The sequence below is a fragment of the Lactuca sativa genome, chromosome 1 (assembly GCF_002870075.4).
Source record: "Lactuca sativa cultivar Salinas chromosome 1, Lsat_Salinas_v11, whole genome shotgun sequence".
Taxonomy (NCBI): Eukaryota; Viridiplantae; Streptophyta; class Magnoliopsida; order Asterales; family Asteraceae; genus Lactuca; species Lactuca sativa.
The window spans coordinates 170,812,102-170,884,190 of NC_056623.2; the positions used below are offsets into that span (position 1 = coordinate 170,812,102).

At 34.6% G+C, this 72,089-nt stretch overlaps 2 protein-coding genes across 2 annotated transcripts; one reads left to right on the top strand and one right to left on the bottom strand.

Moving 5' to 3' along the window:
• Positions 1-38,619: 38,619 nt before the first annotated feature.
• Positions 38,620-41,446, bottom strand: LOC111915521 (putative RING-type E3 ubiquitin transferase C3H69). The gene is made up of 8 exons (XM_023911175.2): positions 41,289-41,446; positions 40,783-40,870; positions 39,949-40,706; positions 39,764-39,833; positions 39,374-39,462; positions 39,254-39,311; positions 39,066-39,164; positions 38,620-38,938 (listed from the first exon to the last, which is right to left on the bottom strand). The coding sequence occupies exons 1-6, from the start codon at positions 41,312-41,314 to the stop codon at positions 39,275-39,277; spliced, it is 1,068 nt and encodes a 355-aa protein (XP_023766943.1). The 5' UTR covers positions 41,315-41,446; the 3' UTR covers positions 38,620-38,938; positions 39,066-39,164; positions 39,254-39,274.
• A 2,948-nt stretch (positions 41,447-44,394) lies between these two features.
• Positions 44,395-46,191, top strand: LOC111915515 (uncharacterized). Its single transcript, XM_023911171.1, has 5 exons — positions 44,395-44,452; positions 44,561-44,712; positions 44,788-45,072; positions 45,168-45,381; positions 45,959-46,191. The coding sequence occupies exons 1-5, from the start codon at positions 44,395-44,397 to the stop codon at positions 46,189-46,191; spliced, it is 942 nt and encodes a 313-aa protein (XP_023766939.1).
• Positions 46,192-72,089: the final 25,898 nt, after the last annotated feature.

The following is a 72,089-nucleotide window of genomic DNA, read 5'->3' on the forward strand; positions in this document are numbered from 1 at the left end:
GGTATTCAGAAACAAAATGGACAAAGAAGGAAATGTCATTCGTAATAAAGCAAGGTTGGTGGTCAAAGGATATTGTCAGGAAGAGGGAATTGATTATGAAGAAACCTTCGCTCCAATGGCTAAATTGGAATATGTTTGTCTCTTTCATGCGTACGTTGCTCACAAGAACTTTGAAATCTATCAGATAGACGTCAAATGTGCCTTCCTCAACGGTGAACTTGAAGAAACCGCCAGGAGTCGTGAACGAGAAGTATCCTGATCATTGCTATATCCTCGACAAAGCTGTCTATGGCCTGAAACAAGCTCCCAGAGCATGGTATGAAACTCTCACTCGTTTCTTAAAAATGTCTAAATTCAAACAAGGTTCGGTTGACCTAACCTTCTTTCGTAAGCGAGAAGGTAACCACCTTATGATAGTCCAAATTTATGTTGATGACATCATCTTTGGCTCCACGAATCCTAGCTTAACAGCTGAATTCCGAAAGTTGATGGAAACTAAATTTGAAATGAGCTCAATGGGTCCAATTAATTTCTTTCTTGGATTGAACATTAGATAGGGAACCAAAGGCATTTTTATTAATCAGGAAGTATATACCAAGACTTTGCTCACCAAGTTTGGAATGACGGGAGACTCCAAAGTAAAAGTGTCGATGGCTTTTGCAACGAAACTCACACCATCATTGGAGAAACCAGCCGCTGATACAACGCTTTATCGACAGATGATCGGGTCTCTAATGTATCTTACTGCCAGTAGACCTGACATCATGTTCTCTGTCTATTATTGTGCTCGATTTCAAGCCAACCCACGAGAACCTCATCTTCAAGCAGTGAAGAACATCTTTCGCTACCTAAAGCAAACCTCCTCTCTTGGTCTATGGTATCCAGCCAACTCCGGATTCTTTGTTCAAGCATTTTCAGATGCCGATCTGGGTGGCTGTGGATTGGACCATAAAAGCACCACAGGAGGATGTCAATTTCTGGATGGAAAATTAGTCAGTTAGCAATCAATGAAACAAACTTGTGTTTCGTTATCCACTGCTTAAGCCGAATACATTGTTGCAGCATCCTGTACATCTCAAGTCGTATGGATACAGAGTCAACTCCGGGATTATGGCTTAAACATGAAGAAAATCCAATTATACTGTGACTCCGAAAGCGCAATCAGAATTTGTCACAACCCAGTGCAACACTCGACGACTAAGCATATCGCACTGAGGTACTATTTCATCAAGGATCACGTCGAAGATGGCAACGTCGAAATTGACTTCGTCAGAACGACTGATCAACTGGCAGACATATTCACAAAGGCCTTACCTGAAGCAACCTTCAATAAGATTTTACAAGGCTTAGGAATGATGCAAGCCGAGTCAGTACTGAAATCGCCTTCGCTTACATAAAGGTAACAAGTGAAATAGAGCGAACCCATATGAACCGAAATGAACCAAACGTTCGGTCTATTTCGGGTTCGGTCTATTTCGGGTGCAGTTCGACCAAGAACCGAAATGAACCGAGCGTTCAGTCTATTTCGGGTTCGGTCCTTCTGAGCTTATTGTTTTTTTAAGGCATTTCAAATGTATTCTTTTGTATATTTTTTTATTATTTTTTTTCTACTCATAAAATCTCAAATATATTTTTTCTTTCATTTAATTGGTCTATTCTCACAAAAATCCAAAAATATTTTTTATTATTTTATATTTCTAACGTTTTTATGTTTGTCTAAGTGTGATTCTCGCTGGCCCAGCTAAGGCAGGTAAAAGTTATTTTTTTCGTTAGTTAGGCGTCCCTAGAAGCATGCTGCTGTATGTAGACTCAAGTCTCAACTGATTCTGAGTGAAGCCTTAATAACATGATCAACACCAATCATGTTTTCCCAATCCAGGCTATCAAGTTCACTCTAATCATGAGCTACCTTACTCTACTCAAACTGAGTTTAGAGTTTTCTGCTTGGTCCTTCTTTTCTTTAAAAGGCAGAGGTACATTCGCTTCTTATACCATCTCCATCACCTTTCTCCATTATATTTCGTTTCATCAATATAACCCCTAAGACTCTCAGTTTTAACCACTGAGGTTTATGGTTATACAAAATCTGCGTTCATGATCTTAGTTTCATGTCACTATGTACTAAGTGAAACCCAAAATTCAACACCACTAATGAATTGACGGTGAATTCAAAAATTCAAGATATTACTTGTTACCCAATGAAATCTCTTTTTCTTTTTGAGTGATCTTTATGAGATTGCCTTTCACCAAGGCTTCTCTATCCCTAAAAGATCTAGTTTATTTTTTTGAGATTTCTTTAATTCTCTCGTCACTATAAAGCATTTCACACCTACTTGTTCAACAGATCACAATGATCTCACAAGTACTTCATTCAATTTTGGTCTTATGTTAAGTATCGAAATTATGAAATGAAACGAAAGCCACCCACTTTAACCTTTAAAAGAAGCCTTTCAAAACTTCTCAACAAGTTATTGATCGTTATTTCATGGGAAACCAAGCAAGCACTTCAATGTCTCTCTTGACTTTGAAGGAAGTGATTTTTGCCCAGAATCAATCGTTTTATGTCTAAATACAACATCACAGATAATCCCAAAAATACTCGTTTTATTTCTTTATCTTTTACACCCTTTGCACGAAAATTTTTAATTTTTCCAAATTCTAAGTTTCACACAGATTAATGATTCAAATGCTCAAGGCACAGTCTCTCAAGCGTCATAAGGGGAAACGATTGGGATAAAGTGGTAGCTGACTCAGCCGAAATCCAAACGGTTTGGCGATTTGAAAAAGATGACTTTTATGAAAAGGCGTGAAAAAGGGAAACGTTTTTCTCTCTCCTCATTTTCGGCACGCCAACTGTTCACACATCAACTCAGGCGCTATTTTTGAGATAATCCAAGATTTCAGCCGGATTCTTCTCTCTCTTCCTTGTACATATAAAAGAAATTGGAACGCTACTCTCTCAACCTTTATCACTTCCAAAAAGCTCTCAAAGAAACCCGGCGATTTTCTGCAACTGTTCATCGTCATCTTCAAGCTCCTAAAATGGCAGAATCTTCATCTGTTCATGATACCTCAGTTCGTCAACCCCTACTCACTATCAAACCCCAACAGAACCTAATCATTGATCTCACTCCCTTCGTTTATGAGCCCTATATGCTATATGTGGTTGAGTGTCTCAAATACTCACCACTCGTCGACGCACTGACAAAGGTTGAAGTTGTTCCTATGTCATTCTTATCACTTGTCTACTCTACGGAGTTCTACGACAAGGCTAATGAACGGATCCACTTTGAACTTCACGATGAGAAGGTCTCTATCTCCAAGAGTCGATTCTATGCCCTAATCGGTCTTTCTCAAGATTCGTCTCTGGTAAACCCTGATTCCATTACAACTGGCCAACTGTTCACAATGTTTTATCAGATGGGGTATACTGAAACCCTAACAACCGTCACCAAGTTCAAGAAGTCCTGCCTTCCTCCTCAATGGAATGGCCTTTTCACACTCTTATTCAAGGGATTGTCTGAACGGAGCGCTAGTTCAGACGGTGGTAGCAAGGCATTCATGACAGTGATGTATGGGTTGTACAGTGGGCTTAATCTTGACTGTGGGTCCATTATTTGGCAGCAGTTGGTTCAAATCCTAGTTTCTTTTTCCAGGCATTCGGAGATTTCATGTGGGCGTTTCTGGACTATAATCACCAAATGGGCAATGGATCGTAATCGTGTCCCAATTATGGCGGATTCCTTGCTTTCTTCTATCGCCACATTTCATACGACGAAGATCATCATCACTGATCCAACAAAGTTCTCATACATCGGCTCTATTCCTGAAACCATGCTCGGTTGTATCTCAGCATCGAGTAATCTTCTTCAATAGTACAGGAAACGTAAATCCGTTGGTCTACGTGATCTTACACCCACAATGCTTCGCTCCATTGAAGAGGTTGACAAACCAGCCAAGAGGGGTAAGAAGCCTGAATCGTAGAAGGAGGGACCGGTAACAAAACCTACCAAGGGGCAGACCCCCAAGAAGAGAAAAAGTGATAAAGCTGCTCCTTCTCAACCTCAACCCAAAAAGCAGAAGAAGCCTGCTAGGAGACTTATTCTTCAATCCTCAAGTGATTCGAATTCAGAATATGTTCCTCCTAAGCAGAAGAACGCTCCATCTTCAGATTCTGAGAACGAAAGTTCTGATGAAGAGGCTTCGGACCGATGGGACACTTCGCCTCGCTTCCCTACTCCAGAAATTCCGGTTCGTTCCTTGCCTCCTTCCCCTCCACTTGTTACAATTCCTGTTTCTATCCCTCATATCTCTCAAACAACCACCTCTCAACCCTTCACTACTATTCCTATTCCTACTCATATTTTCACAGATACAACCTCTACCAGTACTACTAAACCTACCTTTTACGTTCCCAATCCACCTGTAACCGAACCTCCTTTTACAACCGAACCTCCACCTTCTTCAAAACCCTTGTCTCCTACACACTCTACTGAAACAACTCCCATTTTGGGCGGTGAGGACTTGGGATTTGATTCCACATATTTCAGTCCTTATCGAGTGCAGAGTGAGGATGATGACGACGAGCTAATTACCAAACGTCATCTCAAAGCAGTTAATGACAAGCTCGATCAACTGCTTTCCTCTTCCTCCTCTGGTGCCCCCTCAGAAGCTGCTTTAAAAGCATTGTTCTCATCGGTTGTTGCCGAACACAGTGCTACCCTAACTGTTGCAGCCAAGGCTATCGAAGCCTCCTCTTCCTAATGTCAACAGGCCTCTATTGTTGCTGATGCCTCGACTAAGGAGTGCAAGGAAGCGACCGCAAAAGTCGATAAACTAGTTTCAGATGCTCAATTATTTCTACATTCTCTGCAGGCTGCTGCTGCCAAGAATGCTGCAACTGTCAACACCTCAGTAGAGACTCTTCAAAATACTTTCCATTCTGAGTGTTCGAACCTAGAAGCGGCACTTCATGCCATTGAAGAAGCAAATGCCTTGCTCCATGCTAAAGTCAACGAACGCTTAACTAAACTGGAAGCGGACTTAGCTATGGAAAATCGAATTATGGACGAGTAAGAAAAACTTACAACCCAACTTAAATTTCAACTACACAAGGTGCGTACTGCTACTACGGAGATTAATAACCTCAAGTCAGAAAGGGAGGTTATCCGGAGTTCTGCTGCCAATGTTCACTCCATCCTCCTTCACCTTATTGAGGCGAGTGATCATCTTATCACTATCACTGTCAGACGGCATTTGGCAGACAAGCTCAGACCAGCACTGGACGTTCTCAGCCGTATCGAGGGTGTTCCGGTGATTGGGCTCCAACTGAAACAAGGGGGAGAGAAAGAGTCAAAGCAGCAACCTCCTCCTTCCAGCTCAAAACCAGCTGCTGAACCGAAGGTTAATGAAGCTTCGGTCAGTAACAAAGATAAGAAGAATAAAAAGATTGGTGAAGACGACACAGACAATGAAGATGATGTGTATGTCGACATTCCCAAGAAACTTGTCCCAAAGGACAATCCTTCTGAAAAACAAACGGAAGAAATCACCAAGAAGCAACGCGCTGAGCTAGAACAGAAGCGAAAGGAGGCGGAGCTCCTTGAGAAGAAAAAGTCTTTGTTTCCAGTATGGACTAAAGACTCGCTCCAGCGGTGTGCAATTGATGAGCCAACTGTTCTATGGCTCGAGCCAATAATGACATTTGGTCTTGACAACTCCAAGGATGCACAGTTCGATATGACAATCACTCGAAAGGCATTCATCTTCCATTGCTTCAACTCAACTGTTTCCATTCCATCTCTGGACCCGAAGGTAGATAGGGATCTGTTGGAATTTTACTTGGAGTTTGCTCAACCTCAATACCAGACTTGGAGCTCAAAGAAGATAACCACAGTCAAGGTGATGAAGCCCTATTCAGCAGGGAAATTTATCAATGTCAATTTCAGGGTGACTCGAGGAACCGAAGGCTCAGTCCACCATTTTCCCCTTTCTAATCTACCGAACCTCAATCCCCATGACTGGATACTCCTCAACAACATTCTTCTGTCGAATCCCCTGGAGTATCAGCCTATCATCGATCATGTCAAGCGTATGCTTGTTTTCTACATTCATGAAGTAGCGAAGATGGACCAGGAGATTGCCTCTGCCATACACAAGCGACCAATGATCAAAACCATGGGCAAAGCTGGCAATTTCAACACCATGATCAAGGGGAAAATCGATTCGAAGTACCATACAGTCATGTTCCTCAGGGGCGAAGGCCAAAAATTCATGTTCGCTCTTGTCGACAAACACCTTTTCTCGACGACTTGTCTCGAGCATATCTTGGAGATCATTCAAAGGTGTGACCAGAACAGTGCTGCTGATAAGAAGCTATTCATTGACATGCTGAGGTGGTATATTCAGTTTAGACAAACTCTTTTTGCCATTATTCGTCAATTATTCAAAGTTATCAAGATGGTGAAGCCTGTTCAGAAGAAATAATCTCTCGCCTCATTTGACGCAAAGGGGGAGATTGTAGAGTCTATTGGATTGCGTCATAGGCTCGGTCCATAGCCTAGTTTGAATGCCGGTATTGGGCCTGTCCAGCCATGCATTATTTTGTATTAGGGTTTAGTATATAAGCTACATGCATGCAGACTTACATGGCATCGCTTTTATTGTTTTCGTTTTACATCGCTTGTAAACCCTAGCTCGCCTCTATAGCGGAAGTTCTTCATCGAGCTGTGCTGAGGCGTGACTCAGTTTTGAATCATACGCATAAGTTTGATTCTGTTTTGTGTTCATACTCGTATTAATCATAAATTGTTTCATTACTTTTATCGTTCTTGTGAAAGATCTAATCAATCTAAGAGTTTTTTAACTCATCACTAAGTTTCTAATTTAACAATCCTAATTGGTAATTTCTATTTTTTCAACACAATGCCAAAAAATTGAATTTCAATTAAACAAAAAATAATCACAAAATTTTTACTTACTTGCTTCATTGTGCACCACTTTGATCAAAAATCACCCACCACCGGCCACCGGGGGACTTCGCAGGAAAACACCCACCACCGGCCACCGATCGGCAGCAAAAGAGATAGGGCAACAATTTGTCATCGCAGGGCAGGGAGTCAAACAAAGTATGAAGTCACGATATGTTAATTTTTGGAAATTGCCGTTCATAAGTTTTTTTTGGTAATAGAGATTGGGCTTTAAGTTTGGGCAATTGGGTTACTTATTAAATGGATTATACATTTACAAAATAATAATAATAATAATAATAATAATAATAATAATAGTAATAGGGTAGCCGAAAATATATTTTAGACTTATGGTGCATATAAACAACAATTTATTGGAAAAAATTGTATTATTAATTTTTTTGGGGGCCTCCTGTGATACACTGGGTCCTTAATTGGATCCGCCTATGATCTTAGGTAAGACTCGTGGTCAAGGTGTGATTATATGTTTGTTAGGTTTTGGTGGGGTTTGCTTTTGTGTTCATGTCTGAGGTTTTCGGCTACAACAGTGGGTCATGGATTATGTTCTTCAATTTATCAGTAGGACGACGTGAGGTTGGAGAGATCTTGATCAGATCATATCCCTGAGTTTTAGCTAGCATGGTTGATGTATGGGGTGGCTTTGTCTGCCTGGTGTTTGTCCTACGGCGGGTTACATATTTTTTCCGCGGAGGATTGAATCGACTTTTGGGTTTGAAGGAAGTGTCCATATAGAGCATTGTTCAAGTGGTTTAGCGAATGTGATTTCGACCTTTGGAGGTTTCCGCTCGGTTTTGGCTTATGTTCCTGGTTTTCGAAATCCTTGTGTTAGTAGTTGCAAATTCTGGCATTTTGAGTGACTTCGACACATGTTGAAAGGATTGGGCTAGGAAAAAACCCACAAGGGGTTTGGAGGGTGTTTTAAGAATAATTTGTAACGACATATTTTGAGGACAAAATCTAATTTAAGTAGGGGAGAGTTGTAATACTCGTTTTCCAAAATGGATCAGTTTAAGACCTTATAAGGGTCAAGGATAAGGTTTTTCGAGAAAACAGTAGTGGCATGGAATTATATGAAATGTGTATTTGTTGGACACCACGACGTGGTGGCTGTTGCAGCCCAAGCCCACAATTTTTAGAGTTTCTTCCATATTTAAAGCCTCTAACTCTAAGATCGGTGCATCCACTTCATCCTCCAACATTCCAAAACGAAACCCTATCCCCATTGAGTGTTCTTGGCCATTTGAAGGCTCATTTCTCATGTCATGGTGTGGAGCTTGAAGATTAAGTTTATTGCAAAGTGTTTTTGCGAAAAGCCTAAGTGTAGATCTAGCAAAGTGATTGAATTTATGGACCATTGTGAGTATAAAACTTAAACCTTTACTTCTACGTAAAACCCATAAAAATCAAGCCAATTTAAAACTTTTTCAAACATCCAAAAGCCATTAGTTATTACAAAACGTTTTCAAAATGGTTTCATATCAGAGTATCCCAGAAACCATAAGCCCAAAACATGAGGATGTGTACAGTCACACCTTCACCTTGTCGAGTCATCTGAAGCACCTGAAACAATAAACTGAAACCTTAAGCACAAAGCTTAGTGAGTTCTCCCAAAATACCCATACACACAAAAAGACACATATAATCACAAACAGTATACTATGGGTCCAATCAACCATCAGGTTGGAATACCCCAGACCCTCAACCATCGGGTTGGAATGCCAATATACTATGGGTCTAATCATCCATCGGGATGGAATACCCCAGGCATGTTGATTGTCGCACGAAGCAACACAGTCTCACCGTATACACTGAAAAATATGTCGAGTCCAATCAATCATCGAGTTGGAATACCCCAGGCCCAATCAACCTTCGGGTCTAGTCATCCATCCGGATGGAATACCCCAGGTTGAAATGCCAATATATATATATATATATATATATATATATATATATATATATATATATATATATATATATATATATATATATATAACGGGTCTAGTCATCCTCGGGATGGAATACCCTCGGCCCACAACCATCGGGTTGGAATGCCTACATACTACAAGTTCAATCATCCTCGGGATGGAATACTCACGGCCCACAACCATCGGGTTGGAATGCCCATGTTTATTGGCTTTCGTACAAAGCAAATAAGCCTCAACTACCAATCAGACTTGTGCACATATAAAAAATAATCACATTGAATCTATAGATAGATAAAACGATCTAACGGATCATAGCAACATAATAACATCTAATCTACCAGGATACTAATCTAACAGATCATAATAGCATATATCATCCTATCTACTAGGATTCCGATCTAACATATCATACTAGCATAACACATTAGGATAACAATCCAAAGGGCCGACAGGTTCAACCGGACCCATGTCCACTATCAAACATGCACATAATTAACACGTTTGGTCCTTCCCCATAAGACTCTTTTCAATTTAAGTCCAAAATTTACTCCTTTAGTCCCTGCCTTTTAAAAATCCTTTCACAATTAGTTCAAAAATTACCAATCATACCCTGGCTTCTGAAAATCTTTATAATTGTCACACCCCAAAACCAAGAACGGCGGAAACGTTCTGGGGCGGAGGACGTCATGTACAGTATCACAACAATGTAAAGTAGTAAACAAGCAACAACATCATCCATTGCATTAATAATATAATTATTATACAAGTGTGTTCTGTAAAATTTTGATAAACACTAAAGAATAAATCAAAATGAAAGATGAGTCTTCAACGAGCTCCATCTTCCCTAATCCTTACATCGGTACCTATCTATGATGACCTGAGGATACAAGTAATTTTGAAAGCGAGTATCAACTTTGAAGCTGGTGAGATCATAAGTATTTTAGTGTCTTAATTTGTATGTAAGAATTTGTATGTAAGAATTTGTAAGTATTGAAAATGTATGTAAATCGTAAGTATTGAAAATATATGTAAAACAATTGTAAACGTTTGAAAAACTCTAGAAATGCCTATGATTCCTACTATTATAACAGGGAGTCTTCTACCAAGACTTAACTGATCTTTATGTAGCCTTCCACCAAGGCATCTAGTGTCTGTGTGTGTGTCTCTAGTAAGAATGTGTATTTTCCCAAGTCTGACTATTATTAACCAAAAATATAGTTTCTACATTACCGTGCGTCGTGTGAATGTTCATGAAGTGAATGTAATGGGAAAAGAAATAGTACTATGGTGTAGTGTCGAACTACAACCGTACCTATTACCTTAAATCTAGGGTAATACTTCCAAGTCCTGTAGTATTTGATATAAATAACTACATCGGTACTCAACTGCCTTATTTGAGGGATAAGGTATAATGTGATGTCTAGATCCCAGACTATACGCTCCCCTATCAAAGGGATTTTGGGACCTACCCACGACCACTGCATGTATGCAAGCCGTGAGCATCCACATTACTATGATCATGTATACTCGATATAACTATCACAATTGCGTTGTGATTCATCAGTATAGTTAGATCCTGAACTGGTTCTGTGCTATAGCACCTAGTGACGTCTGTTCTATGTATATGTAAGCGTACTCATGTAAGTGTGATCATGTAATTGTACTTATGTAAGTGTGATCATGTAATAGTATAGTAGTGTACTGTAATGTTCTACGTATGCTAGCTGTAATGTGTGTTCTCTCTCTATCTAGCATGTATAGTAATGTACTGTAATGTTCTAGCTGTAATGTATGCTCTCTCTATCTAGCAAGTATAGTAATGTACAGTAATGATCTAGAAAGTATTGACTCATGAATGAACTGACTCATTGTATGATATTGCGTTCTAGTAATAGTTCTAGTATCTTCCTAAACTACCCATATGGTAGTTTACTAGTAATCTAACTGGTACGTATGGACATGGATGTATACCCTTGCTACCCAAGGGAATGGGATGAACTAGAAGGACCTTTTATGACTATATATGTACACGTGATATATAACTAATATTTAAACGACCTTCGGACGAGTACCTAATATTCTATCAGCCCACATCCAAATCGAGAAAAAGGACACAAGATGGATAGCCCTCCTAAGTCTTTTAAACATTACTTATATAACCATACATATAGAGGCATGCAATTTATAATATAAAAGCATAAAATAAGTTTTGTAAAACCTTTGAACATAATTATTATCTAAGAAAAGATCGAATTGATGTCAATCTATAAAACAGTTTGAAGGCATGGGTTTGATAAAATAGTTTAGTATAAAGAAACATTTGTTTGAAACACAATTGTAAATAAGTTTGAAATGTAATATACAGAGTAAAATGTATAATGTAATAAGGAGTTTTAAAACATATAAAATGTTTATGAAAATCATTTGAAGGAAACTGTTTGGTAAAACGGCTAATGAGTATTAAATCATATAAATGCTGCTTATTAATCACATGTGATTGATATAATAAGTAGCATGATTCTACTTGTATCCCCCCCCCATAAAACATTTAAAAATAGTTAAAACATTGATTAAGGGGTATGAACTCACCTGCAGTAAGTGACTGGAATCGAACGGACTGTTATCGTAAGGAAGGATCGGACACGTGCTTGGTGTCAAGTGAAGACTTTAGACACACACAATGATCCTAATTTCATATGAAGACATATGTGTATAAATAATTAGTGATTAAAACACTGATTGTACAAGTATAAACATTTTAACACGGGGAAAACACTTTTGGTCAAGTGCTAGGAGGCTAATGGGTTGCAACAAAGGAGTGCAAGGCCTCTAATGGGAGTTTATGGTCTAATGACCATATGCTTTGGAGTTTACGGCCCAGGGGAGTAAACTCCTGGCCGTAAACTCTCAACAAGGTCTCTAATTAAAGCCTATCATTTATACAACTAGTTTGGTGAATTGTTTCAAGGCTAGATCAAGTGTTTGGGCTTCCTATTAACTCCTTTGAGGAGTTTACGGCCTTGGGACCATATCCCATGGAGTTTACGGCCATAAACTCCCTTGGGAGGGTGGTTATGGTGTTTTCAAGTCTCTAAATTAACTAGGAACTAAACTAGGCTTTTGTACTTGGCTTTAGAAGAGTTTATGGCACAATTTGGCACCATTTTATGGAGTTCACGGCCCTAGAACCTTTTGGGCCGTGAACACCTTACTCTTGGTGTTCTAAGTGTGTTAGCTAGTCCAAAACTCATTTAGGTACATGCCCAAATTAGTCTCTTGGCTTAAGGAAGGTTTTAAGGGCATTTTGGCACTTAAACATGGAGTTCACGGCCCAAGAACACCCTTGGCCGTCAACTCACTTTTCATCATTGATTTTAATTGCTTTTGGTGTCCTAAACATGAAATGGTGGGTTCTAGTTCGAGTTCTAAAGTTTTGAGGGTCATTGGAACACTTTAGGACCTTAAAATGGAGTTTACTCCCCAAGTGTTCTTGGGCGGTAAACTCCCAAATCTTGGGGTCTTAATCCGATTTTGATGTTTTCTAGTCATATACATACTAGCATACAAGTCTAAGGTAGTTACAAATCACGGGGAAAGGACTATGTAGCATTTAAGCCACATATTGGAGTTTACTCTCCAAGAACGTTCTTGGGCGGTAAACTCCCGAATCTAGTTGTTTTGTTATGAAATTGATGTTTCTAAACACAATCTAAGCTATATAACATGACTAGATCGAAGTACTCACAATTTGGGATAAAAACCCGAAGATCCGTGAGAGAGAATTTTGGCTTTTCTCTAATTGGAAATGTAACTAATAAACTATTTGGTTCAGTTTTCTATATATAGTCCTGGGATTTTTGGCAGAAAATATTTTTATTCCCGGAATGAACTCTAATATCCTAGAGTATCGGAATAACAGTGTTGAACAAAACCCTAGTGCATCCACTCTCCTAATATCTCCTTAAGTGTAAATCCTGAAAACCGCCAAACTTATACTCGAAGTCTGAATTTTCACTGTAACTGTTCTACTTCTATTGGCTTGATATGGTTTGTTCATAATGAAATTTCGGGATGTCACAATAATTAAGTCTGAATTTACCAAACAACCCCTCCCTCTACAAATCCTTTTCAATTTTGGTTCAGAATTTACTCTATTAGCCCCAGCCATCCAAAATCCTTTCATATTAAGTCCAAATGATACCAAACACCCCCTGACTTCTAAAATCCTTTGCAAAATAAATCCCGAAATTACACTTTAACCCCCGGATATTTAAATCTTGTCATTTGGCTTCCCGAAACCAATACCCCGCTAATTATTATTTGATTCTGGACTATAATAATATAAAATAATAATAATTACTTCTCGGTGTTTTGGGATTATTATTTAATTATTCTATTTTAAACGGGATGTTACATTCTAGTTTGTTAGATCTAGCTTATGGTCTATTTTTAGTAGTGAGCTTGAGGTTGAGATGACTCCAGCCTCTTCTAAGCACTAAGGATTGTCACTTGGATCTTTTCTAGTTGAAAAGTTCGTAGCTTGATCTTGTCATCGGAGCCATGCAAGTTTTGAGTAGGATTTATGCAAATTTGGACTTAGGATTTATGATTTTGTTTCATGGTGAGGTCTTAATGGATAAAGTTGGAAACTTTATCCATTAAGTCAATGAGAAGAATCATATCTAGAGTTTTGAGCTTTGGTCTGAAAGGATGAAGTGCTGAATAAAGAACTTGGCTTTTAACTAAAAAACACGACGTGGGCAAGATCTTACCACAATGTGGTAGTCTCCTCCTTGTCAAGTATTTTGTCATGTCATCTCCACAACGTGGCCATGAGGTCTCTACGTCGTTGTGGCTGTTTACTTGGTTGATCATTGAATTTTTTTTTATCATACATTGTTACCTTTTGAACAGTTTTACTTGGGGTCAAACTTGGAGGATTTAGGTTGTTAATTGAGAATCTGTCTCTTTTAGTGTTAGTTGGTTCACAGGATTGAGCAATGCAAGGTATGAGAGTATTGTTATTCTTCTTCGGTTCTTCTTTTTAAGTGAGTTTCTCATTATGCCACGTAGGGATGAGTATAGGTGAGTACCTACCTTAATCTCGAGGAACCAGTTGGAACCGGAACCGAAACCGTTTACACCGATTCTTTGAAGTTTGGAACCAGTCTTGCAACCGCCGGTTCCGGTAATGGGTACGTGGTTTTGAAACTTTTTTAACTAGTGAAAAACAATCCTACTTAGTCCACACATTCCTACCCTATACAAATCGAATTGGTTCAAGTTATAAAAAATGTAGGCTAATATTAAACTGGTTTAGTACAAATTGCATAAAAACCAGGCTTGAAAATAATTTTTAATAATAGGGGTCAACCCTTTTCACTACAGCCCACTAGATAGTAAAGGCATTGTAGGAGAAATTAGGGAAGGGAGCTTCTCTTTTTTATATAACAAGGAGGTTGTAACATCCCAATTTTCAAGACCAAATTTTTTTGTTTTAATCATATTACTTATAAAACAGATACTGAAAAACATCATCAACATCATTCCAGTTCATAAAAACATAATCACTTATCCCAAAAATCATATCATTACAATAGTAATAATGTCAGAGTGCAATCCCATGGATCTAAAAATGCGGAATCATATGTGTGTGATGCACTGCTAGCATGTCGACTCCTTCCCCTTCGACTAGGAGGTGCCTAAAACCAAAACTGAAAACCGTAAGCACAAAGCTTAGTGAGTTCCCCCATCATACCACATACCATACATATCACATAATGTTAGACATATTTGGGTGCCCGACCTACCTTGCTGAGCATACTGGGGTGCTCAACCTACCCCTGCTAGGCATACCAGGGTGCCTAACCTACCCCTGTCAGACATATCGGGGTGTCTGACCTACCCCTCGGGCTTTATCTCAACCGGTTACAGGGACTATTTCACCCTAACTACTACTATATAAAAGCTTAACATAATCATATTGTCAGTCATACCAGGGTGTCCGACCTACCCCTTGGCCCTATCGGGCAGATATGGGGACTATTCCCCCTACTACCACTATCACATAGCATCGTATCATACTAGCACATAAAATATAATAGATAGTGGCAAAACAGACAGTTATCACAAAGACAATCATGTCAACTATAATCAACTACAAGTGGACCGGCATTGATGCCTTCGACGCACTCTTACTGGAAGGTAACTCACCTCGGTGTCGTGAAGTGTCTGAATTGTCCTCGCTGTTGGGATCAAATCCTCTCAAATCCTACACATAATCATCTTCCTTAGTTACCATTTCATGGTCAACTTAGGTTAAAGTCAAAGTCAAAGTCAACACTCTAGTCAAAGTCAACTTTCGGTCAACTCGCCGAGTTGGTCCACCAACTCGTCGAGTTCCATGATACAGAGTCGGGACCCTTTGCAAGTGACTCAGCGAGTTCATCCTTTGACTCGCCGAGCCCATCTTCATGCTAGTTGGGACGTTTAGTCGTTGACTCGTCGAGTTCATCTTCATGCAAGGTGATGCTCTTAGTGCTGGACTTGTCGATTTCTTCCTTGACTTGCGGATTCCATCTTCATATTCTCGAGATATCTTACTTCCTCAATGGTTGTAGATCTGAAGTCATACCCTCTTAGAGCCCCAAAATCTCGAATGTGGCTCTATAAAAGTTTAGATAATGTAGAAATAAACCCTAACTAGAGATCTAAGAGATAAATGGTCAAGGTTGAAGCTTTTTACCTCTAATGAGCTGGAAATAGGACACAACCTCTGGATCTACTGGCTTCCACTTGAACTCCCAAGCTCCTTCTTCCTTCTCAAGCTTCACAACCACTACAAACACGCAAAAATGGCTCAAGAACATTCAAACAAGGTTAGGGTTTCGATTTAGGGCTTTCTGGACACAGTGAGGCGATGAGGGAGGCCATAACTGGAGTGTTAAGGCGTTTAAATAGGGTGCAAACCCTTAAATTAGGGTTTCATCCAGATAAGCCTACTCGTCGAGTCAGGGCATTCGACTCGTTGAGTAGGTTCTTCTTCCCACGTCTAATTTTTAGCCTCAATTCGATGAGTTGGGACCTCCAACTCGCCGAGTCCTAGAACAAATGTGCAAAAATTTATATTTAAATTACGTACCAGGAACCGGGCGCTACAGAGGCAATCACTTTGCTTACTACCAAGCAATGTGGGATGAGCATAACTTTTATAAATGAGATAAATCATCAAGCTTTTTGTATATCAAGCAATATGGGATGACTATTGTTAATAAGAGAAGTTTTCTAATTATTTTCCTACAAAAGAGTGTTTATTGTTATGAATTATTATTTAGTGCATGATTATTGGATTCCCCATATTCCCCCATCACTCTCCATAATTAGTGAGCATTATAAAAAAAATATTATTATGAGTTTTATGAGTGTAGTTATGCACAACATTCATAACATACCACACCTTTCATCTTCTTTCTCTAGTATAAATAGTGAGTGAGTATTATGTATTGTAAAGTTTGGTGGTTTTTACCACAAGTAATAAAATAAAGTTCTTTACAATCTCATTTCTTACTTTGTTCTTTAACTTAACTTCATATTTCATAACACGTTATCAGCACAACTTTACCATAAAGCTCTAACTCCTTATTATTCTTGTCATTTTCCGGTATGTATTTTTTGTAAGTTCACATATACAATGCTTACAAGTTATTTTATGGACTTTATTAACTAATAATTCTTTAACATACAAGTCTTTATTTTCATTAGTATTTTCACGATGGATAACCTTAGCAAACACGAGTTTATGACTCTTTAAGGTTTGAAAGTGGAATACCTCACTGTCAAAGATGCATATGATCTTTGGAATAATATCAAAGAGAGTTATGTTCATCAAAAAATGGTATACTTCCTAGAGCTCGTTTAGATTAGTTACACCTTTGGATACAAGATTTTAAATATGTGAGTGAGTATAATACAGTCATGTTCAAAATTACTTCCCAACTAAAACAATGTGGTGAGACTATAATTGATGAAGACATGCTAGAGAAAACTTTCTCTACTTTTCATGCCACTAACATGCTCCTATAGTAGCGATATCGTGAGAAAGGTTTAAAAAAGAATCTGAATTATTCTCATGTCTTCTTATAGCTGAACAAGACAATGAACCGTTGATGAAAAATCACTAATCAAACCCGACCGGTTCTAGTCCATTCGTTAAAGGGAGTACAACATCATATAATCATAATAGTCATGAGTTTAACCGTGGTCGTGGAGGTCGTCATAATTATTGTAACAACAATAACAAGATTGCAAATAACTGCCATAAGTTGGAAAATAATAAACACCCACATCAGATAAAAGTGGTCAACGAAAAAATAAAGTTGAAAATATTTGACATCGATGTGGAATAACCGGCCATCGGTCTCATACATGCCGCTCTCCAAATCATTTTGTTGATCTTTATCAAGTTTCTCTAAAATCTAAAAAACTATCAATACAAAATTTATTCAAACTGATTTTCACGAATATCAACAAGAAATAACACATTTTGATGTTGTCGATCTTCTTGTTTACCTAGAAGGGACAAGTGGTGTTATGGATGATTGAAGAATAATATGTGGTTTTGTTTTATGTCATTTGTTATGTTTTTATTTCATATTCGTTTCATGAGAAATGATGGTGTCACAATCTTCTCAAAGTAATAAAATATGTATTTATTTCTCTAAGTCGAATGTTTCTTAAGCTTTATTTATTTGTTGAAGAAAAATATGGATATCTGCAAAAGAAATGAGGAAGATATATGTCTTGCAGACAGTGCAACAATACATTTTTCATAATGAAAAAAAGAAATGAGGAAGATATATGTCTTGTAGATAGTGCAACAATACATTGCATTTTTCATAATGAAAAGTATTTTGCTTACTTATCAATTTGAGAAGCAAATGTTAATACAATAACAGGTAATGCAGAAATGATTGAAGTCTCCGAAAGAGCAAATATAGTATTACCACAAGGGACAATACATGCAATTGGTGATGCATTATTTTCATCCAAATCAGCAAGAAAGTTATTAATGATGATAATAAAAAGTATCTTAATATTACGAAAATGATATCGGGTAAGAAAAGTCTTTTGGAAAAATTACATTTATTGTCCTCCGGATTGTATTATACAGATATTAGAATGATTGAATCTCATGTTATTGAAAATAAAATGTATTATAACACCTTTTAAGTTTGGCATGATCGGCTGGGTAATCTTGGATCACTTATGATGTGTAGAATAATTGAAACTTCAAGTGGTCATTCCTTAAAAGACCAGAAGATTTTTCAAGCTAATGAATTTTCATGTCCTACATGCTCTCAAGAAAAATTAATTTCTCATCCATCATTGAACAAAGTTGATATGAAATTCTTAGTTTTTAGAAAGAATTCAACGGGATACATGTAGACCAATTCATCCACTATGTGGACCATTTAAATATTTTATGGTTTTAATTGACGCATTCACTAGATGGTCACACATGTGTTTTTTGTCTAGTCGTAATCTTGCTTTTACAAGAATACTTTGTACAAATAATAATTCATAACATTATATATATATATATATATATATATATATATATATATATATATATATATATATATATATAAATCCTCCTTAATAAATGAAGGTTTTTTTGCCACATGTAAATCTCTCATGAGTTTTGACACTTGTCATTTTGTGGTATTTTTTAAATAAATATTATCCACTTGTCAATTTTTGGTTTGTTTCAATTTTTATAATTAAAATCATATACTTATATATGTAAAGTATTAAATATCATATCTATGATACTAGGTGTGAGACCCATGTATTACATGGGTTTATTTAAAAAATAATAAATATGAAATTTTAACAATTTGAAAATTTTGAATTTGTAAGAAAAATAAGAAAAATTTTGAATTATTAAAATTAATGAGACTTTAACATATTGAATACATTACATATATACACCATTTTTAATAAATACCTTCCGTGTTTATTACCATACATATTAAATGTGAAATTTTAATTTAATAAAATGAAAAATATAATAAAATGACAAGTGGACAATAGAAAATTTAAAAATTCTACAAAATGTCATGTGTCCAAATGAATGAGAAGATGACATGTGACAAAAAAACTTTCATTTATTAGAGTAGATGAGAAAAATTTTGAATTATTAAAATTAATGAGGCTTTAATATATTTAATACATTACATATATACACCATTTTTAATAAATACCTTCCATGTATATTACCTTACATATTAAATGTGGAATTTTGATTTAATAAAATGAAAACTACAATAAAATGACAAATGGAAAATAGAAAATTTAAAAATTCTATAAAATGACATGTGTCCAAATGAATGAGAAGAGGACATGTGGCAAAAAAACTTTCATTTATTAGAGTAGACTAGTTTATAACCCGTGGGAACCACGGTTATAAAATTAATCAAACTTTTATAGTAAAAATTCAAAATTATTAATAAGTTATTTTAAATAAATTATTAATTTAAGAGATATTTTTATTAGTTATGTGAAATTATAATCATTGATTCAAATAAATATATTAAATTAATTTTTAATATATATTAGATATTTTTTTATTTGTGAATTAATGAAAACAATAATTTAAAATTTAAAATTTAAAATAGAATCACATTAATGAGGAGGTCTAATAAATTTAAAATGAAAAACTAATAAATTGACAAGTGGCAACACATTAATTAAAATGTCTAATATGGTGACACGTGGCAAAAGAGCTACTCTTTTATTAGTATAGAGAAGAGATTAAATTGCAATAAATATGTTTGTTCCTTATTTTGAAGTTGTACATTAAAAAATATTTTATATTTACACCTTAATATTTAATTTTTTTAAATCAACCCGTGTAATACACGGGTTTCACACCTAGTATATATATATATATATATATATATATATATATATATATATATATATATATATATATACGAATCTGCTCTGTCTGTTTGGTAATAAATTCCAATCTTGACTTTATATATAATATAATCGTTTTTTCTTCATTGTTTGTACATTCAGCAACTATATGTGTTTTGTGGAGTGCAATATCAGGTACAATTCTTCACATAAAAGTGGTGTTTGTTCATTGTTTGAATATATATACATCTACAATATCATGAATGATTAAAAGTGAATGTTTTTTCGTTTAATATATCCATTTTACCCTTAATTGATTGGTAAACTTAATACAACGCATTCATGTTCTTTCATCTTATGAAGTCATTAATGTGAATGAAGTTTATGTACAACACAACTTCATCAGACTTCATCAGATTTGGACCATTTTACCCCTAACATTTCCTATAAAAGTACAATTTTTTAACATAAAAGTTTTTGCATTTTCATATATGTTTCTTATAAAAAAGCATAAATGAGATTTTATGAAAGTACAATGCTATATAATGTTAGTTGTCCATTTTAAGATTTTTTGGAAAATGGTTGCAATGTATGCAGAAAATAGAATTTTAGCAAAAAAAAATGGTTATTATTATTACCCTTTAGGTTTTCTATGGTCCTGACATATTAATATAAGTACAATGCTATAATTGTGATGTTTTTTTAACTTCATAGCCCAACACCAAGCAATATACTTTACATTGTTAGCTACATAAATAACTAAGTTTCATTACGTACTGTTAGCTACCTGAATATTGCTACAGGGGTAAAATAGACCGTGTGATTTTTTTTTAAATTTTCAATCCATTTTTCCTTAATAACATTTACAGTCAATCAGAAAACTTAATTTATGTAATAACTAAAAGACTCGATTCAATAAGATCTAATACTTGAACTTACTGTAGCCGAATCAAGAGGAATGTCAAATGGGGCACTACTGACAATCTGATGTGTAGAATGAACCTCAAGTATGATTTGTCAGCTCCTTTACCCCTAGAACCCTGTTCCAATTTATGTAAAATTGTGAGTATAGATAAATGGTACATATCTTTTTTTATAAAAATAAATGAGTTGTTCATTATCTATTTTCCGTTTACCATTGACCGTGTTCTTTCACCATAAACCTTGATTGATGAAAGCTGATCTATCTTTAAAGTTGTCGCAGTGAAACAGCAATACAGTCAACAAATCTATGATTAGTGAATCTATAGCCATATTTTTTGGAACTTTGTAAAAGTATATTATTTAGTTCTCCATTAATTACTAGTTTCGTCACATATTCACATATAAAAGAACGTTTCAAAAATTCCTTAATGATTTTAGGATAAGTACACTTAGAAAAAGAATGAAGAATTTTCTCATAAAAAATAATATTCATAGCTACTTTCTGTCAGGAATATTCAATAATAAAATATTCAATGTCATTATCCTACTTTTCTGCATTATAATTTATAGCATCCTACTTCCTGCTTCAATGTAATTCTTCAAAATTTGAAAATCTAATTTTTTACTAATCATTGTTCATTAATCTTTATTGCTATTTCATTATGTAAAATATTTAATTGTGGCTTAACATTGAAAGTAATAGAATGAAATAAAAATAAAACGCTATAATAAACAATAATTAGCAAGGTACTTTCATTTATTTTAATGAACTGACCATTTTACCCCTACCACATGATAATTTGTTGTGTTGATTTTTTTGAAAACTTCATTGACAGAGACCATTATTGCAAGAGCATCTAGGACTAATATCTTCGATCAATTCAGAAATGGAAACATCTGACAATAGCGATTCCATCATGGGCGATTCCATCATGGGCGTTTTTGTCCAACTAAGACCAAAAAGAGCAAAATTTGTATCCAATATCCACATTCTTATTTCTATATCAGGGAAGGCCAACGAATAAAATAAACATCAACAACAACAAATAATATACGACAACAAAGTAAGTAATCTCATTCGCTTGTCAAATAATTCGATCAAAACTAAAAGGTGTAAATGCAAAAAATATCAGTTTAACTTTTATTGATTTGTTTATTCTATCACTCTACTTTAATATTTTTCTATTAAAACATTATGCCATAAAAATTAATAAACATTTGTTACAGTTTGAGTATAACACCCAGTGGTAGAAAAGTCCAACACGAAACAAAAAACGACATAATGCAAGAAAAGAATCACCAAGAAAGTCCATGAGGAGATATTGATAAGGAAAATCTCTTGCAAAAATTGACACCAACAAAAAGTTGCATTGAAGCATAACTAATCTGAGAAAAAAAGCAGGAGTAAAATCGTTAAAAACAACTTGAAAAACACAAAACCATTGTACATAGATATCCAAAACAACCAAAAGTATAATAAAACAACAAGCAAATTTATGTCAGTTTTAAAAAAGAGATTTACCGATATATCTCTTAGCATCTATACAGGTCACAACATTTCACAAAAAAAAAATACATTGTTGATTAAATATAAAAAAAATTGTATCGAATTTTTCAGCACTATACAATAAGTAAATATGAACATTTTAAAATGATTTTTTCAAGTTAAAGTCGAAATAAAGTAAATAAATTACAAAAAGAATTCAAAATTTTAAATAGAGTCGATCATAAATAACAAATTACCTCAAAATCTAATTATCTCATATTTGACTTCATCTGAGAGGTAGAAAGAACTTGAAATGCTTCGTCTTCAAATGCCCATGAACATATCTTCTCATTAATCACTAAACCGCAAAAGTCATCACTTCCCTCCGGGTGGTATTTAACTCTGAAATGCGATTCATTTCTTTTCAATTTTTGTGTTAGTGCTGAACTCATGTTTAGGGTTAGGGTTCATTCTCCTCTTTGCATCTTTGCTCTTCGATTTCCCTCAAGGTTGTAAGGCTGAAATACCTTTCTCATTTCATAGAGTGTGTATTTTTCATTAAAAGTAATAGATTATTAATTATTAAGTTTAATATTTTTTTTAATTATACTCACAACTACACAATATAAACAAATATCAAATATTGATTTTACATTTTTTGAAATGTAAAAATTTATTAATTGATTTTTTTATAAAAAATAATACATATATAAACTAATTCTTATTTTTATGTACATTTAAAAAACATTTGATAACTTTTTATGTTATTATCGTTGACAAAAAAAATACTTAAAAAAATTGGATGTGATGGTATATAAATGTAGGATAAATTTATTTTTTATATTAGACTAGATTAATAATATAAAAATATTTAAATGTAACTATATTACAAAAATGGTCCCACTTACAAACTTGTGTAAAACAAATTGCAATTACATGTCAAATATTATTAGCATAATGTTAGTTTATATGTTACTATACCTTAAATTTAATCATATTATCTGTTATCTGTTGTCAGTCATCTTATTTTATAAACTAATTATTGTTATTTGTTCATCTTGAAGACATATCTTGAATTCATTTAATTCTAAAAAGACTAGAAAATTAAATAGATTATATTTAGATAATATAAATAACATTAATTTGTTTACTACATCAATCTATCAAACTTCGACCACTACGGATGTTATTACTGTTTATTCCAAGAATATCTATAAGTCTATTAGGAAAAAAAAATCTCTTTCAAATTCCAAAGAACACAATTTTCATGGGCTCATATGTTTTGCAAAGACTATTAATAAGATTCGAGAACAGTCGTTATTCAATGTTGGTTTATTTATCAAAGATCCCATTTTTTCACATGACCAATTGTTTGTTGTATTATCAAGAGTTCAAAATAGAGAGATTAAAATTGTTAATTTTAGATAAGGATGGTAGACTCACAAACAAAACTTTCAATGTTGTTTATAAGCAAGTTTTTGGAAATTTATAAATAACATTTTTGTAGTATCTTTTATTTAGTTTGAGTAAATCACACTTCATCCATCATGTTAATTAATTAATATATAATACTTTATTGTGTTTTCTTTATTTATGTTAATTACATTACCGAAATGTGTTATTTGTTTTATATCAATTTCATTTACATGATTAGTTGTGTTTTTTTCACTATCTTCAAATGTATGTTGCACTATATAAACTCATGATTTTTGTCGAATAGATGGCTTTAAATACTTATTAAATACTTACAAATGACAATGTTAATAAAAAAACATTATCACTATTCATGATTTTCTGTTTAAAACTAATGATATTTTATTAGACAATCAAGATTATAATTCTATTTAAAATTATCAACTGTGGATTTCCACATGTTTAAACCTAGTATATATATATATATATATATATATATATATATATATATATATATATATATATATATATATAGAGAGAGAGAGAGGGAGGGAGGGAGAGAGAGAGAGAGAGAGAGAGTTAAGATCATATAAAACTTTTAATTAATGTGTGAACATATGACCAATTATAAATCATTCATTTGATAAAGGTAATTTTATAACTTTATTTATTAAATAATTATTATTTATTATAAACTTCCTAGAGTTTTGGTAACTAAAAAGTGATTGCCTATAATTATGGATGGTCTCCATAAGACGTCGGCTAAACATTTTCTACCACTAATATATGTCTTCATTTCTATCTTCTTCTTTTCTAATGTTCTTGGAAGATGCCTCAATATTTGCACAAAAAATCCCTCGATTATGTTGCGGTGTTGAAAAAAAGTGTTGAATTGGAAAGAAGCATGAAAACTACATTGGGTGCTTTTGTGTTCCATAAAAACTACCTTGTGGTGATGAAGAGTAATTACGTTTAATAGTAATAGTCTCTTGTGTTTAATCTTGAGCTATTCGTTTAAGATTTTTGTTTGTTTACTAATGAATTGTCAGTTGTTCAAAAATAATTGTTTGCCGTTTGTTATTTATCTGTAGTTCATGTGATTTTTGTTAGTAATTTATTATAATATGTTGATAATTAAGTTGATTTTGTCTTCTAGACTTTCTTCATTTTCATGATTAACAATTTTAATTGTGGGTTTTTCTTTTCACATTGGATGAAAAAAGACTTTGGTACTAAGTCGACAAAAGATAATAATGATATATAACTTAAAAATGTTTTCTCCCTATTTTTATTTAATTTTACATGTACTTAAATTCACAATTTACACACTCAATGTTCCGATGAGTACTAGTCAAATTATAATTATCACAATTTTGCAGGTTTTTGTTTTGGCACCCATTTTTATTTTGAAATTATATTAATATTTGGTTGATTTTATTACTATTAATTTAAAATATTGATGTTAGTTGTTTTTACAGCAAATTGCAAGATTTCAAGGTGAAAAGTAGGATGTTGAAACAAAGGATATAAAGATTTGTATATGAAAAAGATGTGAATGTGTTTGTTAATTTTGTAGGATGCTACGAGAAAATATTCGAATTTAGTCAATGGTTATCGATCGGAAAAAGTGGAAACGGAAAGAGTTTTAGATCTTCAAGCATTATTCAAGAATGCTTGAATTCTTTAATAATTCTTCACATGTATAAAAAAATTGTTATGTTACAGACATTTAAATATATTTAACTTCTTCAATTCTTCAAGAATTCTTCAAACTTGAAGACATTGTTAATGGATATCAATCGGAAAGAATGGAAACACGAAGAGTTTTAGACTTTGTATTCTTCAAGAATGTTTGAATTCTCAAAGAATTCTTCAATTATAACAAATTAACTGTGTTACAAACTTGCAATCAACAAAATCAAACCAAAAGAATAAAATATTTCTTACAGAATTTCTAATATGATGTACTTCAACACAATCCAACCAAAATAATGAAGGAAATTTTAAAGAATTTATAGTATGTAAAAATCCTAAATTCTTAAAGAATGCATAAAAAATAACTAACTTTAAAAAAATCTTCATACGCTTTTACTAACCATACGAAGGATATCGATTAAAATGTAATTTTATTTTTGAAATATAGTTTAAATTCCATCCATTATAATCATCACTGTCCATAAAGATTGTTAATAAATTTGAGTAATTAACTCTTTCAATTAATTAAATGCACTTATATAATACACGATATATATATATATATATATATATATATATATATATATATATATATATATATATATATATATATATATATATATATATATTTCCTAATTATTTGCCTACAAACAAAATTTGCAAATTTCGTTTATGTATATAAGCAAACGTGATGTAGCTGTTTTATATATATATATATATATATATATATATATATATATATATATATATATATATATATATATATATATCGACGGGTAGTGGTCCCAAAAAATGAGAACTGGAACATGCACTTTTTAAATGGTTCCGATTTTGAAAGCAGTTATCTTGTTTCGGTGTTCACCCCTAATGTCATGTATCATATTGTATATCTTTTGCGTGTTAGGATAGTGATACTGTTAGAATGCGGGATGCTAGTCGACTAGGATAGCCCATTCTTAAGAATGTATGGTGTAAGACACTTGGTCTCATAGTATGCTAAATGTTATATATATATATATATATATATATATATATATATATATATATATATATATATATATATATATATATATATATATATATATATATATTCTAATTATTTGACTACCAACAAAATTTGCAAAGTTTATGTATATAAGCAAACGTGATGTGCATATTATTAAACATATATATATATATATATATATATATATATATATATATATATATATATATATATATATATATATATATATATATATATATAGCAAGGATCATTTGAGAAATCAAAGTTTCCCGAGAACTAAACAATGACCCTTAGATTAAAATAATAAAGGGTTAGGATGTTTTGTGGTATTGTTGTAAATACCTGAAAATAAAAAGGGACGGGAGCATCTTATTAAAATAAATCAAGGGCATTTAGGGAAACTGTAATTGATACCCCATTATCAGATTAATCACATCGAATCTCTCCCTACATCTCTCTCTCTCTCTCTCTCTCTCTTCATCTCATCCCTCTCCCTACACCTTCATCACTTCAACTTCTGTTACACCGTGAATTTCTAAATAATTTTTTGCATAAAATAAAAACATTTTCATTTAATTTTCATAAAAACATCAATGTTTTAAGACTCCAATCCATATCATACAAAAATCCCAAGATCACATATCATAAAATCCCATGCGTGTGTACAGATCAAGCCGACGCCTTCCCACGGTCATCACTAGTACCTGAAACAAACAACACTAACACTGTAAGCACAAAGCTTAGTGAGTTCCCCAAAATACCACACATAACACATATTAGTCACTCGAGGCTATAACTCTGTGGGTCCGTAGACCCTACTCTGTGAACCCACTGGTTCTAACTCTGGGAACCTTCCGGTTCCAACTCTATAAGCATGCACAGCATAAATCACATAGAAATATTGCAGTACATCACATAACATACATATAGCATACAAATACTCTGTCACATGACTCTGATTACCTACTCAAGGTAAAGTATAGTGAGAAGACTCACCTCGCGTATCTCGATAGCTCGCAAATCCCTAAAATCACTAGTGCTCGATCTCCCGAGCTAAAGTCCTCCTATAACACAATACATCTCTAATTAACACTTTCCCAACTAAGGTTGACTAACCCTATCAAGTCAACACGGGTCAACTCTGGTCAACGGTCAACTCAACTCGCCAAGTCTGGCGTGGACTCGTCGAGTCTCTACGGGGGACTCGATTCCTCTGAGTCCCTTCCGAATCACCGAGTCACTCACCCGAATCGGATACTCAAACCCTGGTTCGAAATCACTGAACAACCCGCACCAACTCGTCAAGTCTGGAAATGGACTCGGTGAGTGCATTCCATGCACAACCCCAAACGACCTTCTGAGGTCAGATCTGCTTCACTAACTCATAGATCCAGTCCTTCCAAGCTTATTCATCACGTAAAGTTCATGTCTTGGCGCTCATAACACACTCAATGACTCGTAAATGGTGTTTTGACCTCAAGCACAAAGACCCCAATCCAAAACCTCCATGGATTCATAAAAAGCTTGGACAAAGGGACACTCTGGACCTCCAAGGGTCCAGATCCAGAACCTAACTCGCTTAAGGGACTAAGGAAGCACTAGATCTAGCCACAAAAGGGCTCAATAAGCCCTAAATCAACATGAACATCAACATAACAGAGAATGGTTCAAAAATAGTACCTCAAACGTGATGTTCTGGCCCTCAAATCTTCAGGAAGTTGATCCTCTTGTTTCCTCTTGGCTATTGCTTCCTTTCCCTTGCTAGATAACACCTCCAAGGTCAATGATGGCTCCTTAACTTACTCCAAACGCTCAAGCTCACTAGGGTTTCACTCTGGGGACTGGTGAGCACAAATGACGGCCATAAGGCCTTTTAAATAGGCCCCAAACCCGAGAAATTAGGGTTTCATTAAACAGCTCGGACTCGCCGAGTCCATTCCTTGGACTCGCCGAGTCCAGGCGCGAACCCGCGTCCAAATCCGCGATCATACTCGGCGAGTCTAGGCTCCAACTCGCCGAGTCTCTTCACAATTTAACAAAAATAAATAAATGAATAATACCTGGGAATCCGGGCTGTTACAACTTCATCGCTGATCGTTTGATGAAATCCAATGCCACCATCTGAAAGCCATGGTCTCCTTCGGTAATCGTCGCCATATCGATTAATTGTCTTCTTCATCGTCTCTCCCCTACTTCTCTTTCTCCCTCACACACACATACATACGTCTTTACGCCTTTGCGACGATGATTTCTTCGATCATGATAACATCAATGAGAGATTGAAAGAGAACACCACTATGAGAAATCTCTCTCCTCCTATCGTCGCCTCACCTCTTCCTGTTTTAGTCAATTGCAAAAATTAGGGTTTGCAATTGTTTTCTGATCCACAATTTCAATTTCGTGTTAAGATTCGAAATCAATAGACGAAACTAGCAATACGACCATCACGAGTTAGAAATCGACACACGAGTTGGCGATGGAAGGGAAAAAAACATTTGGAAGATATGATAGAATCGAGATTTCAGATATTATATTCGATAAAATCAATGGAGCTCTCAATGAAGCTCGACTCCGATATAAAGCATCTGTTACAACTCTTTGTTCTGTTCTCAGTGCTATTCTAAATTCTAAGGTAATGTTTCCAATTTTTCAATAAGATCGTAATTTTCTTTTCATTTTCAAGTATCTGATCCATTAGTAATCTGATTATCAATCTGTTTACAAACCTTGTAAAAACTATAAATCAAGGATGCTTATGTGTTTGCTTTTGCTATGTTTAAGGGTTGCAAAACATGATATGAATAATGATTTTATGATATTTCATTTTGATTTTTTCATCTACAAATGAAGGTTAACGCTTATGACATTGATACAATGTTAACTGATGAAATAGATGTTGATTAGTTGGAAAAGAGTGTCTCGGGAGAACATATACAACTCTATTGTTTTCTGCAATTTTGCTAGACATTTTATGCTTCATCTTTGCCAGTTAATAAATTTGGTTAGCACTGTCTCTTATAATCCTTCATTTGTATTTTTTTTTTCATGTTTAACATATTTTTTAGACTTTTATCTTCATCAGAGTTTGTTATCAATCTGCTAAAAATACTTTCTATGCAGGATCTTGATGAAGGCTGCAATGGCATTGATGACAAAAAGGCTTCCTTACTAATGATGAACTTCATTATTAAGGAAGTCGAGTTTGCAATAAACAAACTTGGTATTGTAATTTGTATTTATTTTAAATCATACAAAATATATTTTACCAATTTGTTTTTCTTCTCGTGATTCTTAATAGGTGAAGATGCTCCTGTGAACGAACTTGTAGATTTCATCTTTGCTGCTCAGTTAGCTAATGCAGATGATAAAAGAATCAGTGTTGAATTTCAGAAAAAGCTTTAGCTGTTCCACCATTAGTTTATCCTTAATCCTTGTAAGTGAGGTCATTTTGTTCTAAAACAGGATATGCTTATTGTAATTGCAGAAAAACTATGGAGTGGGCTTGAACATTTTGTATTTGATTGGTTGATCAATGCTGACAGGTAAGGGCAAGTTATCTTCAGAAACTTGAAGATATCTAGTTGATGTGCTCATTGATTTCAAGTGGCATAATTGGAATTAGGTCATGTGGTGTTGTGTTTATTTGATAAATTTTCTCATTACATGGTTGTAAGTCAGGTTGAATATCCTTTGTTGGCTAATTTGAAGGGGCTCCTTCTAGACCTAGTTGCACAGCTTGTGGGTGCTCTATCACAGATGAGGTGATTGGTAAATTTGGTCAGTTTTTTTTTCTTACTATGTGTTTATTGATGCATAAGATTGAAGTGCATTTTAGAAGAAAGCAATGCATGTTTTTTTTTATTTGTTTATTGATGCCCAATCAAAAGCTTATGCATATTAAATATTAGATTGCGCAACTGAAATTCGCCTCTAATCGCCATGTTCTCCTTTTCTTTTCAGGGTAGTTGGAAAGGGTTGCAAGTTAGTTGGATGTGGTACTGCTGTACATATTCTTGAAGTTTCTAATGGTGATCTTTCTCACATTGTTGACACAAATGATGAATGAATATTTGTTTGAACTGGAATCCATAATCGTCGAGTTCTTACAAGTTGACTTAATGCATAAAGAATAACTTAATATGAAACTTGAGGCGAATGAGTCTTTCCCAATTCCCATTAAGTCCCTAACTTTTTATAAATTTGTCCTCATCTTGTCCACACAATAACAATATTGTCTTCATGTTAAGCCATATGAGAGAGATTGGAAGAGAACATTGTATAATGAGTTTAACACTTATAATCTAGACAACTATGGTTGCTTCTTTTTTACTTAGCTAAATTTATAAAAAGTTTAACGTTGTAATTACATGTGATTCACATGTAAATCACATATGAATTACATGCGATTCACATGTAATTCACATATGAATCACATTTGATTCACATGTAAATCACATGTGATTCATATGTGAATTACATGTGATTCACATGTAAATCACATATGAATTACATATGATTCACACGTAAATCACATGTAATTTACATATGAATTACATGTGATTCATATGTAAATCACATATGAATTACACGTGATTCATATGTAATTCACATATGAATTACATGTGATTCACATGTAATTTACATATGAATTACATGTAATTCACATATGAATTACATGTGATTCACATGTAAATCACATATGAATTACATGTGGTTCACATGTAAATCACATATTAATTACATGTGATTCACATGTAATTCACATACGAATTACATGTGATACACATGTAAATCAGATATGAATTACATGTGATTCACATCTAAATCACATATGTATTTTTGTGAATGTTTTTGCATCAATCAAATTCTTTTTAATTTTCTTGTAGATTTAGAAGAAATTGTGGTGAATATTGAAGAGGTGGAAAATGATAAATTGAAGAAAACATGAAATATTAACACGAAGACATGAAAACGCTTTGAAATTTGTAGCATTTTTTTATTTTTTATATTTGATTTTGTATCGAATAAAAACTTGTACTATTATGTTTATAGATTAATTAAAAAATATGAGATTTGTTGTGATTTACTTACGAATATTATAGTATAAGAAATGTACATATGTGCGTTTGAAAAAATATGCACATATGCACCTAAAAATTTACCTTTTTAAATAAAAAAATGTAGTTTTTTTTAAAAAAAATTGCAATTTTTTTGTTAAATATAGTTTTTTCTGAAAAAAAAAATGTAACTTTCTTTAAAAAAACTTACAGTTTTTTTGAAAAAAATGCACTTTTCTTATTTAAAAATTCAGTTTTTTTTTTTTTAAAATGCAGTTTTCTTTAAAAAAAATTGCAGTTTTTCTTCGAAAAAAAACTGCAGTTTTTTTTAAATTGCAGTTATTTTAAAAAAAATCAATTTTTTTTTTTTAAATTCATGTTTTCTATAAAAAATTAAAAAATCTGTATTTTTAAAAAAAAATGAAAAATACTATTTTAAAAAATAAATATTAAAATTTGATTTATGATGTAAATTTTTAGACATTTATATTAATATGTTAAATAGCACAAAAAATTAAACATTAAATGAGATTGGTAAGATGACAATCATGTCCTTAATGAATTACTTTTGATCCAACGCTCCACTTTTAGTTATCGAGTTCTCGGGAAACTATGAGTTCTCAACCGATTATATATATATATATATATATATATATATATATATATATATATATATATATATATATATATATATATATAAAACAAAACTTCAAAAATGGTCCATGTGGTTTCTAAAAATCTGAAGTTTAGTCCCTAATCTTTAAAAACCTCGCAAATTGTCCCTGTGGTTTCAAAACTTTTAACAAATGGTCCTTTTCGCTAACTCCATTAGCTTTTAGCCGTTAAGTGAAGGGCATTTTCGTCATTTCATTATTATAGGGACCATTTATGAGTTTTTTGTTATTTAAAAAAAATCGTGTTTTTATATACAATGAGTCCCATGTATTTCTCTCTTATGAAATCATCGCATAGAAGAACAATGTTTGATTGAAAAAGTCAAAATTGAACGTCGATTTGAACAAGAAAAAGGGTGACCATCATCCCCTCAAGTCGTCTTCCACCTTTGTATTCTTGTATTCCTTAAACCCAAAAATTGAAACCTAAATTTCTTCAAGAATCGACCTCTAACTCCATTATCATCAAAACTTGTGTCTTGGGACCCAAATGCAACATCGGGGGCCATGTTATCGGTCTGGATTTAACCAACGAGACGATATCTAGTGCTATTGATGATTCTAGTGTTCTCTTCGGTTTAAAGAATCTTGAGACACTGAATCTGGTTGGAAATACACTGATATCTAGTGCTATTGATGATTCCAGTCCTATTGTTGCTCATTATTAAACTTTCGACCTAATACCCTCTATTGTTGGTGATGCACGCAAGAGCTGCCCTAACCTTCTCTACTCCAATCTAAGTATCAGCATCACCATGTGCAGAGACTCAATTTCTAAATGTCGATTTAGGATTCGTAATCTGGGAGGGGCTGTTTTTTACGAATCAACCTGGATTATGTATCGAGAACCCACAGGCTCCTTTACGCACAATTATCTAAAATACCCATCGCCAAAATCTGGTTGCCTTCAACCAACTATTTCAATTAAAGGTTTTAATCTTTCTCTTATTTGACTCCATTCTTCAATTTCGTATTTCCCCCCCTTATGCATGATCTTTTATTTGCTGAACTAGATGTATGAGGGGAAGGTTTAATTTGCATGCCCTCGATATTGGTTGTTTAATAAATAGGTTGGAAAGTGGGGAAGATAAGCCGTGCACTGAAGGTGTTCGAAGAATTGCTTCAGAGAACATCTTTGCCCACAATTAGAATCTTGAGACACTGCATCAAATTTTCCAGTGAAAGGATCCCTTGAAATTTTAGTGACAGAGAGTGTGTGGTTGGGTTCTTGATGGTCGTTGGTAACCAGAGAGAGAGAGAGAGAGAGAGAGAGAGAGAGAGAGAGAGAGAGACCAGTTAACATTAAATAATTATATTTTTTTTCTTTTTTTTTAAAGAGGCAAAACTTCATAAATGGTCCCTGTGATTGTGAAATGACAGAAATGTCCTTCACTTAACGGCTAAAAGCTAACGGAGTTCACGAAAAGGACCATCTGTTAAAAGTTTTGAAACCACAGGGACCATTTTTGAAGTTTTGTCTCTCTCTCTCTCTCTCTCTCTCTCTCTCTCTCTCTATATATATATATATATATATATATATATATATATATATATATATATATATATATATATATATGAAATAGATTATATATGTTTTTCCTAATTATTTGCCTACCAACAAAATTTGCAAATTTCGTTTATGTATATCAGCAAATGTGATGTGCATATTATTAAACATATATATATATATATATATATATATATATATATATATATATATATATATATATATATATATATATATATATATATACCGACGCGTAATGGTTCCAAAAAAATGAGAACCGGAACCAGCACTTCTAAGACGGTTCCGGTTTTGAAAGCAGGTACCTTGTTTCAGTGCTCACCCCTAATGTCATGTATCACATTGTATATCTTTTGCATGTTAGGATAGTGGTATTGTTAGAGTACGGAATGTTAGTCGACTAGGATAGCCCATTGTTAAGAATGTGCAGTGTAGGACACTTTGTTTCTGTGATTTTGTAAACTTAACTCCAATAATATATGGTTACAATCAAACAAACATTACTAAGTGGTTTTAAAACAAAGGTTTTTAATTAGTTAACATATTTTATGAATAAAAATCTCCTTGTAATTCTTGGGACATTATAAAGACTCTCATCTTAATCTCCCATGTTGTGTAATTAGTTTTGGGTGGTAAGGGATAATGAAGTGTAATCTGACCATCTGTTGTTTTTTCACTCATTTATTTTGCACAGGGTTGATATTTGGGCATTCACCGGGTTGTACTCTGATACCAAGTGATTGAGTTGTCTATTTAATACAATCCACTACACACATAAAATAAAACAACAAGAACTACAACATTTTTGTTGTGTAATCTGATTTGGAGAAAGACAGAAAATATATAAGAAGAATCATCATAGGAGACGGGGAATATTGCATCTTATTAATTGAGAAAGAATATAAAGAACATACGACTACCTAGCTATATAGGTGAACACACTAACAAAACAGGAAAATATAACAACCTATTTCAGGGTTTACGCAACCTGCAGGCTGCAGCCACATGACTTTGACTCTATCCCAAAAGGGAAAAAAATGACTAAACTACCTTTATTATTTTCAGATTACTCAAACGACATGGATAAGAATATGAGTTATGTGAAGATGGAGCTAGAGAGATAATGATGACTATGGAGCTATGATGGTTGTGGAGAGATGATGTTTCAGACCAACAATCGAGCTCTCCCTTAATTTTGATCTACATACTTTGAAAAATTCGCCATTCAACTTTAAAATTGTAATCCCTCCTTATTCTCTATTCTCGTACATATCCATTTCAACATTATGCATCTCTTTAGCTATAATCTTTGGTTCCAAATTAAATAAGATAATTTGATGTATGTGTACGTCAGAATCGAGCCAAATCTTTTTCTTATGCGTTCATGTTTAACATTTTCTTTGGTATTGATAGAATGGAATAGAAAGCAATAAAATGAAAACAAAAAGTGTTTTCATTATGTGGAGAGAGAGAGAGAGAGAGAGGAGAGAGAGAGAGAGAGAGAGAGAGAGAGAGAGAGAGAGAGAGAGAGAGAGAGAGAGAGAGAGAGAGAGAGAGAGAGAGAGAGAGAGAGAGAGAGGTTTTTAATTTTTTTAATTAAAATATAAAAATACTAAAAAGAAAAAGGAAAACATATTAAAAGAAATTAAGAAAGTAATATGGTCTTTTTCATATGGATCGTGAAAATCGGTGCAACAAATACAAACCATAAGGATCTGCCAAACAAAAACTCAATACTATGACCAAAATTGTGAATTTGAGCTAACCATAGGGACAAAATGTATAATTTACTCTATTTTATGAAAATGCGACCATTAGTACTTTCACTTATAAGTCATTACCAAATTCTTTTTTCATAAAATTCCCCGTATCAAATATATCTTCCGTATAAAAATAGGTTATCTTGTTTGATTGTTTACATAAAAAAATTTAATGAATGACAACAAGAAATTATCCAAACATAAACAAAGTTAGAAAAAATTTGACACTTGACAAAGAAAATAATATTCAAACAATGTCATATTGATAAATATGCTTAAAAACAACTAATTACCCAAACATATGCTAGTAAACACATTTAAAACAACAATACGAACACTTTGACAAAGAAACTATCCAAATGCTATACTCATAAAACACATTTAAAAACAACATTTGAAACTCTGACTAAAAAAAACCAAACATATGTTATACTAATAAACAAACTTAAATTAACAATTTAAACTTGCCAAAGAAAATATCCAGACATATGTTATATTGATAAAGACACTAAAAACAACAATATATATATATATATATATATATATATATATATATATATATATATATATATATATATATATATATATATATATATATATATATATATATATATGTTACGATGATAGACACACTTAAAACAACAATTTGACACTTTGACAAAGAAACTATCCAAACATATGTTTTATTGGTAAACACGCTTAAAACAACAAAATAACAACAATATGTTGTGTTGATAAACACATAAAACAACCTTGACTCTTTGGCAAACAATCTATCCAACCATATGTTATACTGTTAAACATTTTAAACTACAATTTGACACTCTCTTATATAAACACACTTAAAATAACAAATGTAACACTTTAACAATCAAAATATAAACATACTTAAATTAACAGTTTTACATTTGACAAAGAAAATATCCAAACATATGTTATGTTGATGAACACACTTAAAACAAAAAACTTCCAAACATATGTTATGTTGATAAACACACTTAAAACAATATTTTGACACTTTGACAAAGAAACTATTCAAACAAATGTTTTACTGATCCAAACAAATGTTACACTAATAAACACACTTAAAACCAGTGTTTTAAACATGGGTCGAACCGGTTGGACCATATACCGTTGAAGAGATTGGGTAAACTAAGAGCTAGTTTTTGTCTATCTATGAATTGGATTGAACTTGCCAGTTTTACCATAATATCAATTGAACCGTTGATCCGACTCATATAAAAACACAGATTAAACCTAATATAGAAAATAATATCATGATGTTTCATATTATTTTTAACAACAACGAAAAGATACATAACTTAAATTTTGAAAAAAAAAGTTATCAAACAATACATCAAACAAATTTGACCTAATATTCTTTTTTATTTTTATTTTTTATTTTGATTCATTATTTCATACGCCCGACGTTAAACCCGTTATTCTTGTTCCTTGAAACGTAAATCTTTTCATGTTAAGTTAATACTTTATTAAATTTCCATATTTATTTCAGTAAACAGTAAAGCTTTGATGGATTCAAAGTGTTAGGTGGACTCTCACATAACCTATATTGTTCTCTTGTATATTTCAACTTTAAATCCTCTTGACATTCAACATATCCCACACCATTATGCATTACAACTATAGAATAATCACTCATATTCTGAAAATTAGGTTGACCTGTTGGTTGAACCGGTTAATCCATGACCCGTTTGTCACATTGAATTAACTAAAAAATAAGGTTTAAAAGATTGCTTAACGAACAATTTGACATTCCGACAAAAAAAAAAAGCTATCCAAACATGTCATACTAATAAACACACTTAAAACAACAAAATTTGACACTCCGATAAAGAAAATATTCAAACATATGATATATGATGAACGCACCTAAACAACAATTTGACACTCGTATGTAAACATTTCCTTATTGAAAACAACTTTATGACATGTTAAGCCTGTGCACCAAAACATTTCCAATGTCACTTTACATGTCAACTTATTCACATTCGTAATTACAAGCAAAACAAACATTTAATACGTTTTCTAAAGATCAATATCCGCTAAAATAGAAGGAAAAAAATAATGTCAATAGCTTTAATGCAAAAATTACATTTCAAAATGATATTTGGATCATAATTTGCGTAGTCTTCAAGAACAGAATTCCTATGGAATCCTGTTGCAATCCTTTTAAAAGTTCCGACCCCTTCAAACTTGGATTTGGTATCTAAAACACTGAATCGCAACCTAAAAAGTTCTCAGTTTTGCTTTTCATAGTCACAGAAGTCCATCAAGATATAATTCGTTATCTTAATTCTTAAATATAAATGACTTGTTTTGAGTAGAAGTGCACAAAGGAGCCATTTTTTTTAACCGGTCCAACTGAACCAGACCAGTTTTTTCCTCAGCGGGTTCAGCTAAACCAAACTATCCGTTTCATATATGTTTTTAAAAAAATTGCAAACCGGTTTTTTACTCCTTGTTTTAGTAACCAAACCGAATTTTAACCAAAAATAACCATTTTCACTTGCTTTCACTTCAAAAGAAACCAACCAAAGCAGTTAGATTTTAACCAAAACCAAATAGAAAAAATACAGTAAAAAACCAAACCGATTTTTAAAAGCAGAAACTGGTTTTAAGTGGCCTTTGTTTACCTCTAGTTTTGAGCATTAGATCTCGTTTGTAAGGTTGTACTACATTGATTAAATGTCTAAGGTTGTGTTTGGTGCGTCACAACTAGCTAAAAAGCTAGCTTATTTTTCAAATTTTTTTTAAATTGTCATGTTTGGCAAACCAAAAAATAGCTTATAAACTAGCTTTTTTAAATACTACTTAGACTAGTTTTTAAGAGCTTTTTAAAAAAATTCTAAATACACTCCTCAATTAATTATAAAAACACATTCTTTTAAATGTCCTTTTATGTCATTTTATATTTTTCAGCTAGTTTTATCAAACATCATTTTTTATCAGCTAGTTTTTCAGCTATCAGCTAGCTTTTTATTTAACAGCTAGCTTTTCAGCTATCAACTAGCTTTTCAACTAACAGCTAGTTTTTCGGCTAGTACGTCAAACAACCTAAATCTAAAGTTGATATTTTTTGTCCAGATGAAAAAGATGGGACGGGACGAAGACTCATCTTCATCTCATCATTGAAAATAAAGCTATAAAAGTTATGTTCATTTCATTCAGTAAAGTCGATGTATGGAAATTAATAGGCAAAACTTATGATTTGTATACACAAAAGATTACTCCAAAGTTTCCCCAATTATTGACAAAAAAAAAAGAGTTAAAACAAGAACAAAATACAAACCAAAAGCATGTACAATCCCCAAACTTACAAATTGGGCAGGGCAGGTCAACTTCACTTTATGTTCCATACAAGTTTTTGATTTTCTTTTCAAAAAAAAAAAATCATTTATCACTTGACCATTCCCTTAATTCAACATACACTTCCTTTAATTTATCCTCAAAAAATATATATATTATATATTATATATCAGCTGCAAGTTATTCTTCAATACCCTTTTTAAGCATCCCCTTTATCATTCCCAACCAATCAACCATCTGATCACCACCATCACACAAACAAACACCATAATCACATCACTCACAGTCATGTCAGATGTAAATCAGATACACAGTTAGTGGCCCACATTGGAATCGAAACTTAAATAATTAAAAAAGTTGGTACCTTGAGTATATATGCGGGCCACAATGAAACATCTAAAGATGGAAGTGAGTTGTTTTATGATGGGGAATACCTAGCTAGCTACACAAAATATCCTGCACACTATAAAGACCAAATGTGGGTCCCAAAAGTTTAAATTTGAGCCAAAACTTGGATGCTATTGACTTATTGTATTGTAGGAAAAAGCTAACCTGGAAGCTAATCATGGTTGTTCATCTTATGCGCATACGGTTGAGGAAGTCTGACAGCCTGTTTTTAAGATACATTATTATTTTTGTATTAAAAATAAGAATAAAAATAAAAATAAAAACCTGATATCTTTAGCAATGACTGTCTGTCCATCTTCAGCCCCAAGATGACGCAAAACCACTTCTTCTAGACGCCCATCACGGTACGCATGCTGGTGATATGCAAAAATTAGCAATGTACTTTCATACATGATTTTTCTTGTAAACCATGGATTTATTTTCTATCATTTTTTTTTAATTGATTAATGATATTGGTGGAAGAGGAAAGTGGAAAATCCACTAAATGCTTGAAATATATCGAATAAAGAACATTCTATCATTTTCAACTGCTTAAAAACATAGTAAACATAAATACTTATAGGAGAAGAAGATAAGCTTCTTTCCATAAACCTTACACACAAAATAGTAACACATGAAACTAAAGATCAACAATTAAAATCTTCAAGTAATTACCTTGTAAAAACAACTGGTCCCAAATGGGCATGTCCCATTTCCAAAGTCAAAGTGTCTGCAGTCAATAGACCTGTAAGAGGAGGAGGTATTAATTATACTCACAATCACACATTTTCATATTTCTTTCATTATCATGATAGATGTGTTTAATATGAAAAAGAAAAGAAAAGTGTGTATATATATACCTGAGTCTTGCTTTGTAGCTATCTACAATTTCCTGCTTTTCGTCTTTAGTTGCATACCAAATGACACTAGGAATGACAAAATAAGAAAGCTTCCTACAAATAGGGCAAGACCTCAAAGCAGAATTCACATCCATTCCAGATGTTGGAGAACTACTTCGCCAATTCCTGATACATGATATACAAAAGGGATGATCACATTCTGATAAAAGCCCAAACTTCCTTTCAGCTGCTGTTGGTTTTGAAAGTACACGTTCAAGGCAAACACTGCATTCTATTTCTTGACTGTGTTTCAATGCCTCAAGATGCTTATGCTTCTTTTCACAACCCATTTTATGTTCTTCCCTTTCATCCGCTCTGAAAGGATGCAAACATTGTTTTCTGCATGTTGGACATAAATCCCCATGGAGATGAGGGCAAGTTTCTCCACGAGGACAATTTCCAGCAGCAGCAAATGAACACATTACAATGTCAGCTGGATTTGTACTTCTTGATTGCCCTATAACATCACTTATCAAATCATTCTGTCCAGAACCTTCAGCCCATGTAGGTTTTGCAGATGTGTAAGCTGAAAGCTCTCCAATAACAGCAATGGGGGATGCAGTTCCAGGTGTTGAAGATGCAGTAATAGATTCTGGAACAGCATATTGAAAAGGGTATGTTGATGAAGATGCAGAAGCTTGACGTTGAGGAACTTTAACATGGTCATATCTGCAACGGATACCATATGCACAAGCTCCTTTCTGATAAAATGTGCAGACCTGTTGTAAGAAAACCACCATGAGTGTTTAAAGAACAAAGTCTATTGGAAATGATATTAGAAAGTAGAAACCTTACGTTATTAGCCGGGTCCTTCCAGTCATGTGAGAACTCGCAATGCTCCCCTTTCAGGCATGCTCCATGGGCAAAGAACTTGCAAAGCACCCTGAAAATTAGAAGATGAAGAGATGAAGCAGATACTAAGCCTTGAATAGGCCTTATAATCGCTGTTAATGAAGCCAGAAATACATTAAGCTAGCAATTAGAAGATGGATAGAAACAAAATCTTTATATGCTATCATTGTTTCCGTCGATGATAGTTTGGGAATCTAGGGTTTACAACAGAAACACCGACCGGCAAGTTTCTAATTCTTGCTCATCATGAGAATACAAAAATTGGAAATACGAATTCAACTGAATTGAAAGGAATACCCTAATCAAGGATAGTAATCACAAAGGAGCTTGTGCGTATGCCTACATAAAACCTCGAAGGGCCCAAATGGGCAAACGGTGCATTTCGTCAATTTGTTGGACATACAGAAATTGAGATAGATGGAACATGAGGAGTCACAATCGGAATATACCTGGTTCGATTTCCCGGCAAAGACATGATCGAGAAAATTTCACCTTTCCACAATCTTCATCGGCGGACGTATTTTTTTTAGGTTAAACGAAGATGACAAGTTGTTGTTTCTTGATTCAGGATTTCTTTCTACATACAAACCTCCCCTCAAAGGCAACCTTCAGGTAATCAATATGAGTTAATTACAAAATTAACCTTTGACTATGTGTCAATGTCTAGTTTTCACTGTTTTTGACTTTTTTCAAGAGTTGGAAATATAAAGAAAAGACAAATTTGCAAATATGGACCTTGGGGTTTGTCATTTTCTTTTGTTATGGTGCAAACCTTGAAAATTTTATGGATTCGGTCTTTTTCCCCTAGTTTGGTTGTCAATTTGGTTCATATCAAAACTAAAAAGACAATTATACCCTTATGCTCTATTTTTATAATTTTTATATAATTGTCTTTATATTCATTACTTATTAAATTAGACAAAAGTCTCTCTCTCTCTCTCATTACTTATTAAATTAGACAAAAGTCTCTCTCTCTCTCTCTCTCTCTCTCTCTCTCTCTCTCTCTCTCTCTCTCTCTCTCTCTCTCTCTCTCTCTCTCTCTCTCTCTCTCCAAGCCACATCACCAAGTTAACCACAAACGTAGGCGGATCCATAAGGTATCCTGGGGTATCCCGGGATACCACTCAAAAAAAAATTAGTAGTGTTAATTTTTTCCGAAAAATTCGTTTTATGTTGCGGTTTTATATCAGAAAAAAAATTGGGCTACCCTAAAAATTTTCAGGTTATTTTTAAATTGACCAAATTACAAATTAGCCCAAATGGTCTAAAACTTTTATGCACACACCAATTAGTTTATTGAAACAAAGAGGTATTAAGCCCAATAGTCCAATTAAAAAAAAAGGATGTAATCACGTAATTGGATTATTGGATTGTCACTCCGTGCGTCGTTAGTTGACTTCTTTTCAATTGCCGACTTCAAAATCGAAAATCGGCTTCTGCCCTTACGGCCTTGCTGCGATCGTGGACATCAGACTCGGACATTAAGTATTCTCAACTGCAAAATTTCGGGCACATCCTCCGCTCCTCAGATATTCCATCACAATGAAACAAGTTAGTATAACCAAAATACTCATCCATATTATGTATTTAGGTTAATTCAAATTCAATTTTTTTGTTATTATGTTTGAAAAATTAGAAATTAACAATTAACTTTGTTAAATTAGGGACTTAGGGTTAATACTTAATGATTATTTGTTGTTGAAACTTGAAATCAAGTTATAGTTGATATTTTTTATTGTGGATTGTTATTTGTTCATTTGTTGTTGAAACTTGGAATCAAGATTATAGTTGATATATCTTATAATTGATAATTTTACTGTAGGTTACTATGTTGTTATTTGTTGTTTGTTGTTGAAACTTGAAATCAAGTTTATAGTTCATATATTTTGATTTGTAGGTTACTATTAAAAGTTTTTTCAAAAGACATTTAGATGTTGGAGACAACAATGGTGAAGGAACTTCCAAAAAAATAGGGTTAATGAAAGTAATCAAGTTCCACAAACTAATCAACCAATACAAAAACCACAAGAAACACAATCTAATGAACCTACTCAAGTTCCACAAACTAATAAACCAATGCCAAAACCAAAAGTGACACATTCTTTTGATTTGAATGATCTTCATTTGGACCCGGGGGATAGGCCAAAGATTACATCTTATAATCCTAATCAAAGAGATGAAACAAGGAGGGCATACATGATTAAAGGGACTTGTCAACCAAAGGGGCATAGTTTTGAATATACATTATCATATCGTCATATCATATCATCATATCATATCATATCATATCATATCATATCATATCATATCATATCATATCATACTATATTATAAAGGAAACATTTTTCCTTTCACCACATTCATTTGAAACTCTCATGCATTTTTTTCTTTCACCATATTTATTTGAAACTCCCATGACTTTTCAATTTCTTTCTAATAATAATTATAAGTTGGTTAATACGGTTAAATAAATATCAAACCTAAAGTGTAATCATATATTAACTAAATTTCAATATTAAAAGAATACTTTTAAACAACCAACAGAATATTTTGTAAATAGTTAAAAGTGATAAATTCTAGTGTCTTTCTAATAACGACTATAAGTTGGTTAATAAAGTTAAATAAATATCAAACTTAAAGTGTAATCATAAATAAACTAAATTTCAATATTAAAGTAATATCTTTACTTATACTTATAAAGTTATGTCTTTAACTTTTAACATATTATATTTAATATGTTGTATGTAAACCATTATCAGTTTAAAGCTACAGCATTTGAACAATTTGGACAAAATACTTAAATTGTTAATTTAAATATAATATTACAGTGTCGACTTAAATATAAATTTCAGTCTACTTAAAAAACTCAATGAATATTTTGTAAATAGTTAAATGTGCTAAATTATAGTGCTAAATGCAAAAAATAAATTATAATCTCAATTTAACTAAATATTTCCTAAAGATATTTTTATAATTGTTAAAAGTTCTCAAATAAGTAGCTTAAAATAACTTACAATAACAATAGTTAAAAATAAGTCTGTATAAATGATTATATTGTTACCCTTAAAATCAAAAAACAATGTTTGATGTTTTAAATAATTATAATGATAGAAATTAAAACGTTAAACAAATAAATTTTAAAAAATTAACTAAAAACAACAACAACTATAAATAACATTAAACCATATATTATATTTAATTTTATTCATGAGTAACCCGCAGGTAGAAGTCATTCAAACGGTTGAGATTATACAATTATAATAGATGTATATATTATCATATAATTCAAAATAATCAATAGATTATATCAATTTAGTATACGAATTATTATATCAAATTTAACAACAACTTTATTGTTATATTTAAAAAAACATATATTTGTAAAGATTTCAACTATATAGATATTTATGCGCAACGCGCAGGCATTTGACTAGTTTAGTAATAAGCGAAGACATTTTGTTGTGCAATGGTTTACTGATTTTTCATGGTTAGAGTATAGCATAAAAAATAAGAATGCATATTGTTTTTTTTTTTTTTTGCTATTTTTTTGGAGATATGGTAGGGGAACAAGGTGGAAGAGATGCATTTATAATCAAAGGCTTTGACAACTGGAGTAAAAAATGCTAATTCCGGAAACATATGGGTAATATTCAAAGTTATCACCATAAGACATAAGAAAAGTGTGATTTGTTATTGAGAAAAAACCAATCTATTGGTGAAGTCTTACATAAGCAAACAGAATTTGAGAAAAGTAATTATGAAATTCGATTACGTGCTACAATCCGTAGTTGTAGATTTTTTTTGAAAAATGCATTACCATTTCGTGGACATGATGATAGGGAAAAGTCTAATAATAAAGGACTTTTCATTGAAGTATTATCTTTGATTAGAGAAGATAATTAGAAGATTTTTAAAGTTACTTTACAAAATGCTCCAAAAAATGAAAAGTTGACTTCTCCCACAATTCAAAAAGATATTGTCGATTGCTTTTCAAAAGAGATAATCAAGTCTATTTCTGATGAAATTGGTAAAGACGTGTTTGTTATTTTAGTTGATGAGTCTAGTCATGTTTCCAAAAAAGAACAAATGGCTATAGTTTTGAGATATGTTGATAGACATGGCATTGTAAATGAAAGATTTATTGGAGTTGTTCACGTGTTGGATACATCTTCTTTGACTCTTAAAGCTGCCATTGATACTGTATTTTCCAACAATAACTTGAGTATGGCTCAGGTGAGAAATCATAAAATATTTACTCCTTTAAATTTTTACGATATTAGTTTATTTTTATTTCTTATATTTTTTTATTAATTTTTTTAAATATATAGGAGAGGGGACAAGGTTGTGATGGAGCAAATAATATGAGTGGTGCATTCAACGGTTTGAAATCTATGATTTTAAATGAAAACAATTATGCACATTATATACATTGTTTTGCACACCAACTTCAATTAGTGGTTGTGGCGGTTGTAAAGAAACATGATGGCGTTGATGAATTCTTTGAACAATTAGCTTTGGTGGTTACTGTCGTTTATGGGTCTTGTAAGAGAAAAGATATGATATGAGAGATGCAAAAAGAAAGAGTGGTAGCTGAAATTGGTATTGGTGAAACAGAACCAGGAAAAGGGTTGAATCAAGAGATTTCTCTTATTTGAGCTGGAGATACTAAATGGGGTTCACATTTTAGAACAATTGTAAGTTTGGTGAATTTATTTGCAGAAGTTGTTGCGGTACTTAAATATGTCAAAAGGAGGGGTCTACTTTATCTAACCGTAATCTAGAAAAGGGTATTTTGTCATATTACAAGACACTTGATTTCGTGTTTCTTTTACACTTGATGTTAGAAATTCTATGCATCATGGATACCTTGTCAAAGCATCTTAAAAAAAAAAGATCTAAATATTTTGGAAGTGGCTTCGTTAGTAAAAGGGACACAGAAAGCATTGCTAGTTTTTAGAAAAGATGAGTTTCCACAAATATGGAAGAAGGTATGTGCTTTTTGTGAAAAACAGTATTGGAATTGTGGACATGTCGGAATATTATGTTACCCCACGCAAGCGTAGGACCAATAAGACTAATCAACATCATTTTGAAGTTGTGATTTTTAATACAATTTTAGATATGAAAATTCAAGAATTTATGGATAGATTTAGTGAAGTTGGCATAGAGTTGACGGAGAACATGGCGGCATTGTGTCCTTGTGACTCATTTTCTAGTTTTGATAAAGCAAAGTTGTTAAAGCTAAGCGTGATATACAAAAACGATTTTGATGATTCAGAAAGGCGCAACTTAATGGACAATTTGATATCTACTATCACTCTTTGCTCCATGATGAGAGATTTTTCAAATTGAAGGGAATTACAGAACTCTCTCGTTTGTTGGTGGAAACTGGGAAGCACCTCTCTTTTCCTTTGGTTTATATATTTTTTAAAACTAGCTTTGGTTTTGCCCGTCGCAACCGCAATCGTTGAATGGTGTTTTTCTGCAATAAAGTTCTTGAAGAAAGATTTGTGTAATAGAATAGGTGATGATTTTATGAATGGTGCTTTGATTTGTAGTGTAGAAAAGGAAGCACTAGAGAATGTTAATACTGAAAATGTAATTACTCGCTTTCATAAAATGAAAGATCGAAGAGGTGAACTTTAAAATGTAATTTTGTTATGGAACTTTATATCTAATGAAATTGCAGTTTTTTTTCTTATTGTATATTACACAAAAAAAATTCAGGATACCCCTTTAGTTTGACCATGCCTCCGCCACTGACCACAAACAATCAACACCACCTCTCCTCATCGACAATCACGACAAACAAACATTGATATGAAATTTTCAAGACTTCACGATTTTTTTAGACCACAAATATGGAATCTGGTAAAGTTGGATGCGAAGAAAAAACAAATAAGATCCTACCATCGACCACCCTCAAAACCTATATCAAGAATTTACATATCCATCTCTAACACTTAAAGATACCAAAAATCAAGAATGGAAGAAGAAGAAGAAGAATGAAACTTTTGCTCATTCATGGGATTCATATTGATTTTGTTTTCTTCTTTCTTTTTGTTTTTGGGTTAAAATCGATGGAGGTTAATCTTATTAATCTGATTTGACTTTAATTTGAATGTTAGGTTGATTTTATTCATCTTCATGTCTGCATATCTTGATTTATGGTGTTTATTCTTTCTTTTTGTTTCTTATCGTTAAAACGAGGGCGGATAATCTTGGGTTGATTTTCCTCAACGCTTATTCTTTGTAATGACATGGTGCAACGATAAAGTGATTCCTGGTGGACCCTCTGGCCTAAAGCATACTCTAGAACATACGGAAACTTACAAAGAGTTATGTTGAGCATCTTGTTAGGAAGCATAACTAGATTAGATTTTCCTCTTATTGGGAAGCATAAAATAAGTATCTGAAGGGTTATTAATTTATGAAGAGAATCATCATCCTCGAAGAAGAATGTTCGAGTTAAAACAATAAAAGACGGACTTCAATCTGAACATATGGGGGGAAACCATCCTTAGAAACCATATTCTCGGTCCTTTTTAAAATTGCCTCATATTATATGTGTGAAGTTATTAACATTACAAAATCCAGATCTCAACTTTTATTTCCATCTTTAATAGATTAAGAATAAGGTGTCATATTGGATGAGAGGCTCAGATTTGTAAATTTGGAATTGAGAAAAGATTTTGTTTACATTACAAAATATAGATCTTACATCATCATGTTCATATGTTGGGAGAAAGACATAGAGGGGAGAGAGAGAGAGAGAGAGAGAGATGAGAGTGTGTGTGTGTATGTTGGTCCCTTACTTCTTAATCAACAACAATAAAAACACAAATAAGATCAAGAAATACTAAAAAAAAAATCAATTTATTAAGAATAAGTTTCATACATTCAAGAGGTAACTTAGGATAGACAAAGGTTACGAGCACATTCTTAAAAATAACTCTCACGTAGAAGGTTATGAATTACAATGTAGAAGAGATACTATGAAAAAAATAACTAGCATTACATAAATTCTAAATTCAACTAGCCTCGTGATGAGAGCTAATGGTTGAGGAGTGGAATTTTAGATAGAAGGTCCAGTGTCACACCCAAGGTCGATGGCGGAAACATAAGGCTGTGCAACGTAGTCATGGATCACAATTATTAAATACATATTGAATGCTACAAAATCAATATAAAAATATAAACTTCTGTTATTATCGAAATAGAGATTACAATGTCATTGTCCACTAATACATTATCGAAGTACAACACAGACCTAACATTTATGAAATATAGAGCAACAATTAGAAGTTCCATAGGTCTTTAGTGTGTGTGTTCGTCCAACATCTTATAATCTTGAGAATACATGTGTTTTGAAGATACATCAACATAAAGTTGGTGAGTTTCATAGGTTTTGACTCTACGTACTTTTATAACCAAAAGTATACTTATTTCAACTGATTGATTAGCTTATATAAGAAGTGTGAGTTCAAATAGTATAAGTGCTTACCTTACTTATGTGAATATGTGCTTGTAACCTGTATAAGTGTGTTTGTGTATAATTTCTACCTGACTTAAGTGGATTTGTTCTTGTAATCCCGTAGAAGTGTGTTTGTTGTTTATTATTTACTTACAAGAATATAAGTTTATTAACAATGAAAGTTCATGTGATTCGTCTATTTATAAGTATTTATTTTACTTATGTAATATATCGATACTTATTTATCCTTCTAAGTATGTTATCATGCTACATATTTTCCTATTTCAACTCATGTGAGTGCTTATAGAGGTACTTTTTATAGCCAAAAAGTATTTATATAAGTGTAATTTTACTTATATAAAGATATTACTTTTTCTAACCAAAAAATATAAAATTAGAAAGTATAAGTACCTATCAGACTTATAATTTATCCTACCATACGAGAGTGTGTGCTAGCTATAACTGTTTACTTATTGATACTGCCATATTTATACATATATTTAAGCATTAATTTAATATATTTAAGCTATATCTTGGTAAAATACAAAGATATTTGGTACTTATACTGTTAAAATGTATTTTGTAGTAAAAAAATGGCATTTTCGAGGAAAAGGAGTTGAAATCAACAAAAGTTTGATACTTGGAGGACTGAAGCTGAAACTAGGAGCTTAAAGAATATGAAATCGAGCATCATACACTTCCCATGGTGTGGAGTTACAATTATCATGATGTGAAATTCATAGGATTCTCGATTTCATACATGAAGATGATTTTCACAACATGGCCATCTCTTGGTCACAGCGTGATCACGTTTCATAAGAAGATTATTATACGGCGTTGCACAGTTTCCTTGGAGAATATGGGATAAGGGTGTCACTTCGTGACACCCTTATGGTCATGAAGTGAAGACCGATTTTATGGAAACTATTTATATCGGGTCTTAGATCAAATTGAAGTACTTATGTAGATAGAGCTGCAACAAAAACCCTTTGGAAAGACCTTGGAAGATCAGAAATCATTTTGGAGTTCAAGCTTGGAGATTTGAAGAAGAAAACAACATTCAATCATTCGGTTTGCTATTTTCTATCATGTCACACACACACACACACACACACATATATATATATATATATATATATATATAAGAGTATAATACTATATGTATAATTAAAAGGTCAGTTAAATCGTTAGTTGGCCTCATTCACGAAGCCACACTATACGAGATGTATATGGAAACGATCTATAAAATGACAGTTCAATGGGTGACCTTTTCAACCACCTCTTCTTTGGGTTGTGGAGGGTCGTTAGTTGAAAGAGTTTATAGGACATAATCACATTATAAGTATAATGTATAAAGTACTAGAACCTTCTATAAAAATCCCACTCGGGTTACTTTAGAAAAAATATGAAGTTGTATGATAATCCATGAAAGCGCACATCATTTCTTTGTGAGTCGTGAGTGGAGCGTGTATGGTTAACCAACACACTAATATGGGACTACAAAGTTGAAATGAGGTATATACTAGAAATTTACGATTGTTGATGGAGCATGTGTGGTTAACCGGTACGTCAATGTGAGATAATAAACGATCTCAAGCATGTTATGCGGATTTGCATAGTTATTCACATCCTGTTTGTGATCCTCGTCATCCCAGTCATAAATCGAAAAGCATAATCTGAGATTAGCACGCCATTGATTGTATAATAAATCTCAAAAGATCTAGGATTTTCATTGTGATTGAAATTGATAAAGTGTTTTACCTACCTAAAATAGATTTGTGATGTGACCATGGCATCCTTATTCATATTACAAATTGTATTTATTGATCCTAGCCTTAAACAAAATTTGGGTTAATAATTAAGTATTGAATCAAATTATTTAAACCTTTCCTCTTAGGTTATATGGAATCCTCTCCCACCTTCTCGCGTCTAGCTTCTCTTTGTTCTCCCTCGGAATGGTTCGTTGATAGCTTCATTTTATTTACTTATTTTTATAGTTTTTTTAGCACATTTCATTCGCATTTTAGTTAATTTCCATGCATATTTTCCTTTTTGTTATTTTTATGACCATTTCGGGTACTTTCTAGTTTCTTGAGCATTATTGCAAATTTTAAGGAAACTAGAGGAGCAGGAGTGTGCGGGATCTTTTGGAAGAATTTGGACTTGAAGGGAAATGGGGATTTCGTGCTTGATGGCTATGGAGGTGATTCATGGAGTGGGCTGGTCAATTGCTTGAAGGCGTCGAATTGTTGAACTTTAAATTTGAAAGACACGGGAGAATTCTTGAGTGTGGAAGATCGATGTTTAGGAGTTTGCGAAAGTTTTGAGTGATGTGGAGAGACAAATTGGGCTCTAACTGAAGAAAAATAGGCTAGAAGCTGATTAGACTCGAACTGGGCCAATGGATTAGCTGTGGGGGCCCAAGACTTGAAGAAGCCCAAAAACCTGTTGCAGTCACGCGGCCCGCGTAAGATTCCCCGCGGCCCGTGTGGATTCCTGAAGGGGGCAATTTCGGGATTTTACCTAGAGCTCTATATTGGGAAGGTTGGTGTGCCTCTTCAGCCTTTTCTTGGAGGTCCGAGTTTGACACTTTCTCTCTGGAGTTTGGAGCACTTTTGAAGGCCAAGAACACTTCAAGAATATCTTCTTTTCATCTCTTGATTCTTGTCAAATGTTTGGTACAATCTTAACTAACTTTGTTTACTTGAGTTTAGCCATGCTTGGCTAAACTAATCTTGGTTGACTTTTTGTTGAATCCTTTGAACTTTTATTGAATGTTGAAGAATCCATGAACTTGTTCTTAAATCTTTATGGAAATGTTTTGTGTTTTATCATATTATCATTACTAGTATGTTTTTATTCATGAGTTTAAATGTGTTTATGGTGATTAGTTGGCTAATTTCTTGATTAAGTAAAGGATCCTCAAATTAGCAAGCAACAAATGATTTTTGTGTTGTTTTTGCTTCACACAATCATAAAAACATTTTCTCCAATATGGTAGTGAAAGCAATTGACTCCTCTTGGATTTGGTGACTTTTTGGTTCTTAATGCTAGTTTACTTTCACTAATTACATGCTATTTGGAATTAGTGACTTTGACTAAGGAAATTGTTATGAGATTCTCTAGCCATTTCAACAAATAAGAAAAGTCTAGGTAATAGCAAGCTCCTTGGATTACTATAGCCAAATTAAGGATTTAAATCAAAGTATTGCACCATTGGATTCGAATGATATGTCCATCAAAAGTCAAAGTGAGGAAACTTTAAGTCAACTATCTCTCCCTTATTGATTTTACATCAAACCCTTATTTTTGTTGAAACTGTCTATTTAAATCATAGTTAATTCTAGTTTGTTTCAAGTATTTCAAAACACCAACCCCCCCCCCCCCCATTTTGTTTTTATTGTTATTTTACAAGTATTTTTACAAAGAGATTTTTCATAGAGTTATAAATTGAACCAATCTCTATGGATTCGATCGCTTTACTACTATACACTATTTTAGTGTGTAATATTTAGGGTTATTATTTTTGTTGGCCTCGACAACCACCATTCGTTTGCCTTGGAATCTTCCTCGATTTTGATATTGTGAAAGATGTCCATGATGAGCACTTCCCTTAAATCAATAATTCATAAACTTTAAAGAAGTTGTTATTCGCATAAAATATAGATTTTTCAAAAAGTCCTCTTGCATCTTTATGTTCATGTCTTTGATGTTACAAAATGATTTTATAAATATATGAACATATGAAATGAATTTGCAATTGAGCAAAATGTTTCACCAAAAGGCAAGGCAAGAGTGATTTGAAAAATGACAAAAGTTCCTAATTGCATTTGAATTGAAAAAAAAAGAGTTTTGTATGTAATCAGTGAAAGCTAAATAGAAAAACTCAAGAATTTCAATGTTACCCTTGACAAGAGTCTTGCTATAGATCTTGTGCTTGGATCCTTCATTGGTTCTTGATAAGTTATAAATGAACTTAAAGATCGATTAGATCTTCTTAACAGGTAATGCGATGAATACAAAAGCAGTAAATAACACAAGTATGGATCAACATGTGTCGAATGATTAGATCAAACAATCCTCAGCAGAGCTCGACTAAGAACTTCCGCTGTAGAGGATGTTAGGGTTACAAGAACGATAATAATAAACTTGCTAACTAATTCTCTGATCGTTCTATTCTATCGTTACACTCTAGGATGCATGCAAGCTCCTATATATACTAAACCCTACTAAACTCACGGATGGACAGGCCCATACCGGAGATACAAAATGGACTAGCTAACGAGCCCAATAGATGCAATACTTAACACAATACACGACCCAACAATCTCCCCCTTTGCGTCAAATTGGAGCGAGACTACTTCTTCTTCTTGCTTGGCCCAGCAGCGGGAACTTTCTTCGTAGTATCAAATAGACGTGAGATTAGAGCGATAATAGTCTGTCTGAACTGAATGTACCACTGAATCATGTCATCAAAGTACTTGACATCATCCGCTGTGTTCTGCTTGCATTTGTGGATGATCCCCAAAACGTGCTCCAAACAGACAGTAGTGTATAGATGTTTGTCTGACAAGGCGAAAAGACATTTCTGTCCTTCGTTCCTGGTAAACATAACCGAGTTCCTCCTCGAGTCAATCTTGCCCATCTGCATTTGGTTGAGATCACTGGCAGAGCCAACAGGAGATATTGTAGGTTTCTTCTTAAATACGCTCGCAATCTCCTGATCCATCAATGCAACTTCCATGATGTAGCACACGAGCATCCTCTTGAAATGGTCGATGATCGGACCGTATTCAACTTCGTTGGTGAGAAGGATGTTGTGCAAGATAATCCAATCATGGGGTTAAGGTTAGGAAGATCTGCAAGAGAAATAGCATGTTCGGTTTTGGCAGATCCCCGAAGTACCTTGAACCGAATGTTGATGAAGTTACCTTCACTGTACGACTTCAAGACCCGAACATTGACAATTTTCTGAGTGCTCCAAGTCTGATATTGGGGCTGAGCAGCCTTCAGATAGAAATTGATTAAATCCCGATCAACCTGTGGATGAGGATGAGGGATCTCTGCAACGTTGGAAAAGGCATGAAATATAAAAGCCTTTCGGGTCAGTGGCATGTCGAACTGTGAGTCGACAGTGTTGGACCGATCTAAAGAGACCACAGGTTCCAGCCACAAGATACTCGGTGTGTCAATGGATTCTTTAATCATCCTCTCAAGAGTCCAGGAAGGAAACAGAGTTTTCCTGCTCTCAAGAAGGTCGTGGGCTTCCTTCTGTTTACGTTCGGCTTCTTCAGCCTCTCTTGCCACATGAGCACTGATGTCAGCCTCATTGTGTCGACTTTTACGCTTCAACAAGTCGGCGATTGTCTCATTATCTTCTTCTTCTTCCTCTTCCTCAGCAATCTTTTTGCCTTTGTCTTTCACACCGGAACCGGAGGCTTGGCCTACTGGAGGAGGTTCGGTTGTGTGAGTTGCCATTGAGGTAGGAGGTGGTTGAGACTTTGTTTCCTTCTCTCCCCCTTGTTTCGAAATGGACACGAAATCAAGTAGCCCTTCAATTTTACTGAGTAGGGCGAGGGCGGGAGCGAGCTTCTCTGCAAGGTCACGCCTCACAGTGTAGTTAAGAATTGGATCATGTGCTTCTAGGATGTTGGAGATTGCAGAGTGGACATCCGAAACACACGATTTGATGACCTCCCTTTCAGATCGAAGAGAGTCAATCTCCTATTGAGAGTGTAAGAGTTGAATGCTCTTGACCTTCAGAGCGGTAGTCTTTCTGGCTAGAACATCCATGAGAGTGTTCTCGGCAGCCAAATCTTGTTGAAGCTTGGAGAGATGTTCTTTGATGGTTGTTCAGAAAGCTGAGTTGTCGTCAGAAATTGTTTGACGAATAGAAGCGAAGGACTTCAACTCAGTTGCGACTGATGTTGCCAGTTGGTGGACAATAGGTTCCGGCGTAGTCTTGGCGGTGTTGGCACTCTCCTGTAAAGACTTCAACAGGGAAGAGGCATCAGTGAATAGTTTATCGACTTTTTCGATCACAGCCTGACAGGCTTTGGTAGAGGCATCTATGGCGGTGGTTGCAGAAGCAAGGGAATCTTGCTGAGCTTTGGAGAAAGCGTCAACAATTTTCTGAACAGCAGCTTCAGATAGGGATGACTGAGAAGTGGAAGAAGAGGCGATGAGCGAGTCAATTTTGTCATGGAGCTCCTGGAGATGCCTTTTGTACCCGAGCGTTCGGTCTATTAAAACTTTCGAACCGAACCCGAGCGTTCAGTCTATTTCGGGTGAGAAAAAGATTGGAACCGAACCCGAACGTTCGGTTGAATTCGATCGCCAAAGAAAATAGATTTGAAAAAGAGAATAACTTTGACAATAAGAGAAATGAATTTGGAAAATTTATACATAAGATCTACAACCAAGGAAACTACCTTTGAGTGATGAGCGAAAAGCAGATAATGCAACCGAACCCGAGCGTTCGGTTCATTTCGGTATATTAGCACAAGACCCGAACCCGAACGTTCGGTCTATTTCGCTTCTTGCTTTTGAGCTTGAGAGGTAATTTTGGTACTGACTCCGATTCCATCATACCTAGCCCTTGTAGTATTTTGTTAAAAGATGCTTCAGGAAGAGCTTTGGTGAAGATGTCAGCCAGTTGATCAGTGGTTCGAACAAAGTGTATTTCGACGTTCCCATCTTCCACATGATCCTTAATGAAGTGATACCTCAGTGCTATGTGCTTAGTCTTGGAGTGTTGTACTGGGTTATGACAGATCCTAATTGCACTTTCAGAGTCACAATATAGGGGGATCTTTTTCATATTGAGTCCATAGTCCCGGAGTTGGCTTTGGATCCAAATCACTTGAGAAGTACAGGAGGCAGCTGCGATGTATTCTGCTTCAGCGGTAGAGAGGGATACGCAAGTTTATTTCTTTGATTGCCAACTAACCAACTTCCCGTCAAGGAATTGGCAGCCTCCATTGGTGCTTTTCCAGTCTAGTCCACAACCTCCAAGGTCTGCATCTGAGTAGGCTTGAACGAAGAAGCCTGAGTTGGATGGATACCATAGGCCTAAAGAGGTAGTTCGCTTGAGATACCGGAGTATGTTCTTCACTGCAAGCATGTGAGGTTCACAAGGATTTGCCTGAAATCTAGCACAGTAACAAACAGAAAACATTATATCAGGCATGCTAGCAGTAAGGTACATTAGAGAACCGATCATTTGGCGATATAGCATAATATCAACTGCTGGCTTATCCAAGGATGGAGTGAGCTTGGTGCCGAACGCCATTGGAACTTTAACCTTTGAGTCTCCCATCATGCTAAATTTAGCAAGGAGAGTCTTCGTGTAAGCTTCCTGGTTAATAAAGATGCCTTCGGGTCCCTGTCTAATATTTAAACCAAGGAAAAAGTTAATTGGACCCATTGAACTCATTTCAAATTTAGTCTCCATCAGCTTTCTGAATTCAGCCGTTAAGCTAGGATTCGTTGAGCCAAAGATGATATCATCGACATAGATTTGAACAATCATAAGGTGGTTACCTTCCTTCTTACGAAAGAAGGTTGGGTCAACCGAACCTTGTTTGAATTTGGACATCTTTAAAAACTTGGTTAGTGTTTCATACCAGGCCCTCGGTGCTTGTTTCAGTCCATATACCGCTTTGTCCAGAATATAACAATGATTGAGGTATTTTTCATTGACAAATCCAGGTGGTTGCTCTACGTACACCGTTTCTTCGAGTTCTCCATTTAGAAATGCGCACTTTACGTCCATTTGGAAGACCTCAAAGTTCTTGTGTGCAGCATAGGCAAGAAATATTCGAACAGATTCCAGCCTAGCCACGGGAGCAAAAGTTTCCTCATAATCGATTCCTTCCTCCTAGCAGTATCCTTTCACCACTAGACGTGCTTTGTTTCTTATCACATTGCCTTCCTTATCCATCTTATTTCTAAAGACCCATTTGAGACCAACAACCGAGGCATCTTGAGGAGTTGGAATGAGGCGCCAAACTTTATTTCTTTCGAATTCATTAAGTTCGTCTTGCATAGCTTGAACCCAATCGGAGTGATCAAGAGCAGTGTTAACTGTCTTTGGTTCAACTTTTGAGACGAAGGAGTTCAACATACAGAATTCTACATTTGAAAATAAGGAAGTTTGCTTTGCCTTTAGTTGAGATCGGGTCAGGACCTTGTCAGAGACATTACTGACAACCTGTGAAACAGGATGATCTCTGGTCCATTTGACAAGAGGAGGGTAATTTGGATCTGTCACACCCCAAAACCGATAACGGCGGAATACGTTTCGGGGTGGATGACGTAGCGAACAGTATCATCACAATTGCATAATAGTAGAAACAAGAAACATACAACCATAGTATTACAAAGTGAGTTTAATTACAAGCGTGTTTTGTAATATTTAACAATCACCCAAAAGTAAATCAAAAATAAGAGATGGGTCTTGTGTGCTCCACCTTCTCCAAAAACGCTGCGTCTGTACCTGTTTATCTTTGACCTGAAGATACAAGTTATTTTGAAAGCGATTATCAGCATAAAGCTGGTGAGTTCATAAGAGTTTAGTGTGAGTTTTTGTATACAAGGCATTAGTGTTAAAAATGTATCATTACGTTCATAAGTAGTAGAAACTTAGAAAATCCCATATTTTCCAGGAAAAACATTGTAAGTGGCAATCTGTGAAAAGTATGTATTCTTTATTCCTTTGAAAACAGTTTAGTTTATAATTACATTGGCAATCTCCAAATAACAAGTGTGATGGAATAGGTTGAGCCGGGAAATCAGTGATAGAGGTGCAAGCTTCCTTTAGTGATAGATACTTACTTACTTCGGGATGCAGTTTAGCATTTAGTGTAGTATTTTAGAGTAGTTGCAGGGTATTCCTTGTAAATTACCAATAGTAAGGATAATAGAGGATCCCATGACCTTCCTGGTCATGCAGAGTATAGTGAAGTAGTGGCATCCCTGGGCCTGTACGGCGCGGACTGAGATTAACAGTCGGGATGTAATAGCGTCTGCCCCGTATAGATCTATACATGAAGAGTCGTCTCCTGCTGGAACACTCCGGGCGTAGTGAATAGCGAATAGAGTATCTCGTAGCGGGTTAGTGTATTATTGTTTGTTTAGTGTTTTCTCTATGGTTATAGTGTAGTAATCTTTTAGTATTGATCATAGTGTATTCTCTTACTAGTGTATCGTCTAGTAATAGTGAGTATTATAGTGTAGATAGTCATAAATTTAGCGAGTAGTAGTGGTAGCGACCCTAACCATACCTATTATGGTTATCTTGGTGGGGATGTTTCTTAGCACGTTAGTGACTTTAGCATTAAGTGAAAGCAGTAATATTCGTATCCCATACTGATATACAGATTTTATATAAGTAAGAAATCAACGACAGTCGGACGGATAACTACTACCCTAAGCCCACAATCAAACAAGAACAGGAAATAAGGCGAGATATCGGTCCTAAGTCCTCCAAGTCTTATTTATATAAATATATCAGAGTGGTTACCTTTTGTAAGCAATTTGATTAAATAAAAGTATTTTTCCAAAAGAACATTTAAATTCTGATTCACTGTTTAAAAATAGTTTGTAAAGGGTAAAATCCGTTTTCTTAGGGCATAGGGACAAATCACATGTGATTTGAGTTAAGAGTAGTGAATCACATGTGATTAATCCTTGTAACTCGGAAATCGTTTTGTAAGACTTTACATAAACATTTACAAGCAACTTGTATCTTCCCCCTAAAACATGTAAAACACTTGAAAGGTTCATTAAAGGGGTATGAACTCACCTGAAATCGCGGAAATCGGGTGAATCGGGTAAATCGGGTAATAGTGTCGATTGAGCGTTTGGTATCAAATAACCACTTGAGCACCTTTTAGGACCCTAATGTCATATGAAATATGTATTTTACAAGAGGTTAATCATCTTGTGCTTTTCATTAAAGTATTTGGACATTCTAGTGTCGTCTTCGGGGTTTTAAGGCCTAGAAAGGGTTCCCGGGAGTGGTACAAGGCCATGAATGATTTATGGGAGGGTCCATGAGTTCACTCTCTTAGAGTTTATGGCCTAAAAGCCACCCATTGGGAGTTTATGGCCGTAAGCCCCCTAGGCTTGGCCGTAAACTCAAGTGGTGTCCCAAAGTGTATGTTTAAGGCCTTATATCACTTCCTTAATTTAGTGGTGGGTGTTTTGGACCCAAAAGAGAAGGATTAACATCAAAATTTGTGACATTTTTGGGGAGTTTATGGCCAAGACTTGTTCTTGGGCCGTAAACTCCTATAAATCCTTCAAGATGAATGTTTTACTTGTACACCATTGTCCCATATGTCTTAGAAAAATCCTAGAAGGCCCTATAGTGAGTTTGGAGCAATTTGGCATACATTTTTGGGGAGTTTACGGCCCAAGAACATCCTTGGCCGTAAACTCTTCATTTGGTATCAAAATGAGGTGTTTAATGGTACAACACACTCCCAAAGGCCTTAGGTAAATTCCTTTCATGCATTAGGGTAGTTTAGGGACTTGTTTGACACAAAAATTTGGGTGTTTACGGCCCAAGCTTAGCCTTGGCCGTAAACTCCTCTTTTTGTGTTCAAATGATTATGTTTAATGCACTTAAGCCTTCGTTGTTGTTATGCCTAAATTACCAAACATCCTAGAAGTGTTTTTGGGGCTTAAAACATAGATTTATGGGGTGTTTGAGGTGTTTACGGCCTAAGCACATGCTTGGGCTGTAAAATCCTTTTTAAGCATCATTTTCTTGTGTTTTAGTGTCCAAACCCTTCTAGATATATGCCTTAATTAGTCTACTAACATACAAGGAGGAAAAACTTGATCTTTGGCTTGGTTTTGGGGGTTTACGGCCTAAGGGGCTTCTTAGGCCGTAAACTCCTCTTTGAACTTTGATTCCTATGATTTTTGGCCCTCAAATTCAATGAAGCATGTCTAGAATAAGATAGAGGATGAGTACTTACGTTTGGAAGTCGGAAATTAGCGGAATCGGGGTCGTTTTCGAGTCTAGAGAGAGAAAGTAGAGAGAGAAAGTGGGTGTGTAGTAAATGAGTGTTCAAATGTTGTGCACACCCATTGCATATGTCTCGGGAATCGCACCCGATACACGACTACCCGATGTTGAAAGTTACCTGGGTTAAAACTTTTTACCCGGGTGGAGTGGTTGAAAAGGTAATACAACTCTATTAGGTTAAACGGGGTTAACACATACGAGTTATATTTCTTATGATAATATTCTGCCAAGAAGTCTTCGAATTCTTTATTTTTGAACTCCAGCCCATTGTCTGTGACATCCCCAATTTCACGGCCAGAAAAGATCGATTTGTTTATGCTTTATTTTATAAATCAGAGTGATCATTTAAAGAAAACGGTTGCGGAATTTGTTCCCAAAATAAAATATGATAACCATTTATCAAAACATTTCTCGAAAAGAATGTATTTTCATTAAATAATAAAAACTCGGGATGTCATGTTCGTTACAGACCAAAAGCATAAACAATATAAAATAGATCTTACAATGGTTGATTATAACTAGAGATCTATAATCCCAAAATCTCTCGTCAAGTCCACCAACTTATACCCTTGTGCCATTACCTTTAATGAAAAGAAAACTGAGTGGATCAGGCTTGGGAGCCTGGTGAGCATATAGGGTTTTCAACCCACAATAATATAATCATTATATTTAATCAGCAAACAATCAACCCAATTACCCATCCCCATTATCTTCTTAAGGTTTTACCGTAAGAACCAACTATCCTTCATTCATTTATTCGTAAGAAATTTGGCACGAATTCCATTGCTGCCAAAGCTTATTTATCAAGTACTAAATCCATAGTTATCTGGTGCTAACTCCATAGTCACCAAGGTTCACTTAACAAGCGCTAACTCCATAGTCGCCAAGGTTTACTCAACAAGCGCTAACTCCATAGTCGCCAAGGTTTACTCAACAAGCGCTAACTCCATAGTCGCCAAAGTTTACTCAACGTGCGCTAATTCCATAGTCGCCAAGGTTCATCAAATAGGCACGAAGTCACATCGTCGCCAAGGTTTATACAATAGGCGCTAACTCCATAGTCACCAACTATTCCATCTACCTATGTTCTACCCAACAATTTTGTAGATATAAATACTTACACAGTTTAAATCATTTAACACATGTATAAAACTCCAATTTCCATGCCCATCTCAAATAGACAAATAACATATAAACACATAACACGTATTTCATAGCAAATACTTCATATTTATGTGTTAGAAGAAAGTAACTACACACTCACACATATAAACAACAATATACTTAATACACTCAAACCATACTTGTATTATTATCGTGTTTATGAAAGGTAGTATACACTCACTTGATCAGAAGATGATCGGACAGCACTACGACTTGCAGAAGTAGTATTCTTCGGTAGATCTGGAAGATCTCCACAAAAATCGAACTTCTCGCGAGCAGAGCTTCGGCTCGGGAACCGCACTTCTCGGGATCTTCGGGATCTCGGGACTTGCTTCGGGGCTTGAGAATAATACCGGGGCTTCGGGGTATTTCTGGCACACAAATCGATGCAAAACGGGAGAGAGAAGAGGGAAAATGAACAAAAGAACCGGCTGCCCTCGCATCCTATTTATAGGAGGCTGGAGCCTCGGAGTACGCGGGGCGTACGCGTCTGAATTCGTCATTGCATGCGTCATCCGAAGTACTCGAGTGCGAAGGTCGTCATGCATCGTTGTACGCGGGGCGTACTTCGGATGAGTCCGATGACTCGCCTTCGGATAATACCGGGATTTAATAATTAAATTTAATTATTAATTCATTAATAAACTTCTAAAATTCATATCTTCTTCATACGAACTCCGTTTTCGACGTTCTTTATATCCACGCGTAGGTGAGACTACGCTCTACGACTTTTGTTTAGACTCCATCGGCTAATTTTGACTTTTATTTTTATTATTTATTTTTAATAGGTCAGGACAAAAAATTTCGTTATAAATTCATAACTTCTTCGTCTACGTCCGTTCTCGCCTAACTTTTTATCGCTTCGATACCAACAACGAGATCTTTGATTCTCGTTTAGATTGCTAAGGCTAAATATCGCTCTAACTTAAATTCACTTTTTACGTCGCGCTGTGTCGTGCCGGTTCTGTCACGAAACTTCGACAGGTCATAACTTCTTTGTTATAACTCGGATTTTGGCGTTCTTTATATGCACGGAAACCTTGTGACATATACTACAACTTAGTTAGGATTATTCATCCTAAATAATCTTCTATAAAAAATTTATTTTTGACGCTTATTGTCTCTAAATTGACTAGCCCTGATCTACGGGCGTTACATTGTCGCTCCTGATGTTGCGAACGACTTTCCTCAGCTGTACTTCAACCTGCTTGATAAACATCTTTAGCTTGCGAGTTGCTTCAGATTTTTGCTTCAGAAAGAACACCCATGTAAAACGTGAAAAGTCATCAACAATGACAAGAATGTACTTGCTACCGCCGATGCTTTCGATAGATGATGGACCACACAAGTCAATGTGAATTAACTCTAATGGTTCAACAACTTTAGTGTTTACAATCGATTGGTGACTTTGACAACTCTGCTTCCCCATTTCACACGTAGCACATAAATGTTCTCGATCGAATTTGAGCAATGGAAGACCTCGAACATGACCACCTGTGAAAAGTTTGTTGATATCCTTGAAGTTGAGATGAGAGAGCCTTCGGTGCCACAGCCAGCTTTTGTCAGATTGTGCTTTGGATAACAGGCAGATAGCTGGATTTCCTTTGATGGGTTTGAGATTTAGGGGAAACATTTCTCCTTTGCGCTCCGATTTGAGAATTACTCTTTTTGTTTTCTTTTCTATTATCTCTGAACCCTCATCGTCGAAAGAGACCTCTAGACCGGTACCTCCAACAAGCTGAGATACACTGATGAGGTTGTGCTGCAGTCGTTCAACATATGCAACCTTTCTAATTGTGAAATCTCCATTTATTATCATTCCATAGCCTTTTATCGTGCCGAATGAGTTGTTCCCAAACTTGACATTTCCACCGTTTGAAAGAGACCGAAATTCCCTCAGCTCTTCCTTCCTTCCTATCATGTGACGTGAGCAACTACTGTCAATATACCATTTTTCGTCAAACTGCTCATCACTGATAACCTACAAAAATTAAGCAGATTTAGGAACCCAAAGTTTCTTGGGTCCACGTGAGCCTTTCACAGGAACAGGAATAGTAAGAGAGATGTCAACAAGATATGTTCTTTTTATTAAAGTTGTTTCATCTTTCTTTTTAATGGTGAAAACTTTAATTTTATTGGGATTTGTTACTGTCGTTTTGGATTCAGGTTTAGGCATTTGGACATTGGGATGATTTTGATCTGTATTGACTGAGGAAACCTTCGATTTTCCTTTCAAATCTGCTGAAGATTTTGGTTTTTGAGTATGAATGGAATTAGATTTAGAGAGGGGTTGAGAAGAATTAGAAGAATTAGAACGAGAGAAGTTAGACTGAGAGGTTTTCTTGACTTGAGGTCCTGAGTGACACTTTTGTTTTTGGTCATTTGTGGAACCGAATCTCGAACTTTGGTCGCTTTTGCTCTTGGAACCGAACCTCTACTTTCGGTAGCTGGTGTTCTCTGAACCGAACCTATCCTTTCAATTGTTATGCTTCTCAGAGCCGAACTTGTCCTTTCGGTTGTTATTATTCTCTTTCTGCCTAACAGTACTTTTCTCCGACTTCGAATTTCTATCATGATAAGAGAAATGGGCGTTTTGAGATTGCTAAAACTGTTTTCGTTCAGAGAGATTCTTCTTGTATCTCTGATTCCTTTGCTGTTTTTGATTCTTCACTTGCTTTGGCTGTCGATGGATATTGGCTTTTTGCTTGTGCTTCTTGTCAGCTGATTCACTTTAAACTGATGATGTTTCGCTTGAAGGAGTGACATTTTTTGCAGGAACTCCTTTTTCTTCAGGAACATCTTTTGTACCACTAGTACTTGGCATGTCGAAATTATCAGGCTTGTTCAAAGGCTCTGGCACATATCTGCCTTTGGTTTTCCAAGACGTCCGTTCTGACAGACCAACGGTTTCGTCAGCATTGTTGATAGGGGCGGACCAGAAGAACTCATCACAACCATCAGCATTATCTTCATTTACAATGGCTGTAAGTTCGGCTGTCTGATGTTCGGTTACTCCTGTGACCTTATACACCTGATTTGGAGTCGTCCTTACCTTTTGGTATACAACAACCTTTTCTTCAAGGATCAAAGACTTTTGTTGGGACAGTCGAGCAAACTCCACAGAATTTTCTGAAATAAGATTTTTGTGGTTTTCGGGTTCGCTCTTTACAAACTCAGAACAGTCAACTTCATCCTCTACAGAAATTTCACTCATATCATCATCCTCATTAAGCTCAGATGCATTTTCAACATCAATTTTAGTTTCTGAGCTCAAGTTGACATTCAACGAGTCAAAATTTTGTATGGTTTCGGTCCTTAGTTTCAATTTATCATTTTCATCCAAAAGGTTTTTCAGCATGTCCTTATGGTCCTTGGACTTTATGAAAGATTCGATTTTGTCTAGTCCATACATATAAGTCGGATTTACATCCTCAGACGAGACTACACTTTTCCAATTATATGCTTCAGCGTCGATTTCATCTTCCTTACACTCAAGGAAGGGCAAAATCATGCGATGAATTTTATGTCCTATTTCACAGTTAAGATGAAGTTGAGTGATGTTAGAATACAGACGCTTAGCAATCAAACAAAACACACTTCTTTGTTTCAAAAGTTTTAAATTGTCTCTTTGTAAATAAATGTTTTCGTCTTTGGATTTGATCAACTCCGACTCCTTCAGCTCTATCCACATCCTCCGTTCCTCACTCTTTGAAGACACCCTGCTTATTTGGTCAGTTAGGTTAGAATTGGTGACCCGTGTTTGAGTTAAACTGCTGTCTAGATGAGAGATTCTTGAATTTACATTTTTTAATTCTTTTTCATATGAACTTTGTGGGACTTTGAATGAAACAAAAATGGATTGTACCTTCTTGATTAATTCATCAAGCTCATTAAACTGCACGCTGAGAGGTTTCGCTGTGAAGCACAAGTCCTCTCGCTCCTTTGTGTCTTCATTCCCACCGTCTGTGTTGTATCCCCTCATTTGAGATACATCCGACACCATCAAACACTTTCCATCGCTTCTTTCACCTTTCGCAACATAAGCCTTTCCATGAGATGGCTTTCTAACTTCATCATCCTCAGAATCGGTTGACCAGACTTCCACGCCACCGAACTCATCATCCGCTACCAAACCCTGCACAATTAAAGCATTCATAGAAGGGTTAGCAGTAGTTTTCTTTCTCTTGATCTCTTCAAGCTTTTTCATCAACACAACATCTTCATCATTTTCTCCATCCTTCTCTTCCATTTTCTTTAGGAGACAATCTTTGGCATAGTGGTTCTTTCCTCCACAGTAGTAGCAGTTCACACCAGAATCCCATTCAGCTTTCGGCTCTTTCTTTGCTTCTTCTGCCTTCGGTTCCTCCCTCACTTTTTCAGAACTATAGTTTCCCTACCAATTCCGGTTCTTAGTGGTAGGAAACCTTTTCTTAATAAACCTCTTTGGATTTGACACCATCATTACATAGTCTTCAGAGGTAAGGTCAAAGTCTTCTAAGTTAAGGTCTTCATCTTCCATCACACTTTTGCTTTTAGAAAGAAGGGCCAAGGAACCCAAGCTCGAAACCACATTCTTCTCCTGCAAGACAATCTTTTTTTGGGATTTCAAAATTCCTACCAGCTTAGCTAATGAATAAGATTTGAATTGCTCATGAGCTTTAACGGTGGACACAACCGCTCTCCACTCAGATCTAAGTCCATTTAAAAACATAACTTTTTGTTCAATCAGCTTCCTTTCAATATCGTGTTTAATCATCTTACTGAGAAGATGATTGAAGCGATCGAACGTCTGAGTAACAGTTTCCTCTGGATTCTGCTTAAATTCACCAAACTCAGACAAAAGTAAGGTCTGAATGGAATGCTCCAGTTCTTCGTCTGTGGAATATAATTCACGTAGCCTATCCCATATTTCTTTGGCAGTGCTGCATGAACTCACTAGCCTGAAAGTATCCGATTGAAGAGCGAATCTGATTAGTCTCAATGCTTTAATATTGCACTGAAACATATCTTTTTTGTCTTGAGCAATATCTTTTACGTCCTTCAACAGATCATTATACTCTTTCTGAGTTTTAATGATTTTAGACGTTGCTGAATGAGCGAATGGTCCAGACACGATTGCTTCCCAGATAAGATATCCATTGTCTTTAGATCCAATGACATAATCTTCAAAGTGATGTGCCCAGACTTCGTAATCCTGGGTGTAAAGGATGGGAATCTTTGTCGTTGATCTAATGCTATTTGAGATGTTTATGGGATTTGATTGTGACTCGTCCATGCTTGATCGTATAACATGTTTGAAAGATCAGACTTGTAATATATATAAGATTAGGGCAAAACAAATAAATGTTGAGTTACGTCAATTATGGGATGACGGCTCAATAAATATTAGTTAATGCGGAATAACCCTAATCACAACCTTTTTCACAGAAAAGATGTGTATGAATTACACAACCTCCTGCTGTGATACCAATTGATAAGTTATAAATGAACTTAAAGAGCGATTAGATCTTCTTAACAGGTAATGCGATGAATACAAAAGCAGTAAATAACACAAGTATGGATCAATATGTGTCGAATGATTAGATCAAACAATCCTCAGCAGAGCTCGACTAAGAACTTCCGCTGTAGAGGATGTTAGGGTTACAAGAACGATAATAATAAACTTGCTAACTAATTCTCTAATCGTTCTATTCTATCGTTACACTCTAGGATGTATGCAAGCTCCTATATATACTAAACCCTACTAAACTCACGGATGAACAGGCCCATACCGGAGATACAAAATGGACTAGCTAACGAGCCCAATAGATGCAATACTTAACACAAAACACGACCCAACAGTTCTTATGATAATTTCGACTTGATTTATCATATGAATAGTATGGAGAAGACATTGATGGGATTCTTAAAGCTTCTCCAATCTGAGGAAAGTGGAAAGGAATTAGATTTCGTATCTAGTTCCAGTTATCTCCTTTTTGAATGTTGGTGGATAGAAGAGGGAGCATTCGAATCCTAAACTGAAAGGAACTGTTTCGACCGAAACTTTCCATTATGAAGGATTGGAATTTGTGTGTCCTCTATTCCATGTAACCATTCATAAGAGTCAAGTTACAATTAACGCAATGGCAAGGATCATAGGAAACAAGCTTTCCCTAAGTAATTGGAGATGATAAAGTCAAATGTTTGACTCTACATCAAGTAATTGAATAATCAAAATCCAAATACATCCAATTCATGGTTCCTTGATGCATGATGTGGTTAATCACATTTGGACGACAATGTATGATCTATTAGAAAGAATGAATCTAAGCATCAAGAGCTAAACCTAATCATAGCAATGGACGTGTGTCAATGGTTGAGGATTTCGAGCTTATGCTTAGTAATGGAGTTCAGTTTAAACTAGTTATTTTCTATTACTCTTCGGAGGTTTCTAGAAACCAAAATTTCATTTTATGTGTTGTATAAACATGAATATCAATTTTCATTTGATAATGGAAAGGCAAAAATTCTAGTTTATAAAGATGGTTGTTTTATGTTTAAAACTTATTCTTGTAGTTAGCATTCATGAAATTGTAGTTTGTGTCTCTAATAATAGCAGTAATGACTTGAGTATTGATTCCTCTAATAATTTATATATATAATCGCACTTGTGGCATGATCGCCTTGGCCACATTAGTGAGAATCGCATCACCAAGCTCCAATTTGACCGAACTTGGAATCATTCGACATCGATTTGGATGATGTATGCGAGTCTAGTGTGTTAGCAAGATGACTTAGTCACCATTCACTTGGATATGTCATGAAAACAAATGATTGTTGGATCTTATACACACTAATGTGTGTGGACCCATTAGATTCACCACAAGGGATGACATATACTACTATATCATATGTATTGATAGTTTCAGTAGATGTGGTTATGTTTATATGATTAAGCATAATTATGATACTTGGAAAAGTTTCAAAGAGTACCAAAATAAAATAGGGAATCAATTAGGAATGAAGATAAAGGGTCTTTAATCAAGAAGGAAAATAGAATGCCTTAGTATCGAGTTTAATGATCATCATATAGATTGTGGAATAGTTTGCCAATTGGATCCTATAAGAACATCATAGCAATGGTGTTTCTGAAAAAGGAGAATCGAATGCTATATAGTTCGATTTATGATGAAGCGCACTTCGCTACCAATTACATTTTAGGAATATACACTTGAAAATTTTGATCAAATTTTGAACCTTGTAAGCAACTAAGTAGGTTTAAAACACCGCATGAAATGTGGAGTTGGAAGGTTCTATTACATTTAGGTATGTTTTTGTGAGTTTTTTCGTTAGACGAGAAACCAATGACCAACTTGAATTGAGATCTAATAGGTGTTACATTGGCAGGTATTCACTAATGACTTTTGATATTTGTTTCTTGTAGCTCAAAAGGAGTGTTCCTTAAGAGAATGAATATATACGTATCAAGAAGTCAGTGGGAGTCATATTGATCTTGAAGAAATTCGAGATATGACCGACAGTAAACCTATAGTTGGCACTAGCTCTCAACCTGAGGATGAAATACCAGTTGAGTCAAATGCCAATTCCTTACATTAACTGTTGGGATTATTAGATTGCGTCATGGGCTCGGTCCTTAGCCCAATTTTGATTGCCGGTATTGGGCCTGTCCAACCGTGCATGTTTTTGCTCTAGGGTTTATTATATAAGCTGCATGCATGCAGTCTTAGAAGCGATATCTGGGCCCCTCGATGATTTTGTTTTGACCTATGTACCAGGCCCGGTCAGAACTAAATTGATGTGTTTAGTTAAGTTCTATGTCAAACAAATCGGAAATCGGGAAACAAATGTTGGACAATAAGTAAGACCATGTTCCATGTGTTTGTCCGGCTGATATCTAGAACAGAGGATTATATGATCACTTATCTAAAATGGCGCGTTCTAGTTCAATAGAGTTTAAAGAGCTACGATTGCTGATCGGTTCCTGAAGTCATACTTGCAACTATAGTTATTAGACTTATCCAAGTGGGAGACTGTTGGATATAGTGTCTAAGTCCATAACTATATTTGGTATGTGCTTGACCCGACCCGACATGGTCCATTTGGGTTGCACTTCACCCGAACAATTTATGGATACTCTTTCGAGAATAGTATAAGTTATGATTTATTAATATATTATAAGTTCTAATATATTAATATAAGATCATATTATTTAATTAGTATTGATCTATAATTAATCTAGGATTAATTTAGAGATAAAAAGTATTACTAATTAAATATGGGCTTCTACATTTATATAGTGTGGGCTAATGCTTATTTGGAATGAGCTAGGCTTGCATGGAAAGTCCATGGATACTCCATGGAGCTTTAACCCATGGATCTCATGGAAATGAAGAGACATGGGTATTAGGGTTTACATGGATGTAACCCTAATCCACCACACTATATAAAGGAGACTTTGGTTCTTGAAATCACACTAGTTGAGGTGAGTAAAGCAAGAGGGCCGATTTCAAGATAGTAGTGACTATTCTCTCAAAGTTCCAAGTTTGTGGTGATTTGTGATTTCCATTTGAGGCATCCACACTATTGGTGCTAGGCTGTAATTATTTCTACTAGCTTTATTTGAATCATGTTCCCCATGCCATGCTAGTTAGGATATGAACCTTGGAAAAATAATTATTTGCATTTATCTTAGACAAACATAGATCCAAGGTTTATTAGGGTTGCATGTACACTTAGGAAGTGTTAGATTGCTCAAAACCCATCAGTGGTATCAGAGCCTAGGCTTGTTTGTTTGATACTTGATGCAAAATATTGGGAAAAAGTCAAAAAACTTGCTGTCTGCCTGATGAACTCGCCGAGTCCATGGGGGGACTCGTCGAGTTCCTTTTTATCTTATTCCTACTTGGTGAGTAGGTTCGTGAACTCGACGAGCAGGAGCCACAGAATGCAGATTTTCGACTTTTGCTGCTGGAAATGGACTAGAAACATTACCCTAAACTGTTTTGGTGTTATAAAACTTGTTTTAGATGGTGTAATGTTTGTTCTAATCCATTTACAATGACTAATATCAAATTTTCATGATTATATGTGTTCATATGATCTTGAAACTTTGATATGGATATTCATGTTCTTGATCTTATGAATTTAGATGATCATAGGAATTACTTGTAACCTACTTGGTAGTTTAATTCTTGATCATAATGTGTTTTAATGGAGTCCATAACTTGTCCTCAAGTTATGGAAAACCAAGAGTCACACTTGAATTAAAACCATTAAAAGAACACAAGAGTTAGAAAAATGAAGAGTCTTCATTTTTATTACTCTATTTAACTCATAAGTTACAAGAAATAAAAAGTTTTGAAAGTTTACAAAACTTACCCTCAAGTTTTGGAACAAGTAAAGTCATATTAAAAACTTTAGTTCCAACCCTTAGAATTTTAAAAAGTTAAAATTCAACCCTTATACTTATAATATTATAAGTTAATAATATATATATATATATATATATATATATATATATATATATATATGTATAAGATCAAAGTCGTCTTACCGCTAGTACGCCTCATTCACGAAGCTAGTCTATAAGGTGGGTATAAGGTTGTTGCCTATAAAATGGCAACTTAATGGGTGTCCACTCTCACCCACCGCTTGCTTGACTGGTGGAGGATCGTTAGCCGAACGGGTAGGACAAGGACTTATAAATTCTCATTAAAAGTATGATGAATATTATAAAGTAACTAAATGTTTTATTAAATTCCCAATCTTAGTTACTTTAGGAAAAATGTGAATAAGGTGCTAATCCATGAAATTACACTTTACACTTTGTCTAAGTCGTTAGTGGAGCGTGTGTGGTTAACCGACACACTAACTTGAACTTAACAAGGTAGGTAAAGGGTGACTTAATGTTTATCATAGTATCGATGGAGCGTGTGTGGTTAACCGGCACATCGATTGAGGGGTAATACATTAAGGGTACCAAGTAATTTGCATGGTTACTTCACACCTCGTTTTGTGATCCTTGGTATCCCAGTCACAAAACTTGGAGGGCACACTCGAGATTGAAACATGACTTTGAAAAGTTCATTGAATCTCAAAAGAATATAGGAGTTTCTAAGAACCAAATTAAATATTTTTAATATTTCTTCTTTGGTGGAAATTGGTGAATCGTCATTCACCTACCTTTCAAATATGTTATTACTTAGATTACAACATACCTCTTCTAAGTATAATATATTGTGATTGGGTCCTAGCCTTAATACTACATTTGGGTGTTTTATTAAGGACTATCTCTATATCTAAACTAATCCTTTCTTTCTTCTATTTTTAGATTTCTGCAAACAACGCTGCTTCTGGCTCTAGTCCTAGTGGCTCCTTTTCTCTTATGAACTTGTGTGGGAAAGTCACTTTTGATGGATCCAACTTTAATGAATGGTTCAGAAACATCAGAATGATCACTCGCTACGAGGACAAGGAATATGTCCTCAATAAGGAGCTTAAGGAGATTGATGAGATAGTTGCTACTCCTCAAGAGATCACTGAGTTTAGGGCACATGAAAGGGATGCCACCAAGGTGGCATGCATCATGATGGCCACTATGACTGCGGATCTCCAAAAATCCTATGAAAATTTCTACCCCTATGAGATGCACCAAGACTTGATGGAAAGATACCATCAAAGTGCTCATCAAGAGAGGTATGAAATCATCTCCTCCATGATAACAACTCACATGAAGGATGGTGAACCCATCATGGGCCACATGCAGAAAATCCAAAGATTTGTGGACCGTTTGCTGAAGCTTAATGTGAACTTCCCCGAGGAGCTTGCAATAGATATCATTTTGCACTCCTTACCTTCATGTTATGATCAATTCCGCATGACATACCACATAAACAAGGAAGAGGTCACACTCAGCAAACTTCAAGGACTCTTAAAGACCACGGAAAGTAGTCTTAAGGGTAAGGCGATTGTTACTCCTACTCCTACAAACTCCGCCCCTGTCTTGGCAATCAGGAAAGGATGAGGGAAGAAGAGAAAGAGTTCTTCGAAGGGTACCAAGGTTATGACCCTTGATGACTCTTCTTCAAGTGGAACCAAGAAAGGTTTCATCACTCCTTCGTCTGACCCTAAAGAGGCTGAATGCTTCTATTTTCATGAAAAGGCACATTGGAAGCGGAACTGCCCAAAGTATTAGCAAGATGTGAAGGATGGGAAAGTTAAACCCAACCATGCAGGTATTTACACTATCATTTCTAATAACTCACACAATTCTAACTCTTGGGTCCTTGATACCGGTTGTGGTATTCATATTTGTTATGACTTGCAGGGACTAAGAAGAAGTGAGAATGTGGAGCAAGGAAGGATAAACTTAATCATGGGGAATAGGAAAGTTACACTTGTCACCAAGATTGGAGTTTATACTTTATCGCTAAGTAGTGGGTTTAATTTAGATTTGAATAAATGTTGTTACTTGCCAGAAATGGCAAGAGATATTATTTCCTTTCATGCATTGTATAAACAAGGGTTTACCTTTTCATTTAATAATGAAGTTGGTTCTATTGATGCTTTCTTTAA

Bases quoted from the DNA above. Each gene is read 5' to 3' on its own strand.
- LOC111915515 (XM_023911171.1), top strand. From the start codon at position 44,395: ATGGTAGGGGAACAAGGTGGAAGAGATGCATTTATAATCAAAGGCTTT. The intron at 45,073-45,167 runs GTGAGAAATCAT...TTAAATATATAG, and splicing joins ATAACTTGAGTATGGCTCAG to GAGAGGGGACAAGGTTGTGA. The intron at 45,382-45,958 runs GTAAGAGAAAAG...ATACAATTTTAG, and splicing joins TACTGTCGTTTATGGGTCTT to ATATGAAAATTCAAGAATTT.
- LOC111915521 (XM_023911175.2), bottom strand. From the start codon at position 41,314: ATGTCTTTGCCGGGAAATCGAACCAG. The intron at 40,707-40,782 runs GTAAGGTTTCTA...TTCTTACAACAG, and splicing joins GGAAGGACCCGGCTAATAAC to GTCTGCACATTTTATCAGAA. The intron at 39,463-39,763 runs GTAATTACTTGA...GCATATCACCAG, and splicing joins GGACCAGTTGTTTTTACAAG to CATGCGTACCGTGATGGGCG.